Source organism: Leptinotarsa decemlineata, unplaced genomic scaffold (assembly GCF_025532065.1).
Source record: "Leptinotarsa decemlineata unplaced genomic scaffold, Ldec_3_MD MMD2_P_RNA_scaffold_14, whole genome shotgun sequence".
Taxonomy (NCBI): Eukaryota; Metazoa; Arthropoda; class Insecta; order Coleoptera; family Chrysomelidae; genus Leptinotarsa; species Leptinotarsa decemlineata.
Window position 1 is genome coordinate 7675992 of NW_027412528.1, and position 72089 is coordinate 7748080.

Sequence of the window (72089 nt, forward strand, 5' to 3'; positions counted from 1 at the left end):
AATCTAGCATTAATAGAATAATGTACTTTATACTTTAATCCAAATGTTATTATCTTACATTCACTTTAAAATAAAAAAAGCTGCACAGGTAGAAATTTCCAAAAATAATCCTTTACAAGTCAAAGTTGGTAACAGCTTTTATCACTAGAACCACTGACATATGTTATGTCAACTATCTGTCAATCCCTCCAAATTAATGTTTTGTGAAATTTCGACATGTGACATTATTCTTCCTTCAAATTAATTTTAAACTGTAACGTTTTTCACAAATATTTTATTCAATATTAGACATCCTTTAACCAGTTCTATAAATGTATTGTATTAATGTTCATCCATCATGTGTCCAATATTTTACATAACCAACGTATGAAACATCCTCAAAAAAGTTGTAAGTCTAACCATCCATAATTATATATGAATATTACTTACACCCTCAAATTGTAGCATCCCTGATGATGGAAACAATTTATTAAATTTCCGAAAGCTTGGACAAACTTTAAAGAGTACTCTTTTATTTGCTGCTTAGCCCCATTATTTGTTGGTTCCATTCCTAACTAGTCAGCAACGATTACCTTCTCTTCAATCTACAGGCAGGGGGTTCTACCATAACATCGCTACTACATTTGGTGACACAGCAGTTCAGGAATTGAAACGTTGGTCCAAAACAAAGATGAAATTGGCAAAGGAAATCAATAGAAGAATCTTCTTGTTGCAATGCAGGAAAAATAATGTCCTTCCGCTACACATTACAGCCACTACAAGACCAGTCGAAAACCTTCTCCTAAGACAAGAAGCATACAATAATGCCAAACAACAAAATCACAGGTTAGGAGTGAAACTTATAAATATTGAAATTGCATCAAATCATAAACTTATAACTAAATTACAATCTTCCCTAACGTTACTAGGTAGAAATATAATCTCTCTTACCAACGAGTTAACCTTCCATAATTTCCAAGGCAAACAACTTCGTGCCTACAACAAACTTTTCCATGGAGTAAAATTTAAAAATTTAAATAAGTTAAATAATCTTAAACTCCATAATTTACAATTGAAATTAAAAACCAATCCTAAATGGTTAAAAAACATTTCTGACACAGCAATTCCAGAAGAAGTTGCTTCTTTCTTGGCCTTAGGCCCAAAATTTTGTATTGAACCATTAATAGGCAAAGATATTCCCATCAAGAATATCTTAGCGGATATAGATTGCATCACTTCCACTATCCCTGACCTTACCCAGAGGAATATCGCAGTAGCAAAAGCAACTAACATCATCACTAATCACATTCACAATCAACAACATAAGTTTTCTCTTTATGGAAATCTTCTCTTTAAGTCCAAATGTTTTTTAAAAGAAAATCCTAACTTGATCCTCACTCTTTCAGACAAAGGAAATGTAACGGTTGTTATGGAAAAACATCAATACATTCAATTGTCTAATGACATTATCAATAACAACTCTGCTTATAAACAATTAAATAAAGATCCTACAAATTCCATTCAAACGAAAGCCAATTCCTTGATAAAAAAACTAAGAGAATCAAATCAAATTGATGAAATGATGAGAAAGAAGCTGACTAGCTACAGCGGTATTTCCCCAAAGTTCTATGCTCTACCCAAGGTACATAAACCGACACTTTCAGTAAGACCAATTGTAGCCTCGATAGGATCTCCTACCGAAAAAATTGCTGCATTGTTAACTAATATCTTGACGAAGGCATATGACTTTGACAATGAATACTACATAAAAGATTCTTTCGAAGTAACAAATAAATTTAACAACACCATATTACCACCTAATTACATTCTAGCCAGTTTGGACGTGGTATTCCTATTCAGCAATGTATATGAGGATGCGTGCATAAAAGCAATCCACAAACAATGGAACAATATTAAATTGCATTGTACTCTCTCAGAAGACAATTTCATTAACCTTATTCAATTTCTATTCGACAATACTTATTTTTCATTCGATAACAAATCTATAAACAAACGTTTGGAACACCAATGGGTGCTTCAATTTCACCAATCCTAGCTGCATACGTTATGGATGACCTATTAGACACAGTATTACCTGTCTTATCTTTTAAACCTCACTTTTTGAAAAAATACGTTGATGATATCATTGTTGCATTACCAATGGACTGTACTGAAGAGATTCTTGACACACTTAACAGCTATGATCCCTACATTCAATTTACTATGGAAGCAGAAGACACTGACCACTCCGTGCCATTTCTTGACACAAGGTTCATCAGAACTACCAATAATAATATTGTGATAGATTGGTACAGAAAACCTTGTAGTTCAGAAAGATATATCAACTACTGGTCATATCACAAATACTCGATGAAAGTGAATCTAGTGAAACAAATGAAAAATAGAGTGTTGAAAATCTCTGACATCCAATTTCACAAAAAAAACCTTGATATTTTGCTTAAACTTTTTCTGGATAATTCGTATCCTTTGAGTATGTTAAAAAATATTTTGTTTAATTCCTCATCCATATCAGACATTAATATAACCTTACCACCAAATCCAAATATAATTGAAAACAATGGAATTAATATTGCTCCAACCCCAGTTTTTTATAGTACTTTACCCTTCATTAAGGAGATCACTCCCAAACTCTCTAGAATTCTCAATGAATTACCCAATATTAAAATAGCCACCAAAGCAGTTCTCACGATTAGAACTTTACACACCAGAGTTAAAGATAAACCCCTCATTACTTCCCGAATAAATGTAATATATAGTATTCCATGTCAATCTTGCAACAAAATCTATGTTGGTCAAACGTCAAGAACTTTAAGCTCCAGAATAACTTCTCACAAAAGCGATTGTAGACACCATCCTGAAAGATGTGCTCTAGCTGAACATGTCAATAAGTTTGACCACCATATGAATTTTGATGCCACTAAGGTCTTAGCTAGTGAAACACATTTAATAAAAAGGTCCTTTCTTGAAATGGCCTTCATTGCTGAAAATAAAAATTGCATCAACAAAAAAACAGATATTAATCATCTTAGTGAGATATATTCCTATCTTTTGACGTTAGATAAAAAATCCATATAACAATGTTTCAATGAATTCACCCAATCTAGCATTAATAGAATAATGTACTATATACTTTAATCCAAATGTTATTATCTTACATTCACTTTAAAATAAAAAAAGCTGCACAGGTAGAAATTTCCAAAAATAATCCTTTACAAGTCAAAGTTGGTAACAGCTTTTATCACTAGAACCACTGACATATGTCATGTTAACTATTTGTCAATCCCTCCAAATTAATGTTTTGTGAAATTTCGACATGTGACATTATTCTTCCTTCAAATTAATTTTAAACTGTAACGTTTTTCACAAATATTTTATCCAATATTAGACATCCTTTAACCAGTTTTATAAATGTATTGTATGAATGTTCATCCATCATGTTGTGTCCAATATTTTACATAACCATCGTATGAAACATCCTCAAAAAAGTTGTAAGTCTAACCATCCATAATTATATATGAATATTACTTACACCCTCAAATTGTAGCATCCCTGATGATGGAAACAATTTATTAAATTTCCGAAAGCTTGGACAAACTTTAAAGAGTACTCTTTCATTTGCTGTTTAGCCCCATTATTTGTTGGTTCCATATATATATATATATATAATATATATATATATATATATATATATATATATATATACAGTGTGTCAATTTGAAAACTTCCCACCCTCAATATCTCCCTTCCAGTACATAATATGAAAAAATGGTCAGACAGGTCAACTTTATTTGCAAGGGGGACACTCTGAATGAATATTTTCAACCCTCGGGGTTCAACCCCCTAGGAGGGGTGGATGTTACCCTCAGAATTTCAAATGGAAAGGGGGGTCAAGTGGCACATCATTTTGAAGGGCATTCAATTCTCTTGCCAATGATACCTTTTTCATTAGTTTTTGATGAGCAGTTTTTGAACAATAACGTTCCAAACGAACGGTGATTAGAAGTGAATAAGAATAAATGATTAAAACTCGCCCGCACTAGATGTTTGGTATTCAGGTTGGTATTCAAAACAAATGATTGTAATGGACTATTGGAAAAGGTGAGCATCGTACTAGGTAGCATCGTTCCAACCCTTGAGTAATATTCGAATTCGTGGATGTGAGAGGAATGTAGAACTACTTAGTTAACGAAATACGCATCGAGTGCAAACAAAAAATACTAAATTGCAAAAAACAAATTTCAACCATCTTGTTACGCTTTATCTGATAATATGTTCAAAATGTTGTCCATTCTGCTCTAAACAGTAATACAGTCTGTTTTCGAACTCCTCTCGAACATTTTGGAAAACTTCACCACTAATTGACCGGCATGCTGCTGTAATTCGTCCTTTGAGGTCATCCATATCAGTGGGCTGTGTTTTATAAACGACAGATTTGAGATATCCCCAAAGAAAAAAATCTAATGGAGTCAAATCCGGTGATCTCGGTGGCCACTCAATTGATCCCCTTCTGCCAATCCATCTCTCCCGGAATCGCTCGTTCAACCATTGTCGGACGGGGCGAAAATAATGAGGTGGCGCACCGTCCTGTTGGAAATGTAACAAATCTTCCTGCAACAGTAAATTACCGTGTGCATCAATTTGAGTTTCGAGCTCGTGAGTTATAAGTGGATCGATAGGTGCTTGAAGCATATCTAGGTACAGATCACCATTCAAGTTTTCTTCAAAAAATAAAGGTCCGATAATGGCATTTCCAAGAATACCAGCCCAAACATTAACTTTTTGTGGGTGTTGTGTATGTCCTTCTCGAAAATTGTGAGGGTTTTCGTCACTCCAATGGCGACAATTTTGCCTATTAACATTGCCATTCAGGAAAAATGAACATTCATCACTGAAACAGATATTGAACAGAAGATTAGGTAAAGCATTGATTCGAAGAGTCATGATTTCACAGAATTCTATTCTTCTGTCATAATCATCCTCATGGAGCTCGTGGAGAATCTGCATTTTATATGGATGAAATTTGTGCATTTTCAGTGCTTTCCTTACAGTCTCGTGTGACATTCCCGTCTGTTCTGCTACTGATCGTAAGGAGCTAGTCGGCTCTGCAGCAAATGTTCCCAACACCTCAATTTGAGCATCCTCATTCAGTACTCTGGGGTTATTCCTTTTTTTATTCTTCACCGAACCAGTTTCGGAAAACTTTGTCACCAAATCAAGCACATACCGGTGACTTATATTAAGATTTGGATTTCTTTCATTAAAAAGAGATGCCGCCCTTCGTGCGCACTTGCCCACCTCTCCATAAATAAAAATTATTTCAATTCGGTCTTGGATAGTGTAAACCATTCTTACAATTTATACACTTTCTAAGGTATCGCTGATCAGCTCAACAAATGAAACTGAAATGATAGTACTACCAAATGGCTTGAATGCGATGAACACCTTTTTTGCTCAAAAAACGATACTTTTTATAGCAGAAGTAACAAAAAAGGGATAAGAGTTTTAAATCCGATAATAAACCCAAATGAAAGTCACCGAAATCAGATAACTAATTAATGTAAATTTTTTGAGGCTTGTCTAATTTTACCCCTGATGGAAAGTTGAAAAGCTGACCCGTCATCACAAGTTTTACTTATAAGAGAGTCAATAAATTGTATTTCTTTGCATACTAACTTGATAACCAGGCATTTTAGTATAGGCCAATTCTAATTACTTCTATTAGTTTAGAACTACATTTTCGGATACTGCTGATCGGAAAATAATAAATGAGGGCACCGTCGGCAAGCGAATTGAATGCCCTTCAAAATGATGTGCCACTTGACCCCCCTTTCCATTTGAAATTCTGAGGGTAACATCCACCCCTCCTAGGGGGTTGAACCCCGAGGGTTGAAAATATTCATTCAGAGTGTCCCCCTTGCAAATAAAGTTGACCTGTCTGACCATTTCTTCATATTATGTACTGGAAGGGAGATATTGAGGGTGGGAAGTTTTCAAATTGACACACTGTATATATATATATATATATATATATATATATATATATATATATATATATATATATATATATATATATATAACGAAAATGACCGGTGTTTGGTGCTCCATTTGTAGGGAGAGGAGGGCTGTTCTGACTGACTCCCACGGCTCCTTAATAATTTCTGCCTGTGAAACTAACTCAGACTCCACCCTATTTTCGAAATTATCCATATTGAAAATTATCGATATTTCGGAACCGCTTGGGGTTACATCCTCAATAGGACAACCCGTTTGGAAGTGGGCCTTTAGTTCTTCCCTCATAGATTCCAGAGATCTATTCCTAACTCTCCCTACAGCCATCGCAACCCTACATTGCGGACATGCCTCTACTCTCGCAGAACATTCTTCGCATAGAGAATGCCTGTTAATACACTGAAGGATTTTTTTGGAGTTTTTGAAAAACTTCTCACAGCATATCGTACATGTCAGGAAGCTCAACACTATGGACAACATGGACTTTTTGTTTTGTTGATCCCTGAAACAGATGAAAAATTCAAAAATAATAAACAATATCGCTTAACTAATAATAATAATACAAAGAACACCCTCCATGTGTACGATAGTTTCATTACAGATTGAAGAAATCATAGACAGGTGAAACTGGTTGTAAAAAATCATTTAAATGAGAAAATATAAATATCATATTCATTCTCTACCACATTATGAAATTTCTCGAAATGAAACGAATTCTAAAAATACATCATAGTAATCGAAAAAGTAACAAAAAATGTATTGAGTTTTTTTCTTCGGGGTTCCAATGAAATTGACTGTTCAATGTTTCTGTATCAATTGAAACATTATGAGTGGTTTCTATAAAGATTTTAAAAATCATAAATTCTTAATTTTTTTTTAAGTAATGACTCGTTCGATTGATGACCTATTTATTTTGTAGAAATTCATGTTGAATATAGAATGAAAAAATAACTTTGTTTAGTATCTACTGAGTTTATTTATTTGTTACGACCGGTTTCGGCTTATAACATGAGCCTTTAGAAGAGTATTAGTGCTTGTACCTATCAGATACCTGTTCACACTATTTAAAGACTCATGTTGACATGAGTTTTAATCTTCTTCTTAAAGATGATCACTTGGTGATCGAAACACGTGTCGAGGTGTAAATAAAAACAGTTTGGTGTTGGAATAGAAACTCCAGTTAAATCAAATATATAAATGTAGTTATTTGAAAATTGCCTTATAAGCCGAAACCAGTCGTAATAAATAAATAAACTCAGTAGAAACTAAACAAAATTATTTTCTTTTATTCTGTGTTCTGAAGTAATGAATGATCAATAAAGGAAAAATAGTTTGAACAGCTACATTAAGTTTTGAAATAACTAGTTTTAAGATTGAATGTACTACGAAAACAAGAATTATCGAAAAAAAAATGTAAATTATTCATCTAATAGGAAAATACATTATGATATTTGAAGAAAAACTGAAAACAAACTCAAAATTGTACTTACATTATGTTGAAATAGAGGAATATTTTTTTCGGGATTGGGTCGCAATGACTGGTCAGTGATTTCTGTTACAAATGAACTAATATGAGTAATTTCTATGTAGATTCAAAAACATTAATTCATCTTTATTTTTTAGTATATATATATATATATATATATATATATATATATATATATATATATATATATATATATATATATATATATATATATATATATATATATATTTATTTTCAGTATTTCAATATTAAATTTCACAAAAAGTATTTGAAGCTTTATATCTTCTGTTAATTATCTGCGAGCGCTTTCGACAGTTGGTAGTACTGTCATCTTCTAGGCACTCCTCAAAAGCGCTCGCAGATAATTAATAGAAGATATAAAGCTTCAAATCCTTTTTGTGAAATTTAATATTGATATATATATATATATATATATATATATATATATATATATATATATCGGGTTTCGCTCGTTCTGTGTATTTTCTCCCCATAAGGATTATTTTCACAACGTTTCGGCAAAGTCTGCCATCTTCTGGTGATGTCTGGTTTTTTCAACTAGAAGTCTAGTATACCCTATTTTTTCTGAACTCGTTACTTTCACCAAGACTATACTCTTCAATGTCGTACACAACACTAACCACCACTCTTTTTTTTCTTCAACACTGTATACACACACACACACCTCGATAGTAGCCATGTTTTTCCTTCAACGCTGCACGTATCCTGTATACCTTCGTGACATCATTTTTCTTTAACGGTACACACATTTTTTTTAGGTGTACACACCCACACACTCACACACCTTGTATACTTTGATACCAGACCTGTTTTTTATTCAACGCTGGTGTTATGTTTTCAATGCTACACGCCCTGTATACCTTCATGACAACTATCCTTTAAAGGATACTGTATACACACCCTATATTTAATGTGTTTCTCAGCAACACCCTGTATTCCCAATGTTCTCATTACAAATGTGTTCGCCTCTCGGTATCAATACCTGTCAACTTAATGTCAATTATTAAAATCGTAAATGCTGTTCAAAACTGTCAAAGCTTTCGAAAAAACAATAACCGACATACTTAACATCTTTGTTGACACACCCCATATACCCAATGTTCTCTGAAGTCGTTATCAGCAACCAGCCGAGCAAACTTTATCGTAATATTCAACCATATCTACCAACCAGCCGCATTCACTTTCGATATCCCTCGCTAGCGACGAGATTATAGTCGAAGACTACCACACAGACGTCCCGCGTTCGATACACCAACGGAGAATTTTTTTATGGCGTGATATGTTACCTACTATATCTAGTCTGGCTCGTTCAAGCGAGGCTTCTTCTACTCCAGGGTATTCAGGAATCACAGGTAATGATGAAGCTGATGAATGCGCCAGACGCGAATCATTAACTTCATATATAGGTCCTGAACCAGCTCTGGGGGTACCAAAATCATTGGTATGAAACCAGAGTAGGACTGGACCAATAAGAAGCACACAGAGTACTGGACAAAAGTACCTGGCAACAAACACAGTAGAACCTTCATTAGGGAATCGTCCGGGAAAAGAACCGAAGAACTACTTCAATAGAGATCGGCTCAGAATAATTGCAGGGTTACTAACCGGTCATTGTCCGCTTAGAGGACACCTGAATAAATTGGGTCTGTACAACGGAGACCTCAGCTGCAGATTATGCAACGAAGGGATATAAACAGCTCTACACATCTTATGCGAATGTGAGGCACTGAATCACAGGAGGCAGGCAATATATGGAAGTACAAAATTACGCTCAGAAAAATATGACGAACATCCAACACGGAACCTGTACAAACTAGTACAGAGAACGAGACTGATGGAATGGGTGTCATGAGAAGATGGGAGAATAAACGCAATAAGCCCAAGAGGCTGCAGTGTTTTCTGGAGACTTGGACTAAATGGACAAGTCAGACAGCTCCCAAGGTACAAAAAAAAAGTGTATTCCACTGGTTTGATTTTCAAAGTATAGGTAGTGTAATGACATTTCTGTATATTTAGGGGTAATTTATTTGTTTCAAAATGCTAGACGGTCAATATCATTTTGGAGTAGTTCAAATTATTTAGCGCCATTGAGATTCAATGACGCTAAATAATTTCAGATCATCAGCAAATAAAAGAATGCTACTAGTTATATTATCGGCAATGTCATTCACAAATAATTAAAAGAGAATTGCTTCCCTGAAGTGTCCCACTCATTGGTTGAAATGAAAAAATGTGATTTATGACCACGGTTCTCAACATATTGTGACCGATTACTAAGGTATGATTGAAAGAAATTCAGTAGGCCAGTATCAAAGCCAAGAATATTTAATTTAGATATCAGTATTTTATGGTCCAAATTTGTCAATGGCCTTTGAAAAATCTGTATATATGGTATCGACTTGAGACTGATTATCTAGAGCATTGCTAATAATTTGTGTGAAGAAGAAAAGAGAAATAAAACTTTCTATGTTTTTACCACTTTAATTTGTATACGGACATTTTCAAACTCATACAATAAAATTCACAAAATATACAAAAAATTAGTATAAGTTTGAAAATGTTCGTATAAGACGAAACTGCAGTAACGTCAGTTACAAATAAAAGTGGTAAAAAACATAGAAAGTTTCAATTCTCTTCTCTTCATTATGATTTCCGACCACGTAGTTACGGCTACATCCATCAATTTATTTGTGTGAAGCACATCAAATTGGTGATGGCTGATCTCTTAAATTTGAAGCTGTGTTGCTGAAGTGATATTTTATTTTTTACGTTCGGAAATACTCTATTATAGATTGAGATTTCAAAAGCCTTTGCAAAGTTCCATAATAATGTGATGGGACGATAGTTTTTCATTTGATTGATAGCTCCAGATTTGATTATTGGGTATATTTTTGAGGTTTTCCAAACATCGGGAAATGAACATGTGTTTAATGCTCTGTTATATATTGTTTGGAGGGATTTTGCAAACACATTAGAACAATCTTTTTACTTAGATTTAAGTTTTTCAGGGCAGTCTGGACTTTGTCTTCACTTAATTTCTCGAGTGATATTGTTGTTGTGTTCGGGGATAGTGTATCATCATCCATGGTGTTATTATCAATTGGGATAGTATAAACACTGCTCACTGCTAAAGTAATCTGCAAATGCATTTAGAATACTTGAGAGGTTCTTACTTTCTACGTCATCCACATAAAGTATTCCGGGAACCTTATATGTCCCTTTTTTACTTTGAATAAAATACCAGAACTCTGAGGGATCAGATTTGATAACTTCCTCGGATTTGTCTATATATTTTCTGTAGGATATTTTTATATTACTTTAACTTTACTAAACCAGGGTGGGTATTTTCTAACAAAATATAGAGTTTTTGGTACGTATAGGTCATGAATGGAATAAGTCATTTTGTAGAATTCGGACACAGCTTCATTGACATCAGAATAGGTTTCCAGGAAGTCTCAACTCATATTGAGAAGATGAGAGTATAGGAGGGGAAAATTAGCTTTTTTAAAATTGTTACTGACCGATTCAACATTATATTGTATTATTGATGTTTGTGGAAATTCCTTTGATATTCGGAGAGGGGGAAGATGATTATCTTCGGAAATCATTGGTAGCTGATCACGGGTGATATGGCATTATATATTGAAAAATACGAAGTCTAATGAACACTCAGATATGTTCACTATAGAATTGGAACTGTTTTAGTTCGTAAAAGCTCATTAATTGCTGTAAGTTAATCAAGTTAATGTTGTTAATATGCACTACATCCGCTCGATTTACAAAATTTGGTTGATTGAAGTCACCCAGTATCAATATATTATTTTCATAGATGCTCTAGTGTCTCTAGTGTTTCCAATAGATTTTGTAATTCTTAGCTGCTTGAGCTGGATGAAATGTAAGTTACAAAAGTATAGAAAAAAGTTTGTTTAAAAATTATCTCACAGCCAACCAAGCCAATGCTAGCGAAATTGTCACCATATCATGAAAGATCGATTTCTACTCCGCACTTCCAAAAGTACTCCTTCTCCACGTGTTACTGAGTTTGCTTGTATATTCCTGTCACTACTAGATACTATATAGTTGTCCCCAAATAATTCAGCATTTTCAACGTTTGACTGAAGCCATGTTTCGGTGATGACAATAAGGTGGTATTCAGAGGCTGCGACTGAGGTAAAGAATTCCTGAGTTTTGTTGTTTAGTCCACGATCACTTTGATAGTAACAGAGTAGATCTGACAAGCTTCGCTGTTTGGACAAATCTAAGGGTTTTTTATTATTTTGGGTTCTCCATTCACATATTTTATTCTTAGGTTCGTTTCACCGTTTTGCGTATGCTCAGTTAGTTGGTTTTTCAGATCTATCTTTAACCTGCTTCATTTGAAGGGGCGTTTTATCAGTTTGTCACAAAACTGTCATTGACACTGGCTTGTTGCTTTAATATTTTCGTGTTTCGGATAATTTGCTTGGCTTCTTCCTGTGTATTAAATATTATTTTTATAGGTGTGGGTCTCAGAGACCCTTCTGTGAGACGCCCGGTTCGATACAGTCTGAAATTATTTTCAGTGACATTTTGGTTTATTGTTTTCATGGTTTTTAGTGGATTTTTCTTATCCTCATTTCCATTTCCTTCAGATTCTGGTAGCCCAAATATCATGACATTCTTTTTGCGGATTTCTCTTTCAGATACTTCAGCGTACTTCAAGCCGGCGTACGCTACTGTCTCCCTCTCCACTGACTCCTAACCCTCAGTATCGTAACCAACACAAGTCAGGGTCGGCGCGCGCCTGTCTCGATCAGCATTTGTAAGTTGAATAATCATCAGACTATTGAATCCTACATTCGGCCATCCTGTGCAGAATCCGACTCGGATTCAGACTCATAATCAATCCAAGGTTTCATGAATTTTGCACAAGTTGACGTCTTGCTTGGCCCTTCATGAATGCCAACCTTCAAAACATCGTATCTTTCGTTGGGTTCGACTTTAAGAACTTCGTAAGGTCCAAGAAACTTTTTTGCAAGTTTCTTCCAACCCTGGTCCGAACTGTGTTCCCTTGATAGCTACTAGGTCTCCTTCTTTCCTTCTTCCGTCTCAGGTTGTATGTACTCCTATTTTTTCATGTACTTTATCTTTTTTTTTTCGCATTTTCCCTCAATGCATTCCTATCTTCGTTGAACATTTCTACAACTTCTTTCTCTAGTAATTCCTTTATTTTCAGGTCTTCTTTATTTCTTAAATTCACTCCCAAGAGTATCTCGGCTGGGGTTGTGTTGATACTCCTTTGATGAGTAGAATTGAACACTCTTTGTACACGTGATACGTGTCGATGCCATTTTGATGCATCCTTCATACTCAATATTGTCAAAATTGGTATGAGTATTCTGTTCACCCTCTCAACTTGTCCGTTCCCACGTAAACTCCGGTTGTTATCGTCAGATGATGCATTTCTTCCTCATTGCAATAATTTGCGAATTTTTCTGAAGTGAATGATGTTCCTTTATCACTAATAATCCTGTTCGGACTACCGAAAATATTTTTTGTTTTTTCAAACACTCGATCACTTCCCTGATTGTTAAGGACTTCGTAGGGTACAGCCAGGCGAACTCAGAGAAGTCGTCTATAACAACTATGTTTATAATTTCTGTTTTTAGATGTCAATGGTCCTATGTGGTCTATGTGATGAGTATGTAATGACCCTTCCTTTGGTAGGATATGCAGGAAACCCCCCTTATTGCCCTCTTTTCTATTTCCTACTATACACGACACACAGCCCTCATACAATCCTTAATCTTATCTGTCAATCCTTCTATGAAGAATTCCCTCTTCACTACTTCCTTCGTTTTTGTGACTCCGAAGTAACCAATTTCATGGGATCTTCTCATTTTTATACTTATATAGTTCTCCATTATTAATAAAATATGAATCATATTCCTCATTTTGCTGCAAGATTTTATTGATGACATTCAGATATTTATCCTTCTCTTGAGCTACTTTCACTCTTTTCAGTAAACTATCTTCCATAATGCTCTCTTGTATAATCATCATCATCGGAAATCTGCTTAAAGCATCTGCATGAGGCATACGGCTACCTTTTCTATGCTCTATCACATATGTATATTCCTCCAACAGCAATCTGGCAACTCGAGTATTCAGATCTCTTTTATCAATGGTTTTTTGAAAATTCAGACAATCGGTAACAATTTTGAATGGTGTTCCTAGGAGATATATCCTGAATTTCTTAACAGCATTGATAACAGCTATAACTTTCAGCTCATAGCTTGAATATTTTCCTTCGGCTGGTGTGGTTTTCCTACTGATGTAAAAAATTGGATGAAGCCTATTACCCAAGCCAGATTTCTGCAAAAGACAGGCTCCATAACCCTGCTGACTAGCATCAGTATGTAGTTCCAACTCGTAGCCAGGCTGATAAATATCAGCACCAAGAAGTATATCTACAGGTGCAGATATGTTGAAATGAGAATCTGCCAATGACAATTTCGGGAATTGAGAAAATTTGTGAATAGGAATAGATTGTTCGGGTAAACTGGAACAGATCTTGGGAATGACTATAAAATCGAGATTGAAATGAGGAGAGATTTTATTAACAGGTTTCACTAAACAAGTTACGCCTTGTTGAGAAAAATAATCTTTCTGGGTAATGCCAGAAATAGAGACAGATATCTTTTCTAGAGATAAACCTAAACGGTGAGCACATTTTGAGGAGATAACAACAACAACTCAGAAGCACTTGTGCTAACTGCGTTGAACTTCGCCTTTTGTTATGTCAGCAACTAACTCTCTAATTTATTTAAAATATTTGTATGTAACTATAGCTGGGTTAAAAATAAAGACGATTATTATTATATTATTATTATTATAAAATTAGACTGGCTTGCACTGTCTAGGACAGCTCTAACTTTATGAAATTTTCCATGTTTTCCTTTGACTTCAATTATAGCAGTAGAGAGAAGGACAGTGGAATTATCATGAGACAAGAGATTGACACGAGGTTGAGAATAGTCAGGATTATCTGATAAGCAAACCGCATTTGAGGTACAAGGTTGATCATTATTACAAATGACTGAGGGTTGAGGAACATTTTCAAAATGCAAAAGTGTGTGGTGTCTACCAGAACATTTCTTACACATAGTGGTAGAAGACCAAAAACGAGAATTATGACGAAAACCTAGGCAATTAGAACACCAATTCTGGGATTTAACCAAAGAATATCTTTCTTTGGGAGATTGAGCTAAAAAGGAAGGACAATTATAAATCAAATGAGTTTCTTTGCAAAGCTGACATTCATTTTGAGTATGTGAAATGAAAGATGAGCGTTTGAGTTTACTTTCTGAATTATCACTATTATTAAATGTGGAGAATTTAGGTTTTGAAACAGGCCTTGAAGGCGGAGAACTATTGAGATTAACTGATTCTAACGCGGTGCATCGTTTTTGCAAAAAGCTAATAATTAAAGCCTTGTTGCAGATTAGATCCACATTCTAACTCAAAAGTAGTGACTGTGGCAGAATATAAGCGATCTATGAGCATGTGAAATAAAGGAAAGTCCCAATTGATGACTTCATAAACTAAATTGTCAAGCAATGACAAATTTTCTTGAAAAACATTCAATACATTTCTTAACGAGTGATAGTTTTCAGAAGTAATTTTAATGAAAGTTTGCCAACTCTTCAGTTCTCCACTGAACTTTGGCAATTCAATTTTGGGTAATTTGATATTTTTACTAATGACAGGAGAAACATTTGGCGAATTACTCAATGTAGAAAAAAGCTGCGTATAGATTGTTTGGATTTCATAAAATTCGTCCATAAACAAACTGTGAATATCATGTTGGGAGGCAAGATCATCACTGTCTGTCGAGGCTAATAAAGCAGTTAAATTACTGTGAATTTCCTGAAACGCTTCATTTATCGTATCAATATGTTCATATCTACACTGAAAATTCACGTGAACGGACTCATCATTAAGTGCGTTAACAGCAACGGTTTTCAAACTTTTCAATTTACTAATTTCAACTTGCCTTAGGGCAATATATTGTTTTATTTTCTTTGCATCCGCCATTTTAGATCAACAAAGACCGAGAAAATAACAAGTTTACAATGTATTTACGAAGAACCAAAAAAATGTGAAGAAATAGAAAAAAAGAAGTCAAATGTTCGAGTTCGAACGAGATGCAAAAAAACTCAAGGTTGTGTTCAATGACGAGGTACCAGAGTCTTTTTATATATATGAGCGATGATAATGAGAAAAGTTTCAATTTATTCAATTATATAAAGTTATTACACAATAGAGATGGTATATAATGAGTATGAGAAAAGTGTATTTATTTTCAAAGAGAATAATTCAAACTTATATGAGAGATAAATAATATAGACACAATATTATTTTAATATGTGTGAGTGAGAGATTATATTATAAAACGATATAATAAAACCATATTATATGATAATATAATATGAGTATCTATTCAATCATCTACCAGCGAAAATCGAGAATTAAAGCGAGTTTTTTCCTGAACAAAACATTCACCGGTAAAAAACCAAACGTGAATGAAATATTGCCAGAAACTGAGTTGAGCGTTCGTACCTAAAAGGAAATAAGAATTTAAATCGAGAGAAGTACGAATTTTTTACATATGATTTGAAAAAAAAACAATAACAATGCAATTACTACAAATATAAATCCCGGTTCGATTGGACCAAAAAATAGGTGGTGTTTTTAGCAGACTGTATATAATTAGGTTACTGAGACTTTATATATTAGAAATAATATCACTGTATTGTACTTTCATGACATACTTTAGTGAGTTGAGCTATATAGATGCGCCGGCAGATTTTTAGACAGTGGGGAGAGATGCGGGCAGTCCCTCGTTTCGTGGTACCACACACGCACGCCCGATACTCGAAGGTACTTGTATCAATATAAATACATACAGTGTGATACAAAATAAATGAGTTTAAATGAGAATGGAACAGTAAGTTTAGAACATATTTAGAATAAGTTAATTTTCTCTTTTGATAATTTATATATTTTGAATTCAACATTTCTTATTAAAAATTGTTCTACATTTTCTGAATTCAGTTGTGTCTTTTTCAAATTTATTCACAGGAACACCTGCTAGTAAGATCAATTTAGGTAAGTAATCGTTGTGTTTGTTCCGGAATCCATCTGAGGTGATGAGAGAAATCTCTATACACTGAGTTATATGATTTCAACTCAACATAAGAGTCTAGCAAAATCAAAATTTCCATTTCAAGAGTAACAAAAATAATAATAATAATAATAACTAAAACTTCATTTATCAAACCCACGTCACCATATTTACATTTTATAATAATATATCAATCATATATCATGTTCCGGCTAGACGGTTCACACCGTTCTGAAGAGACCATACCCGGTACTGATGATGGAGCAATCACCCCGAAACCGGTCTATCGGTTGGTCGGATCGACCAAATGAAATCAATTTCTGCTTTTCATGTTTTTATGTTTAAGTTTTCCCAGATGTCCATACGGTTTTCTTCATCGACTTGTTTTATGTTCTCTGCTGGGGGGAAATTTGGTTTGTTTTGTATGGCGTGTATTGCGAGGTTTGATTTATATATTATTGGGTCTATGTATGCCTTTTATGGGTCCTCGTACCTTTGGATCAGTTTTTTCTTGGTTTGGTCGATATAGAATGTGATGCAGTCCGAGCATTATATGCTGTAAACCCCGTTTAGGTTTTTGTCTTCTTCTTTTTCATAGCTGTTTATTTTTTTGTGTTATTTTCGTGTTTGGATTGTATGTGATGTTGATGTTCAGGCGTTTGAAGATGGGTGTTAGTTTTTTTGGTTTGGTGACCTACTTACGTAAATGCTGTCCATTGTTTTGTTGTTTTATCTGTTGTAGTGGTTTGATCCTTGTTCTGTATTTTTTGTTTAATTCTATTTTCTAATTTATTTGTCATTTGGGTGTATCCGTTCTCGTTCGCTATTTGGTATATGCTTTTACTTTCCTTGATCCGTGAGAGCGTTCCGTAATTTACGTTACTTAGTTCGGTATAGCATAAAACATTTTAGAGTTATTTGCTATTCTCACTAATTAATTTATATTTAAAAGTCGATTTTTATATTTCATTAAACTGTTTTACATTTTTCCATATTCAGTTTTTTTTTTCCCAAATTTACTTACATTTATACTTGATATTCAGATTATTTTTGGGAAAGTAATATTTGTATTTGAGCCTGAATCCACCTGAGGTGTTGAGAAAAATCTCTATAGATTGAGTTATAGGAATTTCAACTCAACATAAGAGTCTAGCTGAAACAAAATTATTATTTCATTATTAATAAAAACAATAATAATGACTGTAATTTGATTACAAATCCCAATTCACATATAATAATAATAATAATATAAATATATAGTTGAAGGAAAGTCTTTGCTGACTAGTTAACAACAAAACTTGGAAAAGATATTTGGGTGACCAGCAGAAAGGAAGTGTACTCTTATAACACAAGTTATTGCAATATTTCGATGAAATGTATTATCATTTTCAAGAAAAAGCTACAAAATTTGTATGATGATAGTACAGTATAAAAATTATTATGAAAGATCTCAACTAACTGTTAGTGAGGATAGCCGTGTCGAAAATAATGTTACATTGAAACATGTCAATACAATAGAATAAGTCACTTCATTTAACTGGGTTGACTCCTCACTGAATATAAAGAAGGTTATTGAATTAAAATTTACTGAAATTCGTTATTTGTTTTGAAATTATGGATTACCAGTAAAAGCCATGTGATTAAGTTTGAAAAAAGTGTGTTTGTTTGTCTATGACAAAAATATGAAATAAAGGAGAACTGTTATGGTGAAAGTGTGATCAGAGATATCTGCTGTTATATAAGTAAATCCAATGAGAAAACCCAAAATCAAATATGTCCCATTCAATATTAATTAATTGACAACACGCTTGTTGGAGATGATTGGAGTGGAAAACTTCAATGCAGAAAAACGTTTCTATTCACCACAAAAATACAACAAGTCGCCGGAATAGATAAAATAGAGTACAATTTACATGTCGTCTGTTCAAAAAGCTTGAGTAAGTGTCGTTGAAACAACAGAACGCTCGCTTTTTATGAAGTTACTTGTTACGTGATCATAGACGCTAGCTACTGTTTTACGGTTCATATTCTAGCCAATAGAAATTAAACAGGTTAAATGATGTGATAACGATAACGAACTTCATAAAGTATTGTCAGCAAAAATATAATTCATGCATTTCTGAACTAAACATAGTAATCGCAAGATGAACATAAATAAATCGTGAACTAGATTATCAGTAATGAAACGAGGAAATAATAATGATAATAATAAGAAATTACATTACAACACCTCCCTCCTAATTTTGAAAACTGTACCTAGGTAAGGTGCAATTTTCGCTAACTCATGATGCTTTACTACTACCTTCCAGTGCAATGTGATCTAATTGATTTTTTTATTTCTTCAGTTTTTGTGTCCCCCCTGTAACTTCAATTTCATTCGAAGAATGCAAGGTATCATTGGATTTACTTTTATATCGCTTATGCAAAGTTCGCAAAATATAGAGGATTAAAAGACAAAATAGCAAACACACAATGAAATATAATATTCCATGGTGAAGTTTTTGCAAGTTATGACTTATTTCTTTCAGATCATGATAATTCTTTGGATTTATAACGATAGGTGTTTCAATTGGCTTTAGTTTCGATAAAACAAAATTTGATAAATTCGAATTTATTTATTTTTTTAAGTTCAAAGGAGCGATATAGTGAGTAAGGACTTCACTAGAAAACTCCTCGTGAGTTGTAAGAATGACTGATTTTGAGTATACTGAACAATTTGAACTGATAGTCAAAACTCCAGTATCATTTAAAGTAATTGTTTGTCTTCCCACAATTGATCTGCATTTCAAACCCACATATTCTTCATGTGGTGCAAGAAAAAGCTAAGAATTTATGTTTGCTAACTGAATAAATAGTGTTTCTTTTATATGAATGAATCTTTCATCACAGAAGTCTGGAATGGACGTAGTAGGCATGCACAAATTTGATTTGCAATCTTCATGTTGGTGGGCTCAATAAATTGGTCTGCTTACTTATATACCTATCAGCTAATAAATGTTTAAAACTAAATAGTTCAAAGTCATTCATGAAAAAGAAATGTTGTTTACTAAAATCGGTCACAAAAAATGATTCTTGAGTAAAGATAAAACCAAAAGTATTATTTGTTAAAGGTACGGGAAAACTAGACATTTTGAAAACATCATAGTCGCGTTTTTCAATAAGTGGTATATAAAGAACAAAAGTTAATTTCTTGTCAATAAGAACTATATTGGTTGTAATTAAATCAAATAATATATGCATGTTTTCAATGACAGGTTTAACTGGAAATGTTAAAAATATAATTCTGAATTTTGGATGCTTCATGTATACATTTCATTGGACTTATTACTAAAGGATGCAAAATTCCTCTTTGTGCGAATGAAATTATTTCAATTTGATTGTTCTGATTCAATTTGAATCTAGTTAAAATTAAATCAAATATAGATAATAGTTCATTCACCTCAAAGGTAAGATGGTCTTTTATCTCAAAATTTGAAATATTTTCATCCAGATCATTAACAGATTTTTGGTTTGGTATCGAAATTATCAAAGTAAGTATTTGTTCTGTTTATTAAATGAACAGTATTTTGCACTATTGATGTTTATTGCTTCAATAATGTATTTAGGTGTTCCTGATTTTTCTTCAATGTATTGATTTGAGAGTTGAAATAGATAGCATCGTCTTCATCAAGTGTGCCAAATAATGTTTTTGAAACAGATCCTATTCCATCAGTCAAACCTCTTTTAGCTGTTTTAGATGATTCTCGAACTCCTAGTGTTTCAAAAATTATATTTTCTTGAACACGTAGATTATTAAGGGAGTAGGAAATAATTTTTTCTATGGAATTGCATTCTGGTACAGAAAAATTTCGTTTCTTGGTAATGAAACAAATGTGTTTAATTTGATGTGCATGAAAATGAATTAGCTCTTACTCATCATAATTGTCATAAGTCTAAATTAATGATCATTATCCAATCGTCATTATATAGATTTAGGGTATCGATTTTTTCCTAGTATAAACCCGGACCTCAAGAAAGGGGTAATATTTTGTACATTTCTTATCATTCGTGCTCAATATAGAGTTTGAGAATGATAGGAAAAATATTGTCTTCATCAGATTAGTGTGAAGTTACCCACAACTTTTCATTCACAGTTCATGACGAGGGACAATCGAACATTAACGGCCACAGATTTCTAGCCACACTTTCTGACGTAGGGGAAGTCTAAGGTGGGATAGAGGAGCAAACGCAGGCGGTGTTGTCAGATTGTTTTTCTTCCTTCGTACGATCATCATTTTTTAAGGTAGTTGGAGTCGGTTAGTGATATAATTCGATACGAAGCCTCTAATCATTCATAATTTACTCAATATATTTCGAGTGCCAAAATTTCACAAATATGGGTACATGTCTAAGATAATATAGGTATATACCTTAGTGATTTGTTCAACCCTTAGAGGCAGGAAAAATTAATTCTGAGGGAGACTATCAGCAATCCACCTGAAATATTTTGAGTGTTAGAAATTCTAGAGTGTATCCAGAAAGGTTATAAGTATACGGGTTGAAATCAATTTGTTATTTTACAGAATAACGATCGGTCAGTAATAAAAGTGTGGCTGGGCAATTAGTACCAAAAATAATTGTTATGTTTAAAAAATTGATTGAATGATCGACCAAAGACATATCAGAGGTCACAAATTTTGTCAGAAATTCTTGAATATGAAATTCTCATAGAGGATTGAGTCAGTTGACACCGAACAAAAATATACTTGCATCAGAAAGTATTCATGAAATTACCTTTCGATTTCTTTGGATTTGGGAAAAATTAAAACTTTTCCTTGTACTATGAAATTTCCATATAGAGGTACGCCGCCACTGAACAAAAAACACCGTGAGAAAGAACATCTGAAAACATTCATGAAACTGCTTTCAAATCTCTTTGGATGGCCGTAGCAGACTTGGAAAAAATAAAAACTCTTTTTCGTACTTTGAAGTTTCCATATAGAGGTCCGCTGCCACTGAACTAAAAATGCCGTGAGAAAGAGCATCTGAAACGATTTTCGCATCTTCGATTCGATGATCAATTTCTTCAACAAACCTTCTGCAAATAAACATCTGTTTTTCATGTCACCGGAATGTTGTAGAATTGTGTTCTTTATGTAATTCCTATAGTCAATTATGTCCACTTGGTTTTGCAACGATTCTCCTTTCAAGGCAGCAATTTATGGTAACACAGTCCAATAAGTGGTAGAAGATCCTATGATACAATTTTTTGCTTTTCAGTTTTATTGGGTAAAGTCCTAATAGGGAGTCCTGTAAGTCAACACCACCCATGTGACGATTGTACTGCTTGACTATGTCAGGACAATCGATTTCTTTTTTGGTGTTTTCTGACTTCATGAATCTGTTTACCTTTACAACGGGTCTGGTTCCACAATATTCCGAAATAAGTGTCACAATTTTGTTGTCATACCACTGCACACAATTAATATCTGTCCCGTCAAAAGTAGTTGTCTGCTCATGAATCAAACCTCTTCCTAACTTCATCATCTCCTTTTCTGGCACATTTTTATAGTGTCAAATATAGAAAATAATCATGAAATGATTCAGATTCATTTGAGTAAATATATGAATTGAAAGATATTCCAACCTCACTTCAATATTTTAACACAAAAACACTCAGTATTCAGAATTCCATCTTTTGATATTTCAAGTTCATAGACATCGAAATTGATCCGATCACAGGATATGGAATATAAAACAATCTCCAAATATGCAAACTTGGCACAGATTGCATGCTGTGCATTTTACCTCAGTACAGTGACCGGATCAAAGTCACAATGTCAGCGTATAATTCTTTATAAATATTGAGGGAGGTCAAGATCATGGATATAGTTAAGAGTTAACAGTTAACAATCAACAAACAGTATTCATTTACGTATCGATTGGGTCATCAGAAATGCAGCACATCTCCTTTTCTTCAATCCTGCTGGGTGGCAGTGTAATGTAAGTTTTTTGATTATTTTAATGTATTTTTTTTATTAACATTGAGTGTGAGTTTATTTAAAGTATTTTTCCGTTTCTTTCACAATAAATATTTTATTAAGTTTTAAATGAGTTCTTTTATTATTTGGATGAATGAATGGATGGGTGAAACAGCGAATAAAATCCTCTCGTTAATAGCCAAGCAGAACTGAGTTGCAACACGTGGTGGAGGCGCCTCTCTCGTTCTCGGGGGCGTCATTCTTCATAATGGGCCTAATTTTCTGATACAAAAAGTTGAATTGTTCAAGTTTTGAAAATATGTTGTGATAATTAGCAGAAAAGTGTATTTTTCTTTTGTTTTCCAATAATGAGAGAATTTAATAGCTGTTTCATCCAGTAAAATTACAGTTTTTCCTTCTTTTTAATATACTTCAAATAAATGTTTTTTTTTGATAGTTTGATAATTAGTTTTGAATATGTTATAAGTTGGTTCTTGTGCTTCAATTTTTTTAATCCAAATACAACCTATCATTTCAGTCAACTTTCCATGTTTCCCTTCTCCTCAAGTTATGAGTAATACACTTTCTAATAACTGTCCATCAGCTTAGAAAGAAAAGTATTACTGAAGTTGAGCAATCATAAAGAATATCTGTTCATTCAGCTTCTTAAGATTGCCAATGGAATAATTTGAAAAAAAAATTCATTTATCGTCTGTAAATTTCGAAAGTATGAGCGGTACATTTTCCAATATCTGTTTCATCAGCTTGGAACTGTACAGTTGAATTGGCTAAACGTATGGAATATCTGTTCATCCAGCTCCGTACGATTACCCATTACATGATTTCGAAATTTTGCATACGTATCTGACTTTTTGAAAAATAAATGATACACCTACCAATATCTGTTTCATCAGCTTGGGAATGTGTATCATAGTATCAATTAGTTGGATTCATAAGATATTCCTTGTTACCAATCATCCTCTAACATTCTATTGGTAATGACTCGAAAACAAATTAAAGTAGTCATCAACGTCAGCTCATTAAGTAATCAATATATTAAATATGATCAATTAGAATATTGACACAAGAAAAAGGTCCATTTTTGAGTTTTATTAACTTTTTGAAAACTATTGAGACAAAGAACGCCATCATGATCGCCAACATGAAAAAATCCTCATTTTTGACATACAGTATAAATATGAACCCTTGTCGATTGGTTTGTAATGTTGTTTTCGATAAAGCGCAACATAAAATATTTAAAAAATCCCTCAGATTTACTATTTTTAGTAAATTCTGGAAATAGTTTCATTTTATTATAACCGCCAAATATTCAACCTTTTTTTCTTTGAGTTTGAAGAGTAACAATTCATTTGCTATAAATATTTATTGCGAGACTGATATCAAGAGGTAGTGAAAGATGATGGTCTTCAAAAATTTTATTAAAACATGTTTTACATGGCAATGTTACACTTCATACATAGTTACCTCTCTTTCACAAAATGTTTTGTTCTCAAATACTATTCACTATTTTTTGCATAATCTTAAGCACCTCCCTATAACAAAATTAAATTTGTTAAATTATGCTCGGTAGGGCATGTCCAGAGTACATATAATATTAAACAACAATTAATTTATCTGGTTAGGTATCTATTATACGCAAAAATTCCAGAACTGTGAACTGTTTTATGAATGAGTATTCTGACTCAAATTAAAATATTCAATTTTAAACATATAAGAATCCAGAATAATTAGGGTATAATAATTAGAGATTAGTAATTGAATGAAATGCAGATACAAAATATTTTTTTAATTGCATTTTTCAAATAAAATTTTACACACAATTAATTAAGGAAAAATAAGCAGTAATTATATAAGAAAAGAAACATAATAATAATGAATGCATTATTGACACACCCCTGGTCAGAAGAAGTACAAACAATTCAATGTCACCACATAGTTTTATTTTTTTATTTTGTATGGAAAGTAATAGGAAGTAGCATCTCAGACTGATGATCTACAAACAGTGAAGTTTGTAATATTATGAGAAATAAAAGAAGCGTATAGATATATTGAAAAGGTGAGAATTGATGATTATGTATTGAAGAAGAATCATTTATATAGGTAGACTATACACACAAGATGAAAAGGCAGACTGTGGAGGACGCTCTCAAAACTGCATGAAATTTTTCATTTTTGAAGGTGTGTAAAATATGTTAGATGTTCATGAGAAATGATGATGATTATAATATGAATTTTGTATGAGGCATGAAATGAAATGCGCATACATGAGGTCTTCGGAGGAAAGACAGGTACGATGTTGTAGAAAGTACGACACAGAAAGTTGTCTTAAGAAAAGACAAATATGATGTTTCAAGATGTAGAAAGTTACTACGTCATGGTAATTATGAAAAAAGGTGAAAGAGTATAAAGAGAATAATAATAATAATATATGCAAAATCTGAGAGATGCAATTTACATGTGGTTTCTAATATATATTTATCAGATATAATTCAATATTCGTCGTTGGTACTAGCCAGGAAAGTAGTTGTTTTCGATAAATATTTCCAATAGCTGTTTATTTTCATTGAAAAGAAAATAAATTGCTATTGCTATTTTCAATTTCTTATTATTCAGTGAAATGTATATCACATGAGGTGACAATTGAATAGACAGGTGACAAATACTGTGAGGAATCAGTGAAAAATTGTACAAAAGAAATTAATGTTAAAATGGGTGTGTCATAAAGAACCAATGAATTTTGAAAGTATGCTCAAGCATAAATCAAAAAGTATGCTTCAAAGTTGAAAAAGAAAGTTTGTAAGGTATCTGCAAGTTATTGTCAAATTAACTTAAATGTATATTATATGTACTCTAACGAATTAGATTAAACTGTCAAATGATTGTTAACTATAGAATGCAGTGATTTTTGTTGATTTTTTTTTTATTATCGAATTTAATAGTAACATAACCTAGCTATAAGAATAAAAATATATCATGGAAGAACTTACTGCCGAATTTCTCTCTTGTTTCATGCAATCGAGGCAACACCACACCCCAAGGCACTTCGAGGCAGTCACTACTCCACTACTCCATCACCCCTGTTACGGTTTTCCACTCCAGGACATTCAGCAGATCGTACCACAGACAGCACGATGACCTAGGGAAACATTAAGTTGAATCATCATGGCTCAAATGAATGGACTATAGGAATATCGCAGTCACTAGTGCCATATTCAACCAGAAACAAATACTTACGTTGTTGCGTTACCAGTTGTTCTGAGTAGCTGATAAACAGTTCCTGTGTGGGCAGACATCATCCACAGACATATTATGTGAATAAAATTGTAATACTCAAAACAATTCAGAATCACCATCATACCGTTGAGTACCAGGATAATCCAAATCCCAAGCAGCCTACAGAAAATATTTCGCAAGTAATTTATGAAAACAACGCTAGTTTCATAAATGCTGACACAACAGAACCACAGACAATGATGTTTGAAGTTTCCCAAAAGCTCTCGAAGGGGTAATTTCTATATTCCTGGGCAGCTAATAACTTGATCACACTATTACACGATGAACACACAGATATAAATATATTTCAAAGTGTAAAATCAAAATCACTTCAGTGAACGAAAAATGGCGCTAAATATTCACATATTCATCAAATTGTATGTATGTCATATGTCATGTCAAATCGTAAATCTTCTTCTCTATACACAATTGAGAGAATAGGCATGGAACAGAATGACAGATACATTTCACAGAAACCAGAAAAACATGTTCTGGTAATACGAGAAAACGCAAAGCACAACGTAATACGTAATTATAGTCCAGTCCAATTCAGTCCACTGTTACGTTGCCAATGTTTCCATCCAGTTGAGTTGTGGTAGCCGAGCAGCCATCAACCAAAACAAAGTCAGAACCAAGACACGGAACGCTGTGCGGACAGATTGGTGGAGTGACACGAAGACAGACAAAGTTCAGTGCCGGACTATGACAATATAAGTGTGGGAACTCATAGTTGCAGAATCAATTGGACAATATAGTTTTTTCTAACTTTTATAGGACATGTAGTTTGTAATTGATGTTTATAATCATATTTTAAACCCATTGTTTTTTTATTATTCAAAATATTTTTATTGAATTGTGAGTTTTCATTTGAATTTCAATTTGTTTTTTTGTTTTTCATTACTACCCAGAAAGCTGGGGGCCAGCTTTAACGTGGAGGGGAGATGTGTCAAATATAGAAAATAATCATGAAATGATTCAGATTCATTTGAGTAAATATATGAATTGAAAGATATTCCAACCGCACTTCAATATTTTAACACAAAAACACTCAGTATTCAGAATTCCATCTTTTGATATTTCAAGTTCATAGACATCGAAATTGATCCGATCACAGGATATGGAATATAAAACAATCTCCAAATATGCAAACTTGGCACAGATTGCATGCTGTGCATTTTACCTCAGTACAGTGACCGGATCAAAGTCACAATGTCAGCGTATAATTCTTTATAAATATTGAGGGAGGTCAAGATCATGGATATAGTTAAGAGTTAACAGTTAACAATCAACAAACAGTATTCATTTACGTATCGATTGGGTCATCAGAAATGCAGCACATCTCCTTTTCTTCAATCCTGCTGGGTGGCAGTATAATGTAAGTTTTTTGATTATTTTAATTTTTTTTTTTATTAACATTGAGTGTGAGTTTATTTAAAGTATTTTTCCGTTTCTTTCACAATAAATATTTTATTAAGTTTTGAATGAGTTCTTTTATTATTTGGATGAATGAATGAATGGGTGAAACAGCGAATAAAATCCTCTCGTTAATAGCCAAGCGAGAACTGAGTTGCGACAACAGTTCGACAATCGATTTGTTCGAACTGTTGCAACCGAATGAATTTTGCGCTTCGATAAGTGCGATACCAAAGGCAATGAAGAAAAATAGTTGTCATAAAAAACTTTATGTGTATATCTGATAGTATGGGTTTAGACAAACCGGCAGATCCAAAATCTGAATCATTATCATCCACTGTAAAACCTCGTTTTCTAGCGAAGAGCTCAAAATTATATGAAAACCCAGTCACTCCAGAAAGAACCCACATTTTATAGCCCCATTTGTGTGGTTTCTTAGGGTTGCAAGTTTTTAGACTTATTCTGCCTTTGAAGGGAATTATTTGCTCATCACACGAGAGATTTTCTTCCAAAGGAACAGATAAACAGGTATTTCGGACTTGTTCTATAACAGGCATTATTTTATCCAAGCTGCTCGTGGATTCAGTGTTGTCACTGAAGTGCAAAAAACTTTTGAGCAGTTCAAAACGGTTCAATGTCATGACATCTGCAACTTGTGGAATTCTAGTATTGGGAGACCAGTAACGTCGAGTTGAAGGCTGCTTGATAAGTGACATCCAGAATATTACACCAAAGAAACGTTGAATTTCTTCTACACTTGTACATAGAGGCCTGCTTGGCTTTTTTTGAACGCTATAAATACAAGTTTCTTTTGCAATTTTTGTAAGAAAATCTTCAGGGAAAAAGTATCTAAAAAGTTTGTATGGAGAATTTAGTTTCAAAATTTCATCTGAAAGTAGTTCACTTCCTTCAAATTTTACATTATCATCATTTCATTCTGTTGCAGATTTTTTCCATTTTTGAAGTAGTTTATTTTTGTTTTTCTGTTCTTTATTCAGTGAAGTTCTTTGAGGGAAGAGTTGTCTAATGGGAATGTTGTCCTCTTCGGAGAACTCATCATTTTCAATGGCATCAGGTTCATTTTCAGATAAATTATCTTTGTTCAAGAGTATTTTTTCATTAGGATATTCATCGTCTGAAAGTTCACTGTCCTCACTATCAGAAGGTATGTCTCGCAATTTGATATGAGCGACCCTTGAGAACCCATAGAATATTTTGGGATCCATTACCTGTAAAAAAGGACTATGTAAAAATTTTGTTCTGGGTATGCATGGTGTTCCCAAGCGGGACCATTTTTTAATTACGCCAAAACAATCCTTATTTTACTGGAATCAAATATTTCAACTATGTATTCTTATTTCTAAATGCCTAGAACAAAACACTACAATTTTTTTAAATTAAACTCACCTTTATTTACTTATAGAAAGCCGAAAACAACACAGTGCACGTGCGGTGTACCGACATAACTTATTTGTTGCCCGGCGTCTGTCAATTTCTCATGAACAGGCAGATGAGTATGCAACCAAACTTACAAAAATGCAGGCATATTGTGTTTTATTCTGTTCTTTCAGTTCTTGTATTTCTTCTGTTATGTCCTGTTTAGTTTGCTTTATTTCATTCATTAGGACATTTCTGCAGTCTTGGATGGCTTCTAATAAACTTTGTAACGAGATATTTTCACTGTGGTTGGGCATGACTCTCATTTACAGGTTGTGTATATGTTGTTCTCCACGCTGCTTCGAAAGTGACTAATCGTATCGGCGATGGGTTTGACCGATAGCAGTTAGCTGTGTTTATTGCTCCCCACTTTGGCCACACTGATAAGATCTATTCGAATTTGTTGCTAAGCGATTTTGAACCTTACTCACTTGTTTTATGAATATTTATTGCTGTATTTTTCCCCTGCGTGTTGTAATCACTACTTCTGCCTTTGTGACATATGCACTATCACTTTATTATTGGTTTTTTCCATAGTTTATCATATTTTGGTGAAATTTACTGGGTCAAATCGATATTCACCAAGGCGCCAGCACTTGATGATGATGATGATGAAAGAAATCTATTAGAAAACAAATATTTTCTTATTGTTTCGAAAGCAAGAGATCTTTTATGTAAACCTACCCCAGGTGCATCGTCTTTTCATCAAGTCAATGAACCAAATATCAATTGTAATGTGAAACTACCGCAGTTGTCATTGCCTGAATTTAGTGGAATATATGATAAATGGTCTAATTTTGCAGACACCTTTACATCACTTATTCATAGTAATTCCGATATCCAAAAGTTCCACTATCTTCAGTCATGTTTGAAGGGTGATGCAGCCAAGGTCATCGATTCCTTGAAACTGTCGATTAGTGCCAGATATGAAGAAATCAGAAAACGTAAGATATGCACCAATTGTTTACGTCCAGGTCATTCCACTCAAGATCTTGTGCTAAAAAACACAACACTCTGCTTCATTTTGAGAAGGATATATCTTCTAGTGAACAGAAGCTTAGGGAGCAATCTTCCGTATCTTCTAGTCAGTCTTCGATGAACTTCTCAGGCACGTTTAACGATCAAATAATAATATTACTACATCACAGTCAGATCCTTCTGAAGGTCCAATTGTTGCTAACAGCCACAACAGATCAAATCAGAAAATTATTGCACATTTCCATGACAATAATGTCGTTTTACTTTCTACAGCTCTATTGTATATAGCAGATGCAGAGGGCAAATATATATCATGTAGGGCCCTTGAAAATAGGCGATCAAAACATTTTCCGAGAATGTCGAAATGTTATTTGTATTTCTCCAGCCCATAAACCGTTGATATAGTTTTTCGTACACTTTCTTAGATTTTTGGGGTAAAAGATTTTTTGTTGCATTTTCTGCTTTCTCCGATATGTGTGAAGGAGTCGATGGTATTCCTTCTATATCGCTGTTTTCAGACATTTTGATAATATAGGTAGGTAATATGAAAACTGATTTTGACAAATAAAGCAATTAGTTACTTAGGTTAGAATCTAGGACAAACAAAGGAACAGGATTCTTGATTGAAAAATTATGGGTTTCTATTGGTTGATAATCTGTATCGTTATGAAAAATCTGTATCATAATGGATATCATTATGAAACGGATTATGGTCATATAAGTGTATTGTTAGAGTACGGGTGTAGAAAAATATGTTTATTGCCAACCGATTCTGAACTTTAAGTTAAAAATTGTGATTTGTTTTGATTGCTAATATTTCATTTGTATTTTCAATTAATTTGAAAGTTCACGACCTTTCAAGGCGGGGACATATGTTGAATTTTTTATATGATACGCCCCTGCCATGTTTTATGACAACTGTCATGATGACAGAAGGAAAGAGTCAAACAACGATAGTCAGAAATGTTGATTTTTGTAACTCCGTATAATATAAATTCATTAAATATATGCAACAGCATTTTCAATTACCAAAACCAGCACAGATTCGAGTGGTAGCGATAGGAGAACTGAAATAAAGATACAAATACAGTCCACTTCAACAACAAGGCACTCCAGCACCACAAGATAAGACGGTATCTTTTTTGAAATATCGTTTTTGTTTCTATTACATTTCCATTTGAAATAACATTATCCTCTCCGACAATTTTAGAATCAGAACCACAACAAATATTTAGGAGTGAACGTAAACTTGATGTGAAGTGGGGTGTTTCAGTTGGTGAATTCAAAATAACCTATAAATCTTGAAACCATTTACAAAATTCATCCCATTCACCAAGTTTGAAGGCTGCAGCCAATATTTCTTTAATATGTACCTGAACTGTTTTATCTTAATAGTGTTCCTTCGTATCCTCTGACATAATATGGGATATATGAAAGTAACACAACAAACAAACATTTTTATTTTATCTTTTGGAAATGGTTTGGACTTAGAAACCACATCGAATATGAGTTCTAGGTATTCTTGAAGTTCCATAGAGTTCCAAGCTATAGGTTAGGCACTTAAAAAAGCAAAACTGAAATCACCACCACGCAGTCGAAAGCAGGCCATTTTTTAGAATTCGTAGATGAATGAAATGATTTAAATTTCACTAACCAAGCGCCGATTGATCCACCATTATGTTTACATGAAACCATTTCGAGAACAGGACAAACTCTGTTATTTCTAAGTAACTGTATGACACCAGCATGATAAACTTGTTTATATGATTTATCAGGCTCTCTTATTATAGATCCTGTCGCATCTAGATGTAGAGTAGGTCTTTTCTTCGCCAAAAATATTTGTTCTTCACTCCAAATATAAACTTGAAGAGGAATTGCTACAGATCTGATATATTCTGGTTGATCTTTTTGCATCAAAAGCAAATCTTTTAAATCGATGTTGTGTCTATCGTTTTTGGCAGTAATTTCTGTTTTTGCCTTCCTATAAACAGCATCAGATCGAATATTTCCCTTACTTTTCAATATTCTTCCAATAATAAAACGTCATTCCGAAGTACGTTTAACGGTTTCAAATGAAGCAGTTTATTTTTTTTATTTCCCTCGACTCCTCTCAATTGTTTACCCATTTCTTCAACATGGTTGAAATCTATGGAAGAGCTAAATACTTCTACCGTTTGAGATATGTCCTTCAATTTGGAAACAACCCTATTCAAAAGAATGAAAGACTTACATTGATGTTGCGAATATGCATAAACTGTTATCGTATCACATGTGTTATTAACAGATTTCATTCTTTTGTTGATAACCAGCTGGTATTGAATGACCTTGTATAAGTTTCTTATTCCTGCTAATGGCATTGAATTCATTTTTCGTGCATGAAAAAACTCCTCATCATAATTTGGTCTTTTAAAATTTTCTATTTTCAAATTTTTGGAGCTACTGGGTAGTATTTTTTTACACCATAAGATTTGTTCGTCATACAAATTAAAGAGCTCAACCGGAATTTTCTCAGAATCTGGAGTGACGTGTTTTATCGATGTGTCACTTGTTTGAACAACTCTACTATCATTTGATTTGAAATTTTGAGAGAATGACGAGTAATTAATATTTACAGCGCTGCTTTTTTCACCGAACGTTGTTTCTGAAATATTGGAAACACCATCACCTAATGACTGAACTGGATGTTCGATATTGTTTTCATCCGTTTGGTTTAACTGAATAGGTGTAGTACTGAAAATATTAGCATGACTCATATCAACATCCATAAATGACAAATTGTCGTCGCTCCCATCAGACATTGCCACTTCCATTTGTTTTTTTATATCATCCACAAATTGCTTGCATGAAAAACTTTCCTATTTTTATTATTATTCTTCTTATTGGAGAATTCACAAATCCTGGCGTAAATTGATTTTGGTAAACGATAGCTTTGTTGACCAAACAAATTTTTTGAGAAATTCAGTAATTTTAGAAATCCGTTTTCCTTTCAAATCTTCGGAAATGCCTTGATGTCTATTGGGAAACGAAGAAGTCTCGATCATTGTTGTTATACCATCTGTGTTTCTTCTAAGTACTCGTGATATGGCGTTTCGGCATGTATTGGTATTTGATGAAAAAAGATACACAGCCGCCTATTTATACCCACGTCTTCTAAGGAAAAATTTATCATATCAAGATTCGCGTTCAAAAATTCAACTACACCCAGAATGGAAAATTTGATTCTTTCAAATATGCGATATAAGCAGACAAAGCTGAAAAAAATTCTGAAGTTCACTGAGTATTCGAAACAAAATTAAATACCAAAATAAATATATACGTTTATAATATATTCAAGGAATATTGAGATACGTAGGTATTCCTTTATCGATAAAAATATTCGGATGTACGTTCGTAACTAAGTATCTACCAACAAGAAAAATTATGTTTAGAAACAAATAATAATTCATGTAACTGCTACGAGTATTCCGCTATACGAGAAAATGTAACGGCGCAGCGATAGCAAATTATATCCTGATCTAGACGGGCGATGATTTACAGGTGCAAATTATAGTTTCGGGCCACGGGAACCACTTTTTAAAAAGACTTTATTTAGATTTACAGACTTTATTGTACAGAAGTTACTCCAACAATCGTACTAACAGAACTAACTCTTCCTTCAAGATAGGTAGCTTTTATAAGTTTATTATAACTTAGTCAGCATTTGATAAATAAGCATAAAAGAGGGTTTTATATACATAACTCTTCCATCCCTAAGATAAAAATAATACATTAATATTATTTTCATCACCATTTTCTAAATGAATATTTTCTTGGTTATTTTTTCTTTCAAAACATTTAAATTTGTTCTTATATTTGGAATGTAAAATAAAATATGTAAGAAGTATAATAAATATAAATATACAAATATACATTGAAGTATAAGAAGTGCTGTCTTCTTCTAAGGCTTCTAGTCGATGTAATTGGGTTTTTTCAGCAAGGTCCTGAAGTCGGATTAGTTCGTCGAGGTTTACTCTTTCAGGAACTTTCATAGGGTTATTCTCAGGATGTAGCTGGATAGTATCTATTTCGGGTAACTGTAGAGGGTTTCCTTGAACGGAAGTGGCGTCGTTGGAATAAACTTCGCCTCTAACAATGAGGTTACATTTATGTGGGATATGGATCGACTGTGGTTGTCTGATATTTTCGTATCCATGCTCCTTACAATTTTTCTCAATAATGATCTTATCAATGGGGATAATGATAATGTAGGCATCGTTGACAGGTTCTATTATGTCCTGGTCTAATTGAATTTGAATCGTCTGGCATTGATGATCGGTTTTACCAATTAGTAATTTCGGTAAACAATCTTCTTTTGAAATTTGGTTGTCAACATGGTATATGCAGGTATTTTCAATTCTCGTACAGGGTTCATCTTCATAATGATGGTAAGTCGAGTTAAGAATTATATAGGGTTTTAAAGGAACGATAGCTTGGTTGAGTATTGGAATTGGGAACAAATGGAAGTAATTATGAAACTTTTCAAGAAGTATCGGAAAATGAATTGCAAATATAATAATTCCATCTTTATAATTAATTTCAATTTTTAGTAATTTGTTATACGATTGAATGTTTTTAAAGTTTGGTAAACTGCCTTTGTAAAGGTTTAACATTATTTTTAATAATTCTTCGATATCAGATAATGGTAATATCGTGCTATGAATGATGTTTAATTCTGCAAATAAAATTGAATCTTCAAGTTTATTAAGTATTGGTAACATAATTTGACAATCTATTATCATTGTATCAAGAGAATTTTGAAGTCTTAAGAATAGGGTGAACTTATTCAGATTTAAGACAATACTTTTTATTTGTTCGTCAATTAATTGTTGGTTTTAACAATTTGCTGTAAGCTATTCGTAGTTTCGTTCATAAATTTTCATGTGATAGTTAGGTAATTGTCTAAATCATGCTGAAGCATGTTCTGATTCTTTTCCAAAGTGAAAATTGCTTTATTATATTTTTCTGCATCTTCATCATCTAAAGTACCAAAGAGCCATTTACTTGTTCTGCCTACTATATTAATAAGTGCCCTTTTCGATCGATTATTTTCTTGAGGTTTAATATTGATTAATTTCACTTTGATTTTGTCTAGCAAATAATTCAGAAGATTATACATGTGGTGTAGTTGTGGGTATAAAGGATCTTTGATCAAGATAAATTCTGCGATTGTTTTTGTATTATTATTTAAGATGTTTAGGGGAGAATCAAATTGTTTTAAGTCAATGAATTTTATAAACATATGTTTTTGTGTTGTGGTTCTTGCTTTTCCAAGGGAAAAGGGAAGGATAGGCTTATTTATCCTCGTCATTATTATGTCTTGTCCTGTCGTCGCAAGGATTCCAAGAAGTAGAAGGTATAACGTTGTCATCTGTTCTCATCTGTTGTCATCATTCTTAATGATTTTTCTTTGTGGCTTCAACTTACTTTTATGGTATTTTGATTTAGAAGTTTCAATTTTAAAGTTACTATCTTTTTTTGGTTGAATTTCCTTATACAAGGGTGATAATTTAATTCGTTACTTTGATCTAAGATTATTTGATTTTTAAATTTATTCAATGGTTGCTCTGATATTGGGATTTCTAAAATCGGGTCTTCCTGCTGGGCTGGTACGACTATTATGTCTGAAAGTATTTTAATCTTCTTTTCCTCTGGGAATTTTTGTTTTTCTTTAGCTGGCTGAAAATGTCCTGTGTGGTAATTTTCAGGTTGGGGTTCTTCTCTTGATTGATGTTTTTCGACTTCTTCATTGGCGAGTTCATCTATTTCTTGCACTTGGCAATTTCATCAATCTCAGGGTTATCGTTTTTATCTACGCAATATTCTGCGAAATCTCCTAAACGGTCTTCTTCCGTATCGAAATTTCCTAGTAAAGAATAATTTTCTAATGGATGTAGTTCAATTCTGGATAGAGCATCAGCAACAGAATTATTTTTTCCTTTTCTATGTATGATGTTATATTCATATTCTTCTAATCTTAGGCGCCATCTTACTAATTTTGAAGAGGGGTCTTTTAAATTGAATAAGCATTGGAGTGGTTTATGATCGGTAACAATCGTAAATTTTCTACCAAAAAGGTAAGGTCTAAAGTATTTGGTAAAATTGATAATTGCCAATAATTCCTTTTCTATAGTTGAATAATTTTGTTCTGCGGGATTTAAAATTCATGAGGCATACGCGATGAGTTTATCTTTACCTAGAGGGCCTTGTGATAACACAGCTCCAATTGCTACGTTAGAAGCATCAGTTGTTAAGATAAAAGGTTTACTAAAATCGGGATGTTGAAGAAGAGGCTCATTAGTTAAAACTTGTTTACATTTTTCGAAGGTTTCTAGGAATTCGGCAGAATGAAGGATTTTCTCTCCTTTTTTTAGACATTGAGTTAGCGGTTTTGTTAATTGCGCGAAATCTTTAATAAATTTTCTATAATATCCTAGCAAACCGAGGAATGATTTAATATCTCTAGCAGTAGTTGGTATGGGAAAATTATGGATTGCTTTTATTTTATTCGGATTGGGTTTTATACCGTGGGGTGTTACAATATGTCCTAAAAATTCTACATTCTGTTTCAAGAATTCCGATTTGTCTAATTGTACTTTTAATTTAGCTTCTCTTAATACTTTAAAGACTTGTTTTAGATTAGAGATGTGTTCCTGAAGGGAGGTCGAAAAAATTATTATATCGTCCATATAGACGAGACATATTTTGTTTCTTAGGTCTTTCAAAACGTAATCCATAACGCGTTGAAACGTCGCTGGAGCGTTCTTTAAACCAAACAGCATTCTGACATATTCGTAATGGCCGTGTTCTACGTTGAAGGCTGTTTTGTCAATAGAATTTTCTTCCATCTCTATTTGGTGAAATCCTGAAGTTAAATCTGGAATAGTGAAGTAGTTACATTTCCCTAGTTTATCCAGTATGTCGTCAATATTAGGAATGGGGTATCGGTCATCAATCGTTTTTTCGTTTAATTTTCTATAATCAACGACAATTCTCCATTTCTTCTTTCCCGAGGCGTCCGCTTTCTTCGGTATAATCCAAATAGAGCTACTCCAAGCTGATGATGATGGTCGTATTATTCCGTCATTCAACATTTTTTCTATTTGTTTATTTACTTCTTCTTTATGGCAATGAGGAAACCGATAGGATTTAGTGTGTACTAGTATTTCGTCTGTCGTTTTAATTTCATGTTTTATTTTGTTTGTGAAAGAAAGTCTAGTATTCTCATCATGAAATATGTCTAAGAATTCTTTGCAAACTGTTAAAATTGCGTTTTTTTCTTCCGTGTTCATATGGTCGGTCCTAATTTTACTTGTTATATCAGTTATGGAATTATTATTATAATTTTCAGGTAAGGCTTGTTCAATATTATAAAATTCAAATTGTTCTTTATTTATTTGGTTGGATGGGAACGGTTTATTCATTGTTATAGAGATAGTTTTATTAAAAATTTCAAAAGTTGCGCGATAATTTTTGGCATAAGTTATTGTTTCAGGTACGTATAATTTATCAATAAATCCCTCTGGAATTATTACTTCTCCTTCACTGATATCGACAGGGTATTTTTTTATTAAAGTTTCATATGGTGGTATTTCGAAAGTAAAAGAAGTTTCGTGAGGCTGTTTATAGTAGAAAGGGATTTGTACAATTTCATTTCTTGAGATTTGATTGCTAAAATCGATATTTAAGTCAAGATTTTCAAGTTCTTTTAAACCTAAAATTCCATCAAAAAATTCATGAAATTGGAATAAAATATATTCCGTTTCATAGTTGCTTTGAAATTCTTCAAAAGCTGGGATAATAGCTTTATATTGAATTTCTTTTTCACCTAATGGAGTTTTTAACTGAGAGGGTTCTCTGAATATTCTGTCTGGATAATATTTTTCTACAATAGATGATCTTAACATGGAAGTATGACATCCGGTATCAATTAGTAGTTTAATAGGGGGATTTTGGATTTGTATATGAGGTAATCCATTTATAGAGCCTGAATAAAGTTCTATTATACCGTCCTGTTTGTCGAAGGCGGTTTGTAAAAATTTTCGTCTTCGTATTCAGTGTTTGAGTCAGTTATTTCAGTCGTTTCTTGGGGAGTAAAGTAATATTCATTTAATTCATCAGTTAATTGATATTGATCTGGAGGGGGTTGGTCTTCACTTGGGTATTGGTCTTCGACAGGGTATTGGTTGATGGGGTAACCTAGTGTCATGTCGTATTCATTGTCATCATTATGGTTGTGAAGTTCTTGGGTGTTGCCTAAATGATCGGATATTTGTTGGGTGGTAAGGCATATTTGATCTACTAACCGTAGGATTTCTAGAAGTAGTCGACATTGGTTGAATGATTCTAGTATCAGTTTTATTTGTTGGTTTAAACACATTTTGGGGTGGTCCAAACACTTGTTTATTCGTAAAAAAGTTATGTTGAACTTGTTTAGGTTGGATATTTATGGGTTGGCTTGGAAATTGTGGTTTTTGGTTAAATCGTTAATAATTATTAAAGGTCTATTTGACTAGTAGAGGGTGTAGGATTTCTAAAGTTAGTTTGTTGAAAATTTTGTACGTGTGAATAATTTTGTACAGGGAAATTACTATAATTTGGTTTTATTTGTTTTGGTGGGTGTTGTTTTTGAACATTAGTGCTTGAGCGATTCTGAAAAACCATATTTTGTGTTTGTCTAAAATTTTCATCTTCCAAAACTAAATTCATTGCTTCTTCAAGACTATCTGGTTTTTGAACAATTACTTTATCTTGTAATCTAATAGTTAACCCTTTGAAGCACGACTTAAGTAAATCGAGTTTTTATTAAAACTTTCAGTGACTTACTGTTTATTGGAGTCAACTGGACATGAAAATACAAGAGTCGAGTAAAGAAAAAATGGTTTTTGAAAAATAACACATGGTTTCGTAGTAAAACCACTTTGCCTTTCGAGTTCGAAAACAATAAACAAAAATAATTTATTGAAAAAATTTAACAATACATAGTCGGTAATTATGACATTTCAAACTTTATTAAATTCAACAAAACAATTTTTATTGGCTGACTTGCACAACGCCACTTTGCACACACTACAGCTCCATCTGGTGTGATGCGGTTCCTTAGCACTACTACAATGTGCACAACGCCTTGATGTTCCATACTCGGGCATGTGCTTGGATTGATCACTTCTAAGTTTTTTGGATACATGAACTTTGAATCTGCTCTGGGCAGGCGTATCTGATGGCCTTCCTAAGTTTTCTTTCAATGAATTGGCTCCAACCAAACAAGATACAACTTCGAGACGAAACTCCTTGAGTTTCATTTTATTTCCAGTTTTCTCTCTGAACAATATATAAGAGTTTACAATGGATGTGTCCAAGAAATGCCAAAATAATCGGTGCCACCACTTCCGACTTTTCCTATCTATAGCATAGTAGAATTTTAGCATATCAGCTTTGTCAACGCATCCCATACAACGCCTATAGTCTTTTATAGCAATGGGGCAAGCTATTTCCGTGATTGTGCCATCTTTTTCTCTTTTTCCAACAGATGCATTGTTTGTAGGAGAATGTATAGTAGAGAGAAGTGTAACTACTCTCTTGTCCTTCCACTTTATGCATGAAATCATATCTCTCCTACTAAACCAGTCCGAATGGCCACGAGATAAACTTTTATCACTTTGGAAGTGAATGGGCAAATTTTTTCTATTCACTCTAACAGTACCACAACAGAATATATTTCTCTTGTACATTGTCTGCACGAGGTTCACGGTTGTGAAAAAATTATCGAAGTTATAGTCTATTTCAAAAGAGTGTAGAGTAATAAAATCTCATTAAGTATTCAAAAGCGCTACAGGGTGATCCGTCAATAAATTCTGTCACTTCCCAAGTCCGCATTGCAAAATTATGTCGTTTCATAAAGAGCAGGTAGGTATCACCCTGTTTTAAGGGATTTGTCCATTGTTATCGACGGATAAATACTGAGCCAGAGGCGCGCTAGTGGGATAATTGCCAAAAGAATATGCATTCATAAAAATTATATTAAAGGAAATAAAAATTTAATACAGCAGAACAGTGTTATTAAAAAAATATAAAATGTAACAATAAAATATATACGAACCGAAATCGGGAAATACTCACAAACACACACGAACGAACTTTACGTATTGAAACACTTGTGGGGACTTCAAATCAATTTATTCACAAAAACGACAAGAACTTTACTGGATACGTTATTACAATTTGACACTTGAACAATACTAAAACTGTGAACTTCCCTTAACGTTTAACAACACTCTATTTATACCCTAATTGAATGTTCTAGAGATTACTAGGTACAATTTTCGAGAACCTTCCGAGAAAATAATTATTCAGACTACCCTTAATTCTAAACCCTAACCTAAGCAAAAGTGTCACTGTCACTGATACACTGGTCTCTGTCCAGATTGCTTATCCCGCTACAGTATATTTACAATTCAATTAAATTATTCTACATCAGTATAGTCTTCATCCGAAGAACTGTCATCATCCCCTGGTGTTATAATTATAGGGTCAACCACCTGATCGACCAAGTTGTCCAGTTCCCACATTTTATCTTCCTCTTTTAAAACATGCTGGATTGCTTTTTGCCAGTTTTCTGATGTGATTTCCATAATGGGTTGATCAAACAATACCTTGACATCTTTCATTTTAAATGTGGTATTGTGCCTTGCAACATATCCTTTAACTTGTGCCCATATAAGTTCTATAGGATTTAATTCGCAATGATATGGCGGTAGGCGCAGCACAGTTACTTTATACTTTTCTGCTACATCTTCTACGGCATATTTCATGAAGCGAGATTTATGTTGTTTTACTATGGCTAGTAGTTCCTTCTTTACTGAATTCGTCTCAAACTGAATACCTTTATTTGACAGCCAGTTAATAATTTCTTGCTTTCTCCAAGCTGAAGTTGGTACCTTCTCTAAGCGCCTTGAATGGTAGCTTGCATTATCCATAACCACGACCGAATCAGCTGAAAGAAATTTTAACATTTCCCCGAAGTAGTCTTCGAAGACATCCGAATTCATGTCCTCATGATAATCTCCCGTCCGGCACGACTCAAAGCTTAACAAACCTTCTTTTAAAAATCCGTCTTCGCTTCCAATGTGAGCAATTATAAGCCTCTTCCCTTTTCCCGAAGGCACTTTAATACCCGTCGAAAGGCCTTCTATGAAAGCTTGGCGAGAACTTGTTATATTTTTATCTTGCCACATTTTTTTGACTATATAACCTTCGTTTATCCACGTCTCATCAAGATAAAAAATTTTCTTTTGCTCTCTGCGGTACTGCTTTATAGTTGTCAAATATTTTCGTCTCCAGCAAACAATTTCATCACTTTCCAGTAATAGTGCCTTTCGATTGTGCTTTTCCCAGGCAAAATTCATGCTTTTTAAAGTTTTCCATAAAAGTTTTCTGGATATCAAAGGAATATCGTTATCTTGGCTTATCTCGATAAATATTTTTTCAAGAGTGGGTATTTCCTTTTTAAAATAAAACGAATGAACTTTTCTTCGAATGTCACATTTGGTGTCTTCATCTAAGATTTTTATTGGTCTTCCTGATTTTCTCTTGCATGGACTTACCTGGCCTGATATCTTTCTTTCTCGCAATAATTTAAAAATCGTGGACTGTCCAATTCCAGTCATTCGGGCACATCGCTCAACACTTTCTTGCACAGACAAACTAGGGTGATCGTGTTTTATGCAATCATATAAATTTAAAATTATAACTTTTTCGCAAACAGATAGCGGAGAATTTTTTACACTTCTTTTCTTTGGAGTAAATGTCCCCATTTTATAACTTTTTCACTATTTCTATATCACAATATCACTGTACGTTTAATTGGTGTAGTAACAATTACTATTATAACTCGAATGTTTAAGACACCATTACAATATATTTAAACCCTTTTTCTTAATTACCTGGGTTTAATAGGTATTGCATGATTGGTGGGCAGGGTCAAAAAGGGATTATTATAATGACATGGCACCTCGGAACTAAGTGTTAACCCTTTTTTGAGAAATCATGCTCAAGTATATGAACCCAAATTACATATTAAATAAGTTTACAAGAACCACTAAAATTATTCTTAATCTTTTTTTAAGAAATTTTACTTACCTAAATACATGTAGGTACTTAGTTTTAGACCAAATTACTTCCCAAAAATGGCCTTTTATTATTATCTATGTCTGTAATTTTTAATTTACTTTAATTATTAAGTTTAATAATCCTAAGATTTGCCTACGCCCATGGACGACAACGAAATTCAGGCAAATTTTATGACACTTCATGATTTATTACTCTACACTCTTTTGAAATAGACTATAATATGATAACCTTTATTTCCTAATCCTTCCGTCATTGTATGAACAACGTTTTCTCCCAATTTTTTTTCGGTGTTATTTGCATCCTTTCCTGTATATATTTGAAAATCACAAATATATCACGACAAATCAGCTCGAACCCAAAGTTTGAAACCTCGTTTGATTGGTTTTTTGGGCATGTATTGCTTGAAGGCTACTCGCCCTTTATATTTTACCATACTCTCATCAACCGATTGTTCCATCGTTGGTTTATAACAGTTTTGGAACTTTGTCTTCAAGTCATCAAGAAGGTGTCGAATTTTGTAAAGAATATCAAAATTGTGTTCTTCTCTTTTCGGCATCATGTAATTGTCATTCAAATGGAAGTTTGTCAATAAAAATCTAAATCGATTGACACTCATGAGTGATGAGATATATGGGTCGCGAAGTTCATTTTTAGATGACCAATAATCCCTGTAACTAGGGGAATGTTTTATTCCCATCAAAATGTTGATAGCGAGAAATATCTTTATCTCGGTAAGATTAGTATTCTCAAATCTCTTACACGACTGGGTACAGTAAAGGTTAGTTTGATACACTAGGTCATTCAAGAGATTATCGTCAAAAAAACATTGAAAAAATTCTATTGGATTAGTTTTATCAGCAACCAATATTGTAGGTCCCACGTCTTCAGCGAATGGAAGTAATTTTGGAGTAAAATCCCTTTTATTCCATAGGACCGTTGCAAGAGGTGAATTATCTTCAGATGAGTCACTGCTATAGTCTCGAATATCTTCGTTGTTGTTGAACTCTTTGTCTGAAAACTCTTCAATCATAGTTTCTTCGATAATTTCCTCAATATCTCCAGCAATCTGACATATCGCCAGCTTCGGATCCGCCATCCGACGGTATATTATCGAGTGAGTCATATGTCTCATCTGAGGTAAGGTTTTCAAGATTGTAAAATTCATTCATTCTGAAAAAAATTAAACAGGTGTTGCAAAGTGGTTTCAGATTGTGACCGGTCGTTATTCGAATATTGAACGCACAAATTTAATAACAATCGATATATAATATATTTTTCATGATTAATACATCATAAAGAACAATTATAATGAAAACATACCTGACCAAAACACCTTATCACAACAAAAAAACTTCAAAGCACAATCAGAAGTACCTACTCACGTCGAAAATCCACGAAGAAACTTCTATTGTTTGGGATATTTCAAAATCACTGGGACCTGAATAATAGTTTTGCTATTATCGAATAGATGGCGCCTTCCACATGAGATGAAACTATACGGTTCCACTATATTACCACAATGCAAGTAGAAAACGGTTTTTGAATGTATGGTTCCATTACGAAACCACCTCCTTTCAAAGGGTTAAATTTCTCATAAATACTTCCAAAGACTGTGATTGATATTGACGAATATATATCACTTTAGTCTGTGGGTCTACCGCGGCAATAGAATTAATTTTAAAGATTAATTTACTTTTCAGTACTTGTATTCTTTTCGCAAAATCAAGGGGGTGTTCGTTTCTATTAGGGACAAGTGTAAAAAGTTGTTGTTCAAGGTTATCTAAATTTTGTCTATCACCAAATGTATTTCTTAATTCATTTCTTATTAAAATCCATGTGTTTGATTCCGTTCTTGCACCAATCAATAATTGTGCTCTATCTCTGAGTTTACCAATAATAATACTCAAGACACACTGATTTAGTGTATCGTCATCGCTAAAGTATTTATTATAAAATTTGTCAATTGCATTTATAAAAATTTCGAGGGTGTCTGGAGATCCATCATACAAAGGTATGGTGTCAGAATAAATTTTAAATAAAGTATAATTAATTTCGGTGGACATATTTGAAACGGATAGAGAGACAAGCGACTGTACTAAATCTTCAATTTCAGGTTCGGTCATGTGTTATTGTCGCGATCTTATCGGAAAAGATTGCTCAGCGAGTCTATTCAAGATAAAAGTTTGCTTTCTTCATTTATTCAGAAAAGAATCACGGTAATAATATTGCGAAGTTTATCACAAGAATATTTCTGAAGCGTCGTTGTGTGTGTGTGTGAAATTAATAGTCTCTTTATATCAGCGTATGATATAAATAGATTATTTTCTGTCTATTAATCATATGATATAAGTAGCAGAAAGTTATTCTTTAGCTTCTTTGTTTTACTATTTAATTAACACTATGCATTTATTGTTTGCTATGAGTGAGGAAAGAGAAAAATGATTTGAATGTGTGAAATTTTAATTCGGCGTTTTTCACTTAATTGCTTCAATTTAAATCAGTATTTGAATTGTCTTTCTTAATCTACGTGACTTCTATAGTCCTGTCACCAATTTCAATTTCTATAAGAGAAAATGATGTCTGTTTTCGTTTTTGATTATAATAATCACTTTTCCGAAACTTCCAGAAATATTTACGACAAAGATTTTGAGGAAATTTTGGAATCAGGTAGGAAAACTTGACTTACCTCGATGGAATGTCAGTATTCTTTCCTGGAGGACTGTAGTGGCTGAGTCTGACGATCTGGTCCTTTTGGTGGGTGGTTGGTGGACGAAGCTGGTTTCTTGTAGTGGACAAACAGTTGGTACTGAAGAAAATTCAGTATCCACTATCCTACAATCGACTGCGCCAATTATAGTTTCGGGCCACAGGAACCACTTTTTAAAAAAACTTTATTTAGATTTACAGACTTTATTGTACAGAAGTTACTCTAACAATCGTACTAACAGAACTAACTCTTCCTTCAAGATAGGTAGCTTTTATAAGTTTATTATAACTTAGTCAGCATTTGATAAATAAGCATAATGGAGGGTTTTATATACATAACTTGCACGAAAGTATTATTGAGATAATGAATATTTCCATTGCTCAATAACCGTTGCTCTAATTTCAAAACCGTTAATGACTAAACATTCGTATTTTTTTGTGTTTTAATGGTACCAATTAAAAAAATGCGAAAAAATTAATTTTTTAAAACAGTTTTTACAACTCGATTTTCAAAATTTTCAAATCAGAGCAATGAGCTTACAAAAAATCACAAAAAATTAGTCATCTACAGTTTTCAAATTAGAGCAACGGTTAATGAGTAATAGGAATATTTATAAAGATGGCGTGAAGTGAGAGTGAGTTGGAAAGTTACTCTGATATTAATGGTATAAATAATCCAATGAATTTTAAATGATGTGCTAAAAAGTTATGTAAAGTGATGGTGTGCACCAACTGTTTAGGGGTTATTACGTTATCCGTAAAAGGTACCTATTTCTTGTCGCTTGCTCATCTACTAATAGCTCATATCGAGATCATAAACAACCACCCAAAAGCTGCTGCCACTAACGTATAAATTAGAAACTTTGTTGGTCCTTGACCAAGGTATTTTTAATCATTTCCAGTTGGAAATTGACAATGATACTCGAACTGTGAATTCAACTCAGGGATTTTCGTTAACGCTATAAGCGGTTGTAATTCACCTGTTCACAGAAACGGATTCGTAATAGTGCTGCTTTGGAAGGTTGAGAATTCCGTTTTCTTATCTCTTCAGAGGATATTTATATCAGTTTTTTCCAACTGTATATGAAAATGTCTTCGAATTATTAGGGTACGATAATCGGAGGTGAGTTTTCAAGTATTCTTTCTTATGTCATCACAGGACTACAATATATCCCACAATACGAGAAATCCAACAATAATTTAATTTCAGGCGTTTTTTTTAATTGGTGTATCACCCAGGAAAAAACCCGATATTATTATAAGAACATTTTCTTGGGAACAAGGAAATGAGGAAACGTCACATGGGTTTTCATCCTCTTCCTTGATGGAATAGCGCAATAGTGGCGTAATACAGCTGGCCCTTTGGAATCGAGGCTAAGTACCGCATAGCGGCATTAAGGAGTTTCCTTCTGAGTGGAAATTGAATATATATTTTTTTTATACCAATACCTTCACATTTCACATTACCAATATCATGTCTTCCGGTCAAATTCCTCTTCAGAAATTTCTAACTAGAGAATAAGTTTTCCCCCTCGTTGTGCAGGAGATTGGAAGGGTAGTTTTCTTTTTCCCAAATACCCTATCCAGTTTTCTCTGTCGTGCACGACCCCTCTCCGTGGTTGGCTATTATTTATTAGTTACGGTTTTCCTTGCACATTGCCAAATCCTGTGTAGAAATATGTCAATATATCCATTTGCCAAATTTTGAATTTTATTGGGGCGTTATTGTATCGTGGATAATTTATAGATTTGGATCTGCTTGCTATTACGTTATACAGGGTTAATAGTAAATCTTTTGGCACCCTTGGAACATAAATCATTTGTATAAACGCAGCCCCTCTCGCTGTCTGAAAGCTAGCTGTGAGCATATAACCCTATTCCGTTTATTTCTAAAATACGCCACTTATGAACTAATGTTGGAACAAGAAAGAAAAAAAATACGTAACAGGGTGTATCATAATAGTTGTGTGAAAAGACTTCCATTAGTCAAAATAGTCGATGGTTACAAAATTACTTGTTGTGAACAGAAGAGCGGCCAGCAAAAGCCTAGTATGGTAACCTCAAACCTGATCATTGAAAACAATTTGCTGAAGCAACTGTTGGAGTAGGTGAGGGATAAAAATTCCATCCTGCAGGAAAATAATCGTCTTTTACTGGATATGTCTGAATTATATCTCTTTGACAGAGTGCCGCAAAAATTACCGTCAAAAAACCCAAACATCCATAACCCGCGATCGGTACCGCTTCAAAATTTCCCGCCATTGGTACCGTGTTAGATTTTATCTAACATAGTAATGTTGTCGCCCATTTAAGTTATTTTGACACTAAGCAATATTTTTTATATTTTGTATGGTTCTTTTCAATTAGTATTAATTATATTTATTAGAAAATTGAGCTACTGATGGTATTATAAAATATAACTATTGTCACTGTTGCAAATAAAAACCCTATGAAATTTTTAAAGATTTTATTCAAGAACTGTTTAAAAGAACAAAATAAAAAACAAATTATAGCAAGCTTTTATTTCAGGAATCTTCTTCTCGGTTTACACATTGGGTGCAAGTCAAAACTGTTGCGGACGTATGCTCTTTACATACAGGTTTCAAACATGTATGACATCGGTGCTGAGTAAATCTGTTTTTTCTTTTTGGGCAAAAGAAACATCGAGGTTTCGCATTCGCATCATTTGGTTCGACAGCTTCAACTGAAATGGCTTCATTTCCCAGAACATTTCTAATTTTTTGCCTTAGCGGAATTGATAGTGATGTAATACTTGACCGACGAATAATATAGGGCTTCGTAAGTTGCTTGGCAAGATCTGTTAGATATGTTCTTCGTTTGAGCTTATTGTTTGTATTGCTGTAGTAGATAATTTGTGAATTTATGCCAGCAATATTGAGTAAAGAGCAAAATACAGTCAAAGGCCAACGGTTGCTCACTCTGGTAGTCGAATATTCTGCCTTCATCCTGTCCACCACATCAACAGCTCCTTTTGTTAGATTATAGAATGTTATAACTGAAGGTTTCATTGCGTCACCACTTTCTGGATCAATCTCATCATCTTCGTGAAACGTAGACAGTATCAACACATTTTTGTTAGGTTTTGAGATGTACGAAGTAAGAAGGCATTTATTGGGATCGACTCCCCAAGCAAACATGCTGCTACTTCTTTTTCGTATTTTAGTATCTAAAAAAATCTAAAGTAATACGGTGGTTATGTACCAAGTCATTAGCCAAAGGCACAGACGTAAAGTAGTTGTCCGTAGTTACATTGCGTCCAGTACCACTACAATGTCTCAAAAGTCTTATTACAACACTATGGGCATCATTTTTTAGTTCAAACGGGCCAGTGGGCTGTTTACCTGCATAAATTTCAATATTATGTGTATAAAACATTCTAGAGTCTACAACAGCGTAGATTTTTATGCCATATTTGGCAGGCTTATTTGCAATATACTGGCGGAACTTGCATCTTCCTCTGAAGCCCTCAAGCATCTCATCTACTGTTATGTAATTACCCAACGAGTAATGTTGTAAACACTTTCCTACAAAATTATCCAAAACATACCTCACGGGCGCCAAATGATCTTCTTGTACTCTTTGTGCTCTAGATTCAATATCATCAAACCTAATAACTTGAACCAGGGAGTGGAAACGGCGTTCTGACATAGTAGCAGCAAAGTATTCTGGGGCTGTTCCGTCCGTGCACCAAAGTTCTGAAGTATTCAAATGTTGGGCCCTCTTTACACCAGCAAGATATAAGAGCCCAACAAATGCACTAATTTCGTCAAAATCTGAAGGACCGTAATGTTTCACGTTTCTAGTAAGTCTAATGATTTGCAGTTTCTTATTGGTGCAATCTGTAATATATTGAATGATTTCATTGGAGAAAAAAAGTTTCCAACAATCCAATACTGCTTTGGCTTCCTTGGCAACACCTTTTACACCTGGCAACTGTGTAACAATATTTTGAGGTTTGGTTTTTCCAACTTTCTTTTGATTTTTGTGCATGAACCATTTAGTACCATCTTTAGCCGTATAATATGGACCACTTTCAGATCTTAAATTTTGTAGATCGTTACCCAGAGATTGTGTAGAGGCAGAGCGTTGGAGATTGTGTTCTTCTACTTCGTCATTTGATAAAGTGGCTTCTGAAAATTCTGAGTCCGATTGATCCATCTCATCTTGTTGCAGGTCATCTTCTACTTCCTCCCAAAGAGCTAGTAAACGTTGCTGTTCCCTCTCATACGCCATCACAAACAACAACAAAGTCCAAATTTAGTCTAGTTCACAAGAAATAGTCAAATTGATACAACACTACCTATTCAAAATTCGTAACTACCGCGTTAGATTTTTACTAACATGTCGACACGCACGACTTCAATAGCGCACTGAACAGAAATTCGTGAATTTCAATCTAAATTAATGGTGGGGGTAACTAAACAAAACATTGAGCGAGGCATAGCTGGCCGGAGATGAATATACGAGGGACAAAAGAAAAGTAATACAAAAAAAGTTAAAAATGTTAGATCATTTCTAACGGCGGTACTGATCGCGGGATAAAAACTATTACAGTTCAGTAGCAGCGGCAGGGACCAGTCACGCACAGAATGTGACAGTGTTGCCAAATGAAAATAGTAGTTCAATTGCAACACCAGTAGCTCAAGTACTAACATCTCGCACACCAGTAATTCAATATCATCCGTCAATGACACGACAGTCGACATCTGACATCCCAAACACGAACAAACCTCTCAACGTGTTAGCATCTCTAGAAGTGAACAACGAAGTAAACAACGCTCCTCATGAATCATAATGGTATAACTCAAATCCAGCTGATGCAGTTCCGGATCCTGATTTCACGGTGATCAGGCACAGAGCAAGTAAGAGAAGGCTTCCAAAAAAATTAGGCACAGACGACTAACAAGTTAGAGAAGATAACAACTTTGGGGGAGCACAGAGAAAAGTGTGGTTATACATTTATAGGGTCAAAAGGTCCGAAAGGTCCGTGAAAGAAGAAGACATCATTGATTATTTGAAAGAAAAACATAATCTTGATGAACACACATTATCAGCTGAAGAGCTTCCAAGGCAACCAAATCAACTAAAAAAGTTTGTAGTAACCGCACCACTGTCAAAAAAAGATGAAATGTATAAACTTGAATTCTGGCCCAGGAACGTTGGCATACAACGGTTTGATTTTCAAAAACACAGAGAGTTCCTCCAGCAGTATGGGGGGACTTTTTTATAAATGGCTCAAAGTGTCGAGAAGGAAAGCTTGAGAAAGATCCCTCAATAAAAACTACAATGCCAGCAGTCGATAGTTTTAACATAGCATATCAAAATGTAAGAGGATTAAACACAAAAATTACAGAGTTCCTGAATTCTGTACATCTCAGTATCGATGAATATGATGATATTACCATTACTGAAACATGGCTACATAACGACACCCATCATAGTTTACAAGAAAAGGAACTGTGACAGCCCTGAAGTAGAGAAACCAGAGGTGGAGGAGTTCTTCTGGCTGTAAGATACCTATATAAAAGCAACCTCATTGACTTAGATTTTAGTGATCCTGACATTGATATTATTTGTGCAAAGGTGTACTGTTACGTATTGTATACACAACTCACTAGTAGCAACCTCATCCGCTGTTATTAATATAATCCCTCGCGTTCCCCTAATCTACAAGAGGTCGTAACGCCACTGTATTTTGGTGAAAATTCGACGAAACGCGAGGATTTCAAGCAAAAAGGGATCAGTACAATTCAAGAATCCGATCGGTAGAAACCAACCAGAAAAAACGCGCGTATGTGTGCCACAGCAATACCAAAAAGGTAAGTGGAATTCTTCCTCTTGAAGCGACTTGTACCTAAACAAATACAGTCCATTGCTCTTCTCGAACATGTACACAAACGATTTTAATTTCATTTATATATATATATATATATATATATATATATATATATATATATATATATATATATATATATATATATATATATGTGGTATATGTTATATCAAATTGCCCAATTTCACCTAAAGAAAATCTACTTGACTTTTTTGAAAACCAGTATGTTCTCTATAATAAGAATGTTTTAATAATAAGCGATTTTAACATACCTCAGTTGCATGAGTACTATTCCTAAAACATGGCGAGGGACACATATGTAGAAATATTCCTGAACTTCTTGAACTTTCTGGATACTAATCAGCACAATAGAATATTAAACGATCATGGACACTTACTAGACTCTAGTAATCTCGATCAAAAGTTGCAAAGTAACAAAAAATGAACTTTGTTTTATGATGGAGGATAGGCATCATCCGTCGCTCTGTATTGAGGTGTCACTTGAGTATTTACAAACCAAAGAGTTATCTGCTAATAATTCAGAATATTTCAACTTCAGAAAGGTGAATACTGAGCTCATGTACCATCTATTTGCTAATGTTGAGTGGTGTGGTCTAGAATTATTTATAGATCCTAATCTTGCGGTGAGTTTCTTCTACAGTAAAATTAATTAAATTTTCAATATTTGTATTCTCAAATGTGAGAAAAATAAAAAGTACCCCTCATGGTTGAATAGACGAATAATAAAATATATCAAAGTAAAAAACACACCAAGGTTAAAATGTAGACAAAACAATAGCCATGAATTAGCACTGAAATTTCGCGATTTGAGAAGGAAATTGAAAAATGACATCAATACAGTTCACACATTATATCTAAGCAGACTTATAGAAAAACTAATAATTCCATCCTAAGGAATCTTTGATAAAATCAACACACAAATCAAAAATTAGTTGGAAAATATTTTTGGAACAGTAACTACGCGTACTAAATACCCTTTTAGGAGTCACTAGTGGGGTTAATCAAAATCAGAAAAAATTCATAATCGGGAAATGTCTCTATCGTTTAAGTCTATCCAAAATTTCCAAAAAACAATTAAATGTCTAATAATATACCTAACTATAATATACTACATTTACCAAGGATTTGATCCAAGGAAGTCAAACATATGTTGTAGTCAAACAACCTTCCTAAAATATAGTGGTTTCACTATCTGAAGCAGAAAAATTATCCAACTGAAACGTCTGAATTAGACCCAAAATAAGGTTTCAAATCCTTAATGTGCCAGTCACCTGCTGGAGCACCATTCTCAAACTCTAGAGAGTAAACCAAACGTGAAACCTTTTTGCGGACCTTTTTAGGTGCTAATTTAGCACTGAATTTGGTCGCAGCTGCAGATAAAACTTTATTGCGACGCCAAACTTTATCACCAACTGCAAATGAAGTCTCTCTTTCTCAAATTGTAAGCTCGTGCATTTCTCTGATAGGCCTTGTCACTTTTCTCTAACTTCAGCAAAAACGGTACCTAAACCAGAAATTTTATCTACATAATCAGTCCTATCAAGCTGTAATTCAATGTCTTTAGTACTTGAAATGGTTCCATAATATTTTCCAGACAAATAAATGTATCGGGCATAAATTTCTGAACTTCGTGAGCAGAGGTATTTATAGCAAACTGAATTTTTGATAATTCTTTATCCCAATCTTTATGTTCATCAATGTAGCAACGTATTGATTGACCTATTGTCTGATTGTTTCGTTCTACAAAATTACACTGGGCTGCATACCGCGGTGTAAACCAAATTTTTACTTTATATAAATCAGCTAGTGCTTTGAATATTTTACCCGCAAAATAAGTAGCATTGTCTGTTATAATCATTTGGGGAGTTCCATACACCAAAAATACTTGATTTTCAATAAATTTCACTATACTAGGAGCTTTAGCATCACGAAGTAGACATAACAGGGTGTATTTTGAAAACCAGTCTGCTACTACGAGTAAATACGTGAAGCCACGTGAAGATCTGGGAAAGGCTAAAGGCTAAGGTCGACGGCTAAAATTTGAAAAGGAAATTTGACGTGTTTTCACAGGCCATCAGGCCTTTACATGAAGTCTTGGTAATTTTCTGTGATTGACAAATATTGCAAGAACAGACAAACTTCTTAACCCAGAGTACACACGTTCCTACTTTTGCAATAAGTACACGCGCACGGTGTAAATGACCGCATCTGAATATTCATAAGATGAACCGAAAAATAAATAGACTTTCAGACATTTCAGAAATATAATGGCGAATTTTAATGAAATATACTTGAAAACTATAAAAAAGTAAATAAAAACTAATTGTCAGACTCTTCCACTCCTCCTCCTTTTGCGCATGTTGGACACAATGGGACAGTGTGTTCCGAACAAATGGATTTTTGACAGCTCCTGCATTGTGTTGATGTTTTTCTATTTTTTTTATAACCACATAAATAGCACCTTCCAGAAACGGATGTTTTCGGCGGTGGTTGTGTTTCAAAAAGACCCAAAATTCCATTTATTCGGATCTTTATTGATTTTGGTAAAGTTACGATGTTTTGTCTTTTTACCAAATAATTGTGTAATGATGTCAAACCCAGTTCTTTCAAAAACATTACTCTAGGCAATTTTTTGTTTGTATTTGACTGAAACACAATTTGGCTGTTTATTCCAGCAATATTTAGCAGTGTATAAAATATTGTAAGCGGCCATCTACGACTTGGACGAGACACAGAGTAACTACCTTTCATCTCATCCACGATATCAACACCGCTTTTTGTAGAATTATAATAAGTTATAATACAAACACAATACTTATTTATTCTTCTTAGGTATATATGACAATAATGTCATTTATTCAGTGAACCCAAATATGCTCGAGTGAAGTTTTCGGTCTTTCATTTTAGCTATGAATAGTGGTGGAATTTCGTTCTTATTTTTTTTCAGTGTTCCAACTAACGTCAATTTATCATTTCGATAAAGATTCATCGCCACAGGTATAGAGGAGAACCAATTATCGCACGTCACATTTCGGCCTGTACCAGATATAGGTCGAATGAGCCTTTTTACTATTTGATGTGCGGAATTGTCGACTTCGTATGGACCGGGTGGCTGATATCCCACATAAGGTTCCATCCAATATCACGTTGTCACGTTTACTTCGGTTCCTATGAAAAATGCGATATTTCTCTATCCATTAACGTGGAAAGTTCGATTTTTAGCTGAAAAGTAGTGCAGAAAGTGACCCTTTGCCACGTGAATACTGACTGAATCGTAGTTATCTTGCATTTTGCGACTTTTGAAAACGTTTGTTTCGCTCTCATCAGTTTGTGCAAGTTTTGTGAACTCAGACTATAGTACAGTTAAAAGCAGTAAAATCCAACTGAATCTATGGTAGGTGCACTTTGCTGAACAAATATATCCAGAAGAAGATGGGCGAAGAAAAAAATGACTTTAATCTTAGACAGCTGCTAGATGAAATTGTAAAAAGTAAGAATATAGTAAAACAAACAATTGAAGAGAGTGAAATACGTACGAAGCTAAAAATTGAAGCCAGTGAAACACGTATACTTATGAAAATAGAGTCCATGAGCAAAACCATCAACTTATTGGAAAAAGAAAACAAAGAACTGAAAATTAAACTCGAAACTCTAGAAAGAAACAAGAAAGTGAACATCTTTGTAGTATTCGGCCTCAACAAACCTCCGAAAGAGAGATCTCTTCAATTCGTTTGTGAAGAAATAAAACATCTTCTAGACATCGACCTGAAAGAAGCAGATGTAAATAACTTCTACTCACTCGGACACTCAGACGACAGTCCCCTTAAAATAGAACTGATCTCTTACTTGAAGAAGAAACTTATATTCCAAAACTGCTATAAACTAAAAGGCACCCAAGTATATTTTGTAAACGATCAAACAGAAACTCAAAGAAGAGAGAATAAAATACTTCGAGAACAACTAAAAAGAGCAAAAGTACATTCATCAAACAGCTACATCAAAGGAAGTAAACTAGTAGTTGACAATAAAGAATACACCGTGGAGGAATTACAATCATTCGAAGAATACATTGAGGTCAAACCAAATAGTGCTCCAGCCACCCCCAACATTGAAAATAAAAATCTCATTCTCGAAAATTCAGAAGAATCAAACACACAAGCACGATACAGGAATATAGGATACAGTAATAAAGGAGAAGAGGAACCACCTACTTCTCAAACAAACAAACAGAGAAAACAAATAGAAGCTTTGGACACGCCACTAAAGAAATCGACCGGATATTCTACGAATCCTACTGTTTTCAAGAATAAGCTCAGAAATAAGTCGACTACGTCACACAAATAAATATTCTGGGACGATTCACAAAACTTAAAAATAGGTATCTAAGTTCGCCCCTGCTCTGAAATTTGTAACAGAAATCAACCGTACTAACCAAATATTTTATCTTCACAATATCAGTAAGTTAGTTTTTAAATGAATGTTTTTATCTTATTTTATTTATACCATGATTGTTTGTTTCTGCCCTTTTTATTAATTTGAACTAACAAACTATAAACTGAATATGGATCCATTTATAAGAGACTATAACCACAACTTGATAGATACACAAATTATAACAAACTCAAAAGATTTCAAAACAATTTCCCCTACGAAATTTAAGATTCTCCACACCAATATTAGAAGTATCCGCAAAAATATGGATGAGTTGTCAGTATTCCTTGAAGAGTTAGAAACTCAAATCGATATTATAATACTGTCAGAAACGTATGCGGTGTATGATCTTCAACTAATCGAAATGACGGGATATCATGCTTTATATAATGAAAGCATGCTGAACAAGAATGATGGAGTGATCGCTTATATACGAAAAGACCTAGAATTTTCATATAATATTAAGAATATTGGAGAGCAAAAGGCACTCGAACTAAAAACACGAATAGATAACCAACAAACAATAATAACGAGTATTTACAGATCCCCAAACACCTGCCCAAATAAATTCAATGCCGAGCTATTGAATTACTTGAATACTTCTGAGAAAAATGATATACACATTATAACGGGAGACTTGAATATTGATCTGTTAGCTGACAATAATTATGTAGAAGAATATAAAAACATATTGCATGTTCATGGTTTTCTCTCATATATTAACAAAGTCACTCGTCCGGAGAGCAAAACTTGCATTGACCACTTCTTTGTGAAAAGCATAAATGCTGAAATAGAGTCGTTTATATTTGAGGCAAATATAACAGATCATCACCCAATTGTTTTAACTATTCCGAAACTAAATCACAGCTCTGATTCTTGTTCTGAAAAAAGGCAATTCAAAAAATATATCAAGTACGATAGTCTGAGACTTCAATTGCAAAAAGAACACTGGACGGATATGTACAACAAAGAAGATCCAAACATCATAACAGAAAAATTCATCAACAAAATGAAGCAAATTATAGGAAAAAATACGCGATTAGTCAAGATGAAAAACGCTAACTCAGTAAACAAAAAGAAATGGGTAACATCTGCAATATACGAATCTATCAGAAAAAAAAATAAAATGTACAAAGATTTGATCAAAAACCCCGAAAATCAATCTCTGAGGAAAAAATACCATTTGTACAGAAATAAAATAAATAAATTAACAAAATTAGCAAAGAAAGAGTACTCTAAAAAGGTCATAAGTGCAAATAGCAACAACTCGAATGGGCTTTGGAAGTGTGTGAATGAAATTTGCAATAAATCCAAGACGGAGACACAAATAAAAAAACTTAAATTAGATAATGGTAACGTAATAGAAAACATAAAACATATTGCAGATGAATTCAACCAACACTACACTACACTGGGCAAAACATACGCAGAAAAAATAATCATTCCACATAATTTCAATGAATCAGGAGAGAGATTGCGAAACACCATGTACCTCTATGACACAGACGAAGATGAAGTCCTTAAAATGATCATTGAACTAAAACCGAAGAAATCACCGGGTCCTGACGATATACGTTCTGAGACTCTGAAAGAGATATCCATTGAAATAAAGAAACCACTCACACCTTATAAATAGATGTTTTCATACGGGATGTTTCCCAAAACTACTGAAGATTGGAACTATAAAACCATTATTCAAGAGTGGAGATAAGCTAAAAATAGTTAATTATAGACCTGTCTCATTAATTTCCAACTTGGCTAAAATAATGGAAAAATTAATTAAAGTAAGAATAGTGAATTTTTTGAGTAATCACAAGGTCCTTTCATGCTCACAGTATGGTTTCAGACAAGGTAAATCGACGGAAGATGCAATTCACAATTTAACATCAAGAATATATGAGGCTATTTTTGTTGATTTGTCGAAAGCATTCGATACTGTCTGTCATAAAAAGTTGCTCAGAAAATTGGAAAATTACGGGATGAGAGGAAAAATATACAAATTATTGGAAGACTATTTATCAAACCGAGAGCAGAGTGTGAGCTATCTTCTACCAGTCGGACTCGTGGACTAATTTAAAAATGATGGTCGAAACCGATTTTGCCAAATATGATGAATGGTTTAGATATAACAAGCTCACTCTCAACCTAAAAAAAACCAAATACCTACCATTCACTTCTCAATCATCATACTTACCTGACATGGGGCCATTGAAATTCGGAAAAAATTGTGAAATTCCAGAAGACACCTCGATAAAATACCTGGGTGTTATTATTGACAGGCATATGAGATGGGATCTCCAAATTCAAAACTTAGTTAGAAAACTAAGAGGGTTTTTGTATAGATTCAAGTATTTGAAAGATTTTTTAGACATAAAACACCTAAAAATAGTATATTATGCTCTGGTTCATTCAATATTGTCTTATGGAATCATAGGATGGGGAGGTGTGAGTGATTATCACCTTAACAATTTAAATGTTATCCAAAAGTTGATACTGAAAATAATTTATGGAAAAAAAGCCACATACTCGAGTGACAACATATTCAAAGAGTCTCAAGTACTGGATGTTAGGCAGATTTTCTGTTTCAATATCTTAATTACTGTACAAAAACAAAAAATTTTAACTGAATCTGTCGAGCACAAATATGATATGAGGAGGAGACAAAATAAACTACCCAGATCGAAAAAAACAATAGGCCAACGTTGTGCAAACTATCTTGGACCTCGACTTCACAACATGGTACCTGAAACAATCAAAAAAATATATTCTCCTACTTCATATAAAAATAAAATAAAACTTTGGATTGTGCTCAGTGAAAGAAAACTCTTCCATGATGCGGTGAATCAAAAATTACAAAAATATTGAACTTGGAAAACAAAAAATTACAAGACACTACCCCTATTGCGATTATGAAAATACACCCAACTATGACAACATACCCAACTATGACAACATATCCAACTATGACAATACCCCCGACTATGATAATACACCCTACTATGTCAACACCAAATATGGTTCATATCTCAATAATATATACGTGACGTGACGTACACATCAATAAAATTATATGATTTGTACTATTAAATTAAATTTTGTCTTGAAACTACAATAATATTATATTTAGGTAAATAAATCACTTTTAGTCTTAAAACTACAATAAATTATATTTAGGTTAATCTATCACATACAAGCAACGGTCTCACCACTGACGCTTCGTGATTTTGTATTCTCGTTTATTCGTTTTATTTGATGATTTTCATATTTGTATCGGTTATTTGAATAAACTTATATTTATTTATTTATTTATTTATTTATATTATATGTATAAAACGATTCTGAGTCAGCTAATGCCCAAAGTTTTAATCCATACCTCGCCTTTTTTTTTCGGCATATATTGGCGGAACGGACACCTACCACGAAAGGACTCGAGCATTTCATCAAGAGTCACACAGTCACTTGGAGAATAGTTTGACAAACATCTTTGAACAAAACCATCAAAAAGATTTCGCGCGTGAGCAAACTTATCACTTTGTTTTCTTATTTCTCTATCTTCAATATTGTCAAAACGCAGAGCTCGTAGTAAAAATTGCAGTCGATTTATACCCATAGTCAAACGAAACATTTCCACACCAGTACCATCTTGATTGTATTAATCTCACAGATTCAAATGTGATGATTTTAGCACACCCGCTATATAGAGTGAACCAATTACGGCCTTCAGTTCGCATTCGTCTGTATCAGCAGCATCATGTTCTCTTTGAAAGTTTGGTCTTTTGTTCCGAATATACTGGTTTGTGCATTGAACAATCTCTTGAATTACCCCATCTGGAAGAAAACATTTCCAAGCTTCTATTGCAGTCGTTGCCAATTTTGCTGGTCCAATTACCCCTGAAGCCTGATTTACAGTTTGTCCTAGTTTTTTTCTTCTGTTGAACGATTCTACAGGAAATTTGTTCCACACAGTTCGTTTGTTTTTTCCGACATATGCATGTCTTTCATTTATCGCAATATTACCTCCTTCCTCATCACTTTGCACAATTTCTTCCTCGTTTGACTGCTCTGATAATGAATCATACTCATTTATTTCAACCTCATCGATTTCACCATCATCAGATCCATAAACATCCTCATCTTCAAGTTAATTATACAGTGCCAGTAGATGTGCGTGTTCTCGTTCATAACTCATTTTCTGAAACAAGAATGCCTTATTATACACATGTCAGAATATTTCTACCTCTGAATTGTGAGCACTAGTCAAATATGCGATGCCTATTGAATAACAAACAGGTTATTTACATTAAATAAAAATCAAACTGGCAAAAGAACTAATATTATCTCCAAAAACACAACAATAATACTCACTTGAACAAAAACTATTCCAAATTTCCTCGCTTTACCAGTACACGCGCACGGTGCTTTCGACCACAATCGCGATCACAACAGTAATAGATACGAGTACACACTGAACGCTTTGGAAGAGGCGAAAAATGACTCTAAAGAATAACTGTCAATATCATGGAGATGGAATAGGTGGAGCTTTGTACGCCAAATGTCCTATTTAACAAATTTCAAGTGGTAAAATGAAAAATGCGGTGTTTTTGACCATTATGCGTGTAATGCCGGGTTAACATCATATAACATTTTTGGCCAGTAGTAGTTTTGTTGAATCCGAGAAAAAGTTTTATAGATATCAAAATGCGAGCAAGTAGGTGGATCATGGGAATCTCTAATAACTTCAGAACGTTGTGATTATGGAACGAGTACCTTCCACTCATTCTCATTAGACTCAAAGGGAATCTTGGATGGTACGTATTTATACAACAGGTTATCCATAATTAACTTTCCATTAGGGAAATGAATTTGGATCACTTAAAACTTTATTTCTAAGTAAAACATACCAATCATCAAGTTGTTCAATTGCTGTATCAATTAAATTCACCTCTGGGACATCACTCTTTTGGAGGGATGCGTGGAAGGAAATCTGGGACTACATTAGCAGAACCCTTTAGGTGTGTCAACTTGTGGTAGCAAGTCTACCACACGGATCTCTCAAAAAAGAGCCACAAAAGATTGCTATGATCTGTGAAAACTCTGAAAACAGTTCCCTCTATTCAGGGACGGAACTTGTCGATTAGAAAAATCAAACTGAGTAGTTTTCTCTCTGTAACTGTATAATTGCAATACCATAGTCACTTGCATCAGAGGCTATAGTGAAAGGTTTTTCAAAATTGGGTGAAGTTAGTATAGGAGAAGAAACAAGTGCTCTCTTAACCCGATGAAAGCATCTTCAGCCTCGGCAGACCAAGTAATTGGTTGCCCTTTCTTTCTGCTTTTCAACAGATTTGAAATAGGAGCCATTAAATTAGAAAAATTTTCTATGAATCTTCTGTACCAGGAACACATGCCAATAAATCTTTTGATTTCTGTACTGGTAGTAGAACGTGGATAGTTTATCATCACTGCGACCTTATCTGGGTCGGTTCGTATACCTTGTCTATCGATAATATAGCCCAAATATTTCAACGAAGTCTTGAAGAATTCACATTTGTTAGGATTTATGGTTAAATTAGCATCTTCAAGGATATTTTTACTTCGGTAAGAAGAGACAAGTTTTCAGAAAATGTTTTCGACGTGATTATAATATCATCCAGATAAGTGAATATGTTGGGCTCATATTTGGCACCAAATAATGCATCACATAGCCTCTGCTGAGTTTGTGCACTATTACATAATCCAAATGGAGTAACAGTAAACTGAAAGGATCCTCATCCTGGAACAGTAAATGAAGTTTTTCCTGTGATGATTCATCAAGTGGAATTTGCCAAAACGCTTTTCTAAGATCAATGCTCAAAATATACCTTGCATCTCTAAGCTGATTTAAAATTCTTTCAATGCGTGGAAGTGGATAGCTGTCTTCTTTTGTTATTTTATTCAGCTTTCTTCCATCAAGGCAAAAACGGTATTCCCCTGAATATTTTTCAATTGAAAGTACAGGACTATTAAAAGGTCTCCGAGAAGGCTCTACAACATTAAGCTGCAGCATTAAGCAAAATACCAACTCGAAGACACTCCTTGTGAAACTTATCCATAACCAAAACATTCGAGATTAGCAATGGGATTTTTATACGGTTTCTATGGATGAGGTTACACAACCAACTTTACATATCTATGTTTGTTATTTCCACGTTCGCTGAGGGTAGGTCACCACGGAGTGAAGTCCATGTTACAAAATAAAGTAGTGAAAATTTACATGCCACAAGCTGCCAAACTTTAGCATTTTGTTCATTGTATTTTCTAGCTAATTTCAAAATAAGTCTACTTCTCGAACTATACGACATTGTTGTTGAAACAAATTCATCAACAACTTTCGAGAAGAGTGGTACAACTTGAAATAAAACGGGAAAGGAAATAGTATCTAATCTCATTTTGTGAACAAAACTTGTCACATTTTAAAATAATATGTTATTTATCAAATAAATGTAATGTGGGTACTCACTTTTTTATTTAGAACATTGGCGTAATCCAAAATTTCTCAAAAAGATTTAATGAGCACGTGGCACTTTTTTCAACAAAATCGACGTAGTCACTGTTGCAATCCGGTTGAACTACTGACAAAGTGACACTGTTTCCCCAAGTGCCAGAGTACGTTTTGTTAACACAACACTGACATAACTGCTCTCTACCGGATCTCTAAGCGAATTGATTTTGTGACACTTTTCCATTTAAAAATATATCACACTTCCGGTTTGATTATGACGTAAGCGAACATTTGCAATTTTTTGAGTTAGGCCGGTTTTCTTCCAAGGTAGCGATATATTTTTCATTGAGTCATGTAAGGGTTCAATCTCAGGGTTTTTTGAGGGGTTGCTGTTGATCCAATGAGACGCAGGATAAGGTGCGAAACAATCTATTTTCAGTTCGAGGGGGAGACAGAGTACTTATTTGGTTGTTGACTTAGTTCTAAAATAATCACAAATGTTTTAATAAAATAGTTAAAAGTAGTTAATAAAAACTTCACACAAGCACGGGACTCGACGGTGAATCTTGTCCTTAAGGACCACAGTAAGGTAATTCAGAACGAAGTTCTAAATCTTCGAACAATCGAGTAAATATGGCGCATGGAAACCGTTCTCACTCAGGTCTCTAGAGATGAAAAAGAATCTCGACAATCGTTCATAAAAAAGCTGACCCTGGAAATACTTTGCCGATGCAAAAAACCCGTCAAAATGAAATATTGGTTGCCTATCCCGGAGGGCATGAGGGCAGTCGCTACTTATGATTAAGGACGGTAGAAAACTGTAAACAACTGGAATCGGCCTTCACTGCGGCGGATAAGTTACCGAGAAAATTCATCAGATGGCGAAACGATACTAGTTGAAATGGAAATAAATGAAATAGATGTGATTTGTCACAGTCATCTGTTTCTGTTGAGCGGTAGATATTTCAGTACGGAAAAGGTCTACCAAACATTGGTACATTTGCTATTCAATACAATCAGCATTTATGTAATTGTAACTAACTGATGAAAAAAGGATATTTCGTCGTTTGAACGGCCTCACAGCAATTTTTGTGTGCTGAATAACTGATCAAATATGCCTTTCTGGAACATTTCATTTATATAAGTTGTAACTGGAAATACTATTCCACACCATTCGTTACACAATATCATAAACCTACATTTGTCAATAAATCAATCATTTCTGGTTCCAATATTTTAATAATCACAATATGGTGCTGTTTCCATGATCATTTTCTGTCAATCTCTCAGTTTCTCTTTCTCCACATAAAAATATTTTTTCAGTTTAAAATACATAAAAAATTATATTCATCTTTCAATTTTTTCAATTATGTTGATTTATCGATGTCGTGTTATCTTCAAGAAAAACTCGGACATTAATACCAACTGGTTTTTATTTCAACTTCCATTAAGAACTGACATCTCTGAATGTCAAAAAACCATCGGTGAGAATACAACCTAGTATACGGGGTGCGTTTAATAACTTTAAGGCCTAATGGAACATTTCCCCTTTTTTCAGAAAACTCATTTTCACCGGTAGCTCAACTGAAAAATCAATTAACAAAATCTGATAAATAGGCAGGCTTTTTAATTGTTCTTTCAGGCCTGCTAAGCGTATCAGGAATGTTTACTTCTTGTTTACCACAAATCTCGCGAACTATTTTACTTAAACCGCTCATTGTTTCTCCTATGGCGTTTTCACTAATTTCACCACTTTTTCGCAGCACTCAAGTTTGCGGTTTACAAGATATATCGCTACTTACACAATTATCAGGACATACAGGTAATTCCGTATGTGTATTATGGGTATTGGGAAAATAACTAGGTGCATGAATTAAATGCCACCGATTTCTTCGGTATTGACCTACATCAGTCTCCACAATATAAGAACGTGGTTCTTCACAAATGTCTATAATCTTTCCATACTTTCGAATGTCTACAACCCATACGGAATCTCCTATATTTAATGTGTCCATGTTTTTAGCATTATGTCTTTTATTGAAATTTGTCTCCATTTTATCCTATAGGTGTTTCTCTTTTTGTAAAAATTTAGATTCAGTATTTAGCGTCTCCTCCAATTTACTAGGTAAAATAGGAAGTGTTGACCTTAATTTTCATGAAGAGCTCACTTGGTGAGAACTCTTGATCCAAAGGACTCGTTCTGTAAGCTAGAAATGCTAAAAATATGTTATCATCTTTATTCTTTTTAATCAGACCATTTGCTGTTTGTAGCGCTCTTTCTACCCCTACATTACTTTGAGAGAATTTGGGACTACAAGTGACGTGAATAAAGTCATAATTATGTGCAAACTCTTTAAATTTTCTAGAAAACTGTGTCCTTCTGGAATACCGAATCTAGAAAACTGCTCTTCAATTTTAGGAATTATAGATTCCTCTGTTAAGCTACTCAACTCAAAAATCTCAGAATATCGAGAGTAATAATCAACTATGATCATATACAATTTTTCATGTTTGAAAATGTCTATTGCAACTTTCTGCCATGGTCTACTCACTGTTTTGTCTTTGTAAAAAGTTTCTTTGATGTTTTGGCGATTTTCAATGCAACTTGGACAGTTTTTTACAAGATTTTCTATTTGAGTGGACAGACCAATCCACCAAACACTCATTTTAGCACGCTCACGACATTTAACTATGCCTAAATGCTCCGTATGAATGAATTCCTGAACTTTCAGCTGTAAGCTTTTGGGGATTATTATCCGCGTATCTTTTAACAAAAAATTCTCTGCAAAGAAAATATATCTATATTGATAGTGAGGGGAAAGTTCAGGAGGTAATTTAGATTTTTCAGGTCAAGAAAGAATAGAATATTCTTCAAGTTTTTCACAGACAAAATCATTTTCCTCCTCTTGTTTACTCAATTTCAAAAAATATGATTTTATTGGCAAATTTTTTATTATTGCTCGAACGGAAGTATCGACTTCAACCTGTAATTCATCATCAAACTTAAGGTTGTTGATAGGTCCGCGACTCAAAAGTGTCTGGTATAATTAAATTTTTTCCCGGTATGTATATAACAGAATATTTATACCTCATTAAACGCATCCTGAATCTTTGTAATCTAGGTGTCAAAGAATCTAAATTCTTGATTTGTAAAATTTGTATCAAAGGTTTATGGTCAGTTTCGAAAATATGATTTCTAACCCCTGAAATATAGTCTGAAAAATGCGCTGCAGCCCATGTCAGCGCAAGAGCCCCTTTTTTGATCTGTGCATAGCGTGTTTCCGCCTGGCTTAACAATCTTGACCCCAAGCCCACTATTTCCCGTGATTTATCATTGTTTTCTTGCATAAGACAACAACCTAAACCGTATGAACTCGCATCGGCGCTAACAATAATCATTTTGTTAGGATCAAAGAATGCTAAATTTTTCTAATATTAATTTAATTGTATTGAAGGCCTTGTCTTGTGAAGATCTCCCTAAAAATTCGCAATTCTTTTTCAAAAAAGTTGTCAAAGGCACTAAAAGTTCAGATTTGTTGTTAATATATTTTGCTGTGAAATTTATCATCCCAAGTAAACGCAATAAATCTGTCTTATTCCGCGGAATAGGAAACTCTCTAATTGATTCTACTCGATCTGGATCAACCGCAATACCATGTTCAGAAATCAAATGACCCAAATATTTTAATGATTTCACTCCAATCATACACTTTTTTGGGTTCAAAGTTATACCCTCTGTATGTAATTTTGACAAAACTCTATTCAATATTTCATCGTGTTTCTCTATGCTGCCTGCATGTATCAATATATCATCCATATGCAAACTACTCCTTCTAGCCCAGTTAGAATTTTGGAAAAATTCAGAGCAAAATATTCTGGCGCACAAGAGATTCCAAAGGGAAGTCTTTTAAAGAAAAATCTACTATATGGTGCAATGAAATTATTTAAATGCTGAATTTCTTTATTCAACTTAATTTGATAAAATCCACTAGTTGCATCTAGTTTTGAAAAATATATTGAACCACTTAATTGTGCTAGAGTATGCTCGATTTTTGGTAGTGGGAAGTGAGAACGAAGCACACTTCCGTTTAGCTTAGTGTAATCGCAGTATAAGCGCACTGTATCGCCTTTATCCACGCAAACTATTGGACTCACCCACGTAGTTAGAGTCTCAATCTATTCAATAATATCTAACCTTAGTAATCTATCTAACGCAACTCTTAACTTTGGAAGCAAAGCTAAAGGAACAGTTCGAGGTACAGATTGTACGAACGGTTTAGCGTCTGGTTTATTTTTTATAGACATTTCCTTCTTAAACTCTCCAATATCACTAAATATTTCCTGAAACTGCTCTTATATTACATATAAATTATATCTAGACAATCTTCGACTTCTTTTGCAATCAAAATTATAATCATTAATCAGGCAAACATTTACAGTAGAGAAATTTAGAACTTTAAACCGAGTTATGGTATTTCTACACAAAATAGGTTGTCGCAGCATCCTGACTACATAAATAGTCTCTTTATCGTATGTCATATCAATTTTAATTTTACCCACGGTATCTAACTTGTGATTATCTGCTGCTCCCACAGATTCACATGGATTTAACTTATTTATGAATTCCCCTGGTAACATTTCATAAGGAAAGCAATTGACATCTGCCCCGGTATCGACGAAAAATGGAATCATGTGTTTGTGATTAAGCAAAATATCTACATACCATCTGTCTTGCCTATCTAGATATACCTGTCCTACGAAACTTCCTTCTGCAGCATCCTTTTGAATCACCTGTGATACCTTCCGCTCTTGTGACTCCTCTGAACTGCTGCCAGAATCACTGCGTTCGACTGCACGAATGGATTTTTTGTTGCTTCTACACATGGCGCTCCAATGCCCACGTTTGCCACAAGCTCTGCAAGTAGATGTCTTCGCTGGACATTTTTCCCTATTTTTGCAAGTATGCGCACCGCAGTAGCCACACTTTTTGACATTTTTCGTAGATGTAGATGGTTTTATTTTATTTTTGTAATGAAATGTCTTGTTGTTTGCTCCACTTTTAATTGTACATATGGACGGTTCTTGTCGTAATATTTTATTCTGCGTATTTTGTAGCTCTACTTGTCTAACTAATGTTATTACTTCTGTCAATGTCAACTTATCTCGTAGCTGCAGCCTTTCACTGACTCTTATATCTGCCACCCCAATGACTATCCTATCACGGATTAGTTCTTCTTTTAAAGCACCATATTCGCAGTGCTCTGCTAAGGTGTGTAAACTGGTGATGGAATTTTCCACTGGTTCACCTGGTCTTTGTACTCGAGCATTGAATTGATATCGCTCGAAAATGGCATTTCTTTTTGGAATGAAATATTCGTAAAATTTTTCAAGTACTTCTGCATATGTTTCGTTGCCGCTCAGGTTTTGTTGCAGTAAAATCTCCTCTGCTTCATTTCCCATATGGTAGATGAACATATAATTTTGTCTTTGTCTTATTGAACCCACTTACTGACATATAGCTTTCAAAACGTTTTTTTCACTGAGTTCATTGCTGGGCCTGGGAAAAATTGAACTCGGCAGGCGCCTGGACATTCGCAAATCTCTCTGGACGTTCCTCCGCAATTGTTGAGTTATTATTCGGCATCTTAGTGTCTTCTCAAGCGTACTTTCAACCAGCTGACTCGCAAATCCTGCGGTATTGACGTCTACTGTCGTTAGTTTAACTTTCGCAAAACTCAAAAACGGAGCCCGATCACTCACTTACGACAGTTTAACATTGCTCGTAAGGCACCGCTGCCACCATGTCGTGTTATCTTCAAGAAAAACTCGGACGTAAATACCAACTGGTTTTTATTCCATTAACAACTGACAGTCTCTGAATGTCAACACACCATCGGTGAGAATGCAACCAAGTGTAAGGGGTGCGTTTAATTATATTTAAGGCCTAATGGCACACTCGATAAATGAATAACCGATTTTTGGAATGTTATATTTGAGAAAAAATCTATTCACTACAATATCAAAATAAAATATATTGTCCTCGACGAAGGAGTTGCCAACGTGAAAGTGAATCGAATGCATTTCTCTTTGACCAGAGTAACTGACCTCTGTTAGGAATATTTTTGGGTCACTTTTAACATATTTCAGTACCACTTGAAATAATAACTCTACAGAAGAAATCAAACTGATGGGCTACAGGGCTACATTATGAACAAATAGTTTATAATGTAGCTCTGTTGAGCAAAGAATTATTGAAAATCGAAAAAATTGAAGATATTGGAGAATAATCACTATTGAAAATATAAAACAAAAAAATTTAAATACAAGAATTATACGATATTTTGAACCAAGTTTCAAATTGAGCCTCACAACGTTCGGATTACTCGTATCTACAATCGTCTTTGGGTAAAGACAATTGAAGGCAATTTTTTACATTGTGCCCATTTGTCATTATATATTCAACAGTAACTATATTCTTTAATTTTATTTATTTCAATTTGATTAATTAATTGCTCATTTCATTTAAGTTCATTTTCAATCGTGTCATTTTTTATTTAAATAACTCAAATTTCGCACTCGATTAATTTAAATTACTAACATTGATACTTTAGTGGCGTTTTACTTTCTGCAGCTTTCAACAGAGTCGGACAAACCAACTCAATGCATTCAAGTTCTATCGAATTTTTCACTAGCTCAGCAAATATATTTTATGTTCAATTAGCTTGTTAGAACTATCTAATAGAAACAACTTGATATTGTTCATAACTGAAACAGAATATTGATTGACCATCACTGTGAATAACATAATAATAATATTTATTTGCCATTCAATTTGAAATACACAATAATCTTAAGTAACGACATATAAATATAGTTCCCACAGAAGGATGAACCTGTGCGTGGGGCTATATCATTTTAATATACAATAGATTATAAGGGATGAAATATAAAAAATAAAGTTTTTTTCGGTATGAACCAAAAAAACTAGAAAAAATATATACAGATATCACATCAAAATTACATATAGTTAATATAAATAAAACATTTAGTTTATACCTATAATGAAATAATCTCAATAGATAAATTACATCGAACATCAAAGATATCATGGAGATAACTATAGAGAAGTTGGTGGGATGTTCCTCTGAATCCAATTCTCTCAAGTACCTCTAGAAGTTGATCATGGCTAACTGTATCAAATGTTTCTTCAAGTCTGCAATTATACATAGCGATGGTGATTTTTTGTCTATATATTTACTGATTTTGTTAGTAAGGAGTGTTATTGCATCTTCAGTAGATTTTCCCTTTTGAAATCCCAATTGATTGTTCGATAAAATTTTATATTTTGTTAGGTATTTTTCAATGCGTGATTTCAAGATGGTTTCGAATATTTTCACAAAGTTTGTAATTACGAATATTGGGCGATAGTTATCCACGTTGAGTTTATTTCCAGACTTGAATATTGGTGAAATAACAGCACACTTGAATGGAGCTGGACATATTCCACTACTGAATGACCAGTTTATTATGTATGTTAATGGAATTGCCAGTATCTTTTGCTATTACTTCAATAGTTTCAGCTCTAAGAGTGTCAATTCTGGGAGATTTTTTGTTCTTCAAGTTCTGAATAACTTGCAAGACTTCACATTCATCAGTTTTTTCCAGGAAAAAAATTTCATAATTTTGGTAATCATATAACTATCATTAGATTGAATTTCTTTGATTGTATTCTCTTTACTCCCTTTATTTGTCATTTCATTAATAGTTTTCCACAGTTTAGAGGACTCTCCTTTATTATTTTCAATTTTGTTTGGATATTTTTGGCTTCCTCTGTTATTTTTTACAGTCTATTTTTGTACTGTTTATATTTTATTTTGTTTATTTCTGTTGGGTTGCCTTTCATTGTTATATATATATATATATATATATATATATATATATATATATATATATATATATATATATATATATATAAAGATTAGTTTTCTCTTCAATGGACTTCAATATACCATCAGTAATCCACGGATTCCTTTTCATGTTTTTCCTACTAACTTTGATTGTGTTTGTGCTTTTTTTCACGATTTTGTTGGTTTTTTGAATTAATATTTGAGTAGCAAGTTCAATATCATCTGTCGAGTATAAATCCAGCCAATTTTCCTCGCATATGTTTTGTTTTAGTTTTTTGTTATCCATACATTTTTTATATTTTAATAAATCAAATTATTTTTTCTTTGTTTCAGGTAAAATGATTTGTAGTGCGATAGAGAAGTGATCAGTTATATCTAAGGACGAATGAATTGTATTTGAAGTTATTTGAGGTATCTTTTATGAAACAATGATCTATACAATTACCAGAGTTAATCCTTGTTACCAAAGCGTATTCAGATAGTTATTTGTGATGTCATCATTCTCCATTATATTAATATTGATATCTCCTATCAAAATATGATCGTTAATATTGTTATCTTCACAAGATTCTAGAAATTCTGACAAACTTTCAATGAAATTATTAGTTGAAGTGGTGTTAAATGTATATTTTTATTGTGTAGTTCAAGTTTCAGCTGTATAATTTTGATTCCATTTGATAAATGTATTATATCATGAGCGAAATATAAATTATTTTTAATAAATACAATAACTCCATCATTTTGGTTCACGTTACCATGATTGTAAATGAGATTATACCCAGTCATATTATCTCTAATTTGCAAAGTCTCAGATAGAATTATTATGTCAAAATTATAATTGGTTTCTTCTAGTAATACTTTCATTTGGTCAAGATTCTTATTCACACTCCTTATGTTACTGTGGAGTATTTTGATATCTATCCTAGTATTTTCAAGTTTCATTAATTGTGAGACATCTTCAATTATTTTCACTTCAACTGTTTCAATATGGAAGTCTCTGAGAAATTCATTCATATTTTCAGTAATATTCATCAATAATATAGATCACAAAAAAACGAGATGTGTGTAAAATATAACTCGAGATATATTGTTACCTACTTTGAGTTTTTCTGGGTAGCCCTCGTTTGAATTTCTTTTGCTTAATTTTTCTTTCTCTGGTTTCCGCTCTCCTTTGCGTGAAACTGCTGTCAATATGGCTGTTAGCTGCGTTTTTATTTTTCACCTCGTTTGTTTCCTCTTCTATCTTCTTTGCAGTTTTTTTATTCCATCTCTTCTTTTCTAGCTCTCTCTGCGAATCGTCTTGTTGGAGTTTCTGGTGCACTTATGGCTTTCGAGTAATCTGGTAATTCAGTGTTTCGTTTAATCTCTAAAATATCTTCCGCTGTGTTTCCTATATTGTTTCTATAGAGCTTTTTTTCCCTTATGTAGCAGCCTTCTTCACAACTTTCACGTAATTCCTTCAGGTAATCCCTCAATACTGTACGTGTCGGTAATGACATAAATGAACTTATATCCCTGTGACGAACGTGGAAGCGGACCAAACAGATCAACACTAATCATTTGCCAAGGTACTTTGACTTCCGGGTGTTTACCCATTTCACCTGGAGGTGTTTTCAAGACCGGCTTCCTCTTAATACAGATTGGACATTTTCTGATGTAGGCGGCAACATCTTTCCGCATCTTGGGCCAATAATAACGATTTTTGAGACGTTCAAACGTTTTAAATACGCCAGAGTGACAGGCCACCATACTGTCATGATGTTGGTTAATGAGCTGCTTACGATCATCTTTAGGGACAACTACTTTCCAGAAGTCACTGGTACCGCGCAACGTTGAATATTTACAGTTCACGTATTTATAGAGCTTATCTCCTATTAATCGCCACTGTGGAAATTTCACAGGGTTTTCACGGACGCGCAAGGCCATACGATTATACCAAGGATCTTTAATAGTGCACTGGGTGGTTTCAATCGCTGATACTTCAGGGACGGTTCGCGATAACACGTCGGGGACAATATGGTCTTTTCCTTTCCGGTGTACGAAGTCAAAGTCAAACTGTTGTAGCCTAACCGCCCAACGCGCCAATCTGCCGGTGGGTTTGCGTAGATTGTGAAGCCAAATCAGACTGTGATGATCCGTCACTAATGTAAATTTGTAACCCTCTAGATAAGCACGAAGTTTCTCAATGGTGTACAGTGCCGCCAAACATTCACGTTCGGTCGTACTGTAGTTTCGTTCTTGACGGGTGAGAGACCTGCTGACATAACAAATTACATGTTCGCCATCGTCCATTTTCTGGGATAGAACGCCCCCGATTCCGTAAGCCGAGGCATCAGTCTGCACTACAAAGGATCGAGTAAAGTCTGGGCAAGTGAGTATCGGAGCCGAGACTAACGCATCCTTAACATCAGTAAAGGCTTTCTGACATTTATTCGTCCAAGACCACTTCTTGTTTTTCGACAGCAGCGCAGTCATAGGTGCTATCAACGATGAGAAATTCGGAATGAACCGACGATACCAAGAGGCAATGCCCACGAGGCGTCAAACCTCCGTCGTGTTCTTGGGAGGTGGAATGCTCAGAATTGCCGATACTTTATCGGGATCCACGTGAAGGCCTTGTCTATCCACTACATACCCAAGGTAGTGTAATTCTGGTCTACAAAAAAAACATTTCTCTTTCGAGACAGTTAAACCTGCTTTCCGAAATCGGTTGAAAACCTCCCGTATGAGCGATAGATGAGACTCAAAGTTCTGTGTCAC

The 72089-nt window shown here is 33.8% G+C and overlaps 1 long non-coding RNA gene across 1 annotated transcript; it reads right to left on the reverse strand.

The window, feature by feature from the left end:
- Positions 1 to 24471: 24471 nt before the first annotated feature.
- LOC141483344 (uncharacterized) lies at positions 24472 to 27504 on the reverse strand. The gene is made up of 2 exons (XR_012466023.1): positions 25898 to 27504; positions 24472 to 25799 (listed from the first exon to the last, which is right to left on the reverse strand). It is a non-coding gene; the product is annotated as an uncharacterized lncRNA (long non-coding RNA).
- Between the last annotated feature and the right edge of the window lie 44585 nt (positions 27505 to 72089).